The sequence below is a fragment of the Xenopus laevis genome, chromosome 1S, assembly GCF_017654675.1.
Source record: "Xenopus laevis strain J_2021 chromosome 1S, Xenopus_laevis_v10.1, whole genome shotgun sequence".
NCBI classification, from domain to species: Eukaryota; Metazoa; Chordata; class Amphibia; order Anura; family Pipidae; genus Xenopus; species Xenopus laevis.
Genome location: NC_054372.1, coordinates 60309081 through 60381169, shown reverse-complemented (window position 1 = coordinate 60381169; position 72089 = coordinate 60309081). Strand labels below are relative to the sequence as shown.

General features: G+C 39.3%; 1 protein-coding gene across 2 annotated transcripts; it reads right to left on the bottom strand.

Annotated features, from left to right (window-relative positions):
- Nucleotides 1-20333: 20333 nt before the first annotated feature.
- Nucleotides 20334-68895, bottom strand: papss1.S (3'-phosphoadenosine 5'-phosphosulfate synthase 1). Of its 2 annotated transcripts, XM_041575601.1 has the most exons (12): nt 68394-68895; nt 62551-62665; nt 60716-60951; nt 59570-59708; nt 58309-58427; nt 53982-54095; nt 53197-53308; nt 47625-47830; nt 47381-47516; nt 32773-33041; nt 28536-28765; nt 20334-20609 (listed from the first exon to the last, which is right to left on the bottom strand). In XM_041575601.1, the coding sequence occupies exons 1-12, from the start codon at nt 68451-68453 to the stop codon at nt 20471-20473; spliced, it is 1875 nt and encodes a 624-aa protein (XP_041431535.1). In that variant the 5' UTR covers nt 68454-68895; the 3' UTR covers nt 20334-20470. The 2 variants fall into 2 exon arrangements, with proteins under 2 accessions (XP_041431535.1, NP_001086814.1); NM_001093345.1 differs by lacking the exons at nt 20334-20609; nt 28536-28765; nt 32773-33041 and adding an exon at nt 44501-44649 and having other exon boundaries at nt 44728-47516; nt 68394-68576.
- Between the last annotated feature and the right edge of the window lie 3194 nt (nt 68896-72089).

Genomic DNA, 72089 nt, shown 5'->3' with positions numbered 1-72089 from the left:
TTTCTTGATACTTCTCCTGAGGCCCTCGAGTGATGCCCCCTACATGAGAAACCTGAGACATACCTCGGGGTACAAAACTCTTGGCTTTGGCAGGACAGGCGTTGGCAAAATGGGAATGCCCACCACAGTACAAACAGAGACCTGCCATTCGTCTTCAGAGTCTTTCCTGCTCGGAGAGGCGAGCTTTTCCTACTTGCATAGGTTCCTCCAGGGGAGACGTGGACACATGAGTCACAGGGACAGCGGGTGCTTGCAGAATCGGCCTTTGAAAGCGAGGGGCCAACATGGGAGAAAATCGTCTGCTGCGCTCTCTCTCCACCTGGTGTTCTCTGAGGCGGGTGTCCACCTTAATAGATAGAGCGATCAATTCTTCCAGGGTGTCAGGAGTCTCTCTGGAGACGAGATCATCTTTGATGCGGATGGATAGGCCTTGGTAGTATACGGCCTTGTAAGCGTCATCACACCAGGAAGTCTCCGCCATCAGTGTTCGGAAGTCTATAGCGTACTCATTGACACTGCGGCTTCCCTGCCGGAGCTGCAAGAGACGGGCAGGGGCATTCGTGACCCGACCTGGAGCATCAAAGACAATGCGAAAAGCTTGGAGAAAGTCTTTAACAGCATAAGTCACCGGGGAATTCTTCTCCCAAAGAGACGTTGCCCACTCCAGTGGCTTGCCTTCCAATCGAGACATCACATACCCCACCTTGGAATGCTCACTTGGAAACTGTGTGGGTTGGAACTCAAATTGAATTTGGCACTGTGTGGCAAATCCCCTGCAAGCTTGTGGGTCCCCACTGAAGCGAAGGGGAGGTGGAATGCGAGGCTCACCTGTCGGGTAGCTTGCGTTCGTAGAGGCTGCCGCCATGGGGGGATTTCCAGTAGGTGGAGCAGCGGAGGGCGCAGAAGGCACTCGAGCAAGCAGGACATCGAGTGCTTGCCCAATGCGAACCTGCTGGTTTTCGTAGTCCTCCATGCGGGATGCCAGTCCGCGGAGCGCTCGTCCGACATCAGGTGTGGCTTCCTCAGAAGGATCCATGGCCCGAAAATAATGTCAGGGAGCCGGGAGCCCCCTCTGGGGAGTAGTCCGGATCTAGGAGGAAGCCCCTCAGGAGGGATCAGGGTCGTGGTATCCAGGGGTAAGGCAAGAGAATAATCAAAATCCAAGCATAGGTCAAAAGGCAGGCGGAATACAAACAAAGTCCAGGGCCAGGCAGGGGGTCTATGGCAGGCAGAGTATCAGCGAAGTCCAGGTCCAGGCAAGGGGTCACACCAAGGAATCAGGCAGATTATAAGCAGGGGAAACAGCAAGGGAACCCAGGAATCTCTAAGGGAACAGGATCCTATTTTCGGGCGCCATCTTGGCGCCTCAGGCGTTCTTTTATCTTTGAATTTGGCGCCCTTGCGCTAGCGTCAGCGCGCCTGCGACCGGCGCGCCGTGCTGGCGTCACTGCGCCGTCGTCGGAACCCACGTGGATTGCCTGGGCGCCGCCATCTTGGATTCTTCGCCGCCGGGAGCGGACGCGACTCCTCGCGCTCCCGGCGGTCTTGACACACAGTAGGCACGTGTGCTCTTATTACACCTGGTATTTCCAGGACCGGCTAGGGGTTTGTTCTGCTGTAGCAGCCAGGCCTGGATTTGTGGGAAGGCCACCTAGGCCCGGGCCTAGGGTGGCAGAATTTTAGGGGGGCGGCATGCTGCCCAACCACACCCACATTGGTTCAAAAACACTGGGGATGCACAGGAGATACAATCTCCATGAAAATCTGCGCAAATAAAGGGGAGGGTACGGGGCAACAAATTGCAGTGGGCCTAGGGGCGTCCGCTATGTAAATCCGGCCCTGGTAGCAGCATTGTGCCCCATTTTTTCCTATGATGTTTCCACACTTAACAGGCAGTGTTCCGAGTTATATGGTGTCTTTTTGTGTGATAGGCCTTCTCTTAGATATTCTATTCCCATCTGGTGGCTTTTGTTGGGACCTACATTTGTGACTGTAGGTTTCCCTTCTTTAATTGTTGGTAGATTAAAGGGCACTTACTGTTATGTCTATTGCCACCTTAACAGGCTTGAAGCCAGCTTGTAGTCTATGGCCCTTTGTGTGGCCTCGGGCATCTCGCCAGGGAGCTGGGTTTGTGTGGCCTCTGGCTTTCATTATGGCCCTTGGCTTAGGTTAGAGCCCTTGTTTTGGTCCATGGCTTTTTACCATGGTCCTCGGCTCCTGGGTTTGCTGGCCTTTTACAAGGGCCCTTGTTCTGCTGGCCTGTTGCATGAGCCTTTGGCTCATGTGGTCTTTTACCCTTGGCACATTTGTTTGGTTGTCCTTTTACCTGGGTTATTATGGCTGCGGGCCTGTTTTCATGGCCCTTAACTTAGCTGCTTGCTTGCCTTTTACCAGGGTTCTTGGGCTGTTTGCCTTTTCTGTGGCCCCTGGCTAAGGTGGCCGCTAGTTTTTATTATAGTCCTTGTGGGCTTGTGGCTGCCAGTCTTGGCTGTGACCTATGGTGCATAGGTCACCAGCCAGGCTGTGGCGGCATGGTTACTATTCTTGCTGTGGCCCTTGGTGGGCATGTCTGTTTGCCTTGCGGCAATCCTTGGCAGGACAACAGCCATTGGTTTTGTCTTGTCTGCAATCCTTGCTTGTCTTGTCTGCAATCCTTGCAGGTATGGTTCTGGTTACACCAGCAGTAGGCATGATTGACTATTTGGTTGGATCTAGCATGGGTTGTACCATCAGCTGGTGTTTGCTCTGAGTTTCACAGCCCATAGCTAATTTTGTTGCTGATTGGTATTCAGCAGCTGATGTTGGTCATATGTTGGCTTACAGCTAACCTTTTCTTCTGCCTTACATGCATTGTTTTTGGTCTTGTATGCAACTGCTTATTATCAATAAGGCTGGCTTGTGGACCAAGTTGCAAGTTCAACAACTGACGTGCTCCGTTGTTGCATGTATGGAAATTGACTTTTGTGTCAGGTGCCAGTGCAGTTGGTTACCTTATCCCTAAGGGTGGCATTCACAATAGTTGGCTTATTTACTATTGCTTGTGTATTCGAATTCCACTCTGGTTTTTTGCATACACTTCAGCTGACAGGCATCTTGGCCTGCTAGTGTGACAATGGCCTTGCACATCTATGTTGGAATACATAATAGCTGGCTGGTCCACCACTGGTTGCATGTATGGTGGCTGGCTCTCTGCCAGTGGATTGTGCATCATTGCTGGTTGGTACCAGTTTTTGTAGGCTATAAGCTTCTGACATGCCTGATTTTGGATTGTGATCCCAGCTGTTGGCTGGTTCAGTAGCTTCTATGTATGGTCACAGGTTTGGTTCAGTTTTTGCATAAACTGTAGCATTGTGCAGCTTGAGCTGTAGTGGCCTCGGCTTTTGTGGGTGTTTTTCTAGAACTGTAATTGGCTTGGGTCCCATTGCTTGCTTGTGTAGCAGTTGGCTGGGGCAACAGCATAGCTTACTGGTAGATGGCTTTAAGTCACATTGGTTGGTTCAGCAGCTTATCCTTGTGCTGTTGTATACCCAGTTTAGATTTGGTGGTTGGTGGAGCTACTGGGCTGTACCAGCATGGCTCTACAATGGTTACAATGATATGCTGATTTATGATAACCCAGAGTTGGTGTTCATTTAGTTAAGTCTTCATTAGGTATTATTAGCATGGAGTTAGTGGATCTTGGACTGATCTCTGGTGTAGAGGTGACTCCGGTCAGCACTGGTTTGAGCTGCTTCCATTAAGATGCAGGACCAGGCTAATGTGGGCCAAGTCTTTTTAGGGCTACTTGCTATTGCTGAGGATCGTGTATTTCTCCAGCACTGGTGAAAATGCATTCAAGTTGTGTTTAGTTTCTGATCTGATTGATTTCCTGGTGGTTTCTAGGGTGTTTTAGTTCTGAGATGGCTATTGCCATCATTCTGGTTTTGTCCTAAGGCACCTTTTTTGTTTTAACAGTTGCAGGATTTTTGTTCTTCCCCAGGTGGGGGTTTGTCAGATAACCATATTGCAGGTATCCCTCTAGTCACTGAGGGAACCTTTTTAAACAGAATATGTTTATTCTTAATCTGCAATGCTTGATCCTCAAGTACCGGTCTCTGTAATTTTGTGGTTGATTTTGTAGCTCTTGTTAATCGTTTACCATGTCCTAGGACATGTTTTCTTGTACCTTTTATCTACCCTTTTCAGGAGATATACATTTTATCAGCTCCCCTGTTGGATGGATGTGATGCTGGCCTTTTCTCAAGGCCTCCTTAGCATCAGTTTGGTTTTTGCATTATGTTGGTTATTCCCACCCCTTGTTTTCGGTGCATGGCTTGGTAGATCCCATGTGTACTGACATGGAGGGACGTAGAAGAAATAGAGAATTTTACTTACCTACTTGACGTAAATTCCTTTTCTTCTAGTCCCGACATGTCAGTACAGGGTTTCCCATCCCAATTATTTATTTTGGTTACTGTACTGCTATGGCAAAAGTATAACTGTGGTGAGGAGGAAGTCATGTGGTCTTATAGGTCATGATTCATTTTGATTGGCTATGTTATAGGTCCTACCTCCAGGTCTGGGAGGGGCAATGCCCATGTGTACTGACATGTCGGGACTAGAAGAAAAGGAATTTACGTCAAGTAGGTAAGTAAAATTCTCTATATCTCTTTCTCAAAGTTCTGCCCACACCATATTCATTGAAATATGTCTTCTAAAACCTCAACAGTAGACTGTGACACACAAAAAATGTGAACCCAAAAAAAATCATTTGCCTTATAAAAGAAAACATAATTCTAAGCAACTATAAACATATATATAGTCTACAATTGTCTATGGTTTTTAAGTTATTTGTATATGTATTGCTATTGAAAGCAGTGTCTGTCTGTCCCTTTCTATTCTCTGCACTGAAGGCTCAGATTGTTGATACAATTTAAGACAAGGCAGCTGATTAACAGACCTGTCTTGACTAGGGAACTATGGGGCAAATTTAGTAAAGAAGTGACTAAAGCAGGCGAAAATTCGCCATTACGTCATTTAGGTACTTCGCCAATTTACTAACGGTATCTGGCGTAACTTCTCTAGCGAAAGAGATAGACTCTAGCGGCATTTCGCTCCCTAAGGTCTGGCGAATTTGCACTCTGGCGAATGGACGTAACTATGCAAATTCACTAAGATGAGGATTTTACTGAACGTTAACTCTTGCGCCAGACTTGCCTTCGCCACCTCAGACCAGGCGAAGTGCAATAGAGTAGATAGGAGTAATTTTCTAAGTCCCAAAAAACGCTGGCGTCTTTTCCTTTTTCAGGGTGATAGGCTGAAAAAGAGCGTAATTTTTTTTTGGGTAACTGGCTTCCCCCCTACATTTCCTAACATATGGCACATAAACTATACACTGGGCTCATGTGTAGGGCAATATAACAACTTTTTTTTAATATTATTAAGGTTTTCCAGGCTTGTGTAGTGTAATGTATTTGCTACAATATATACGTCCATTGAACTTCCCACCATATGCAAATTAGCCAACGCTAGTGCAACTTCGCTTCACTTGCCACACACTAGCGCAATTTCGCCATCATTCGGCGCCTTGGACGCAACTTCGGATTTTAGTGAATTATGGTTGTTCTGGTGAATCTACGCCTGTCGAAGTGTTGCGCTGTGAGTGAAGACGTCACTTCTTTTATAAGGCAAATTTTTATTTTGGGGTTGACTTGCCACACAAAATTGCCTGGTTAGGTACTCACGGGATCCCACAATAAAGGGGTAACCTGCAGATAAGGTATCGATACAAGTTGGCAGGTTTGTGGGTCGCAAGTTTTATCTTTAGCAGGTTTTACACATTTTTTAAAAAAAAACTTTTTTTCCACCCCGCCATTTCTGATGATGTCACTTCTGGTATACAGCAACAGCACTTCCTGTTTCTTGGTTGTTAGCGGGTCGTGGATCAGGTTATAGATATGTAGTTGTGGTAGCTCAGAAACCAGTTATTGATTAAAGGGGTTGTTCACTTTTAAATTAACTTCTGAAAAAAGTTTGCAATTGTTTTTGTGTTTTTTTCCTTTCATTTATTTTTTTCTTTAGCAGGCAGCTCCAGTGTCGGACTGGCTCACCGGGATACCAGGAAAACTCTCAGTGGGCCCAGGTGTCAGTGGGCCTCTTGCTTCTTGGCCTATTTCATGGTCATTCTCTATTTCTTTAAGGCAGGGATCCCCAACCTTTAGAACCCGTGAGCAACATTCAGAAGTAAAAGGAGTTGGGGAGCAACACTAGGATGAAAAATGTTCCTGGGATGCTAAATAAGGGCTGTGATTGGCCATTTAGTAGCCCCAATGTGGATTGTCAACCTACATTGAGGCTCTGTTTGGCTGTACACCTGGTTTTTATGCAACTAAAACTTGCCTACAAGCCAGGATTTCAAAAATAAGCACCTGCTTTGAGGACACTGAGAGCAACATCCAACGGGTTGGAGAGCAACATGTTGCTCGCGAGCTACTGGTTGGGGATCACTGCTTTAAGGGAACAAAGAGGCTTAATAATGGAAGAATAGTATGTTGAGAAACGAGACTAGGAGAATAAAGAGGTTTAGTGAGGAAAGGAGCTATAATTAGTGATGGGCAAATTTGGGCCGTTTTGAAAATTTCCAGCGAAATTCGCGAAACTGCGAAAAATTCATGAAACGTCGCCGGCGACTTGTTTTTGACGGCCCACCAGAAAATCTAAGGCTGAGGGTCCAGTTTCCAAACTATTATAGCTAGTGATGGGAGAATTTAGTCGCCAGGTGCTAATTCACGGCAAATTCACGCGATTCGCAAAACTGCCACGAAAATTCCCTCGCGAAAAAAAACGGATACTGGTGTCCATTTTTGGATGCCGGCGAATTTTTGCTGGTGAATTTTCGTGGCGGTTTTGCAAATTTGTTCGCTGGCGGCGAATCGTGTGAATTTGCCGCGAATTTGCACCTGGCCAATAAATTCACCCATTACTAGCTATAATAGTTTGGAAACTGGACCCTCAGCCTTTTCTGGTGGGCCCCTGGCATCCCAGTCCAACACTGGGCAGCTCTCAAGTTTGTAATTTCAACAGTTATTTGGATACTATGGTATGGTTTACCTTAGCAACCAGGCCAGAGCCCAGAATATGAATGGAAGGGTGACTGAATAGAAAGAGAGCAATAAAAGAAACAACAACAACAATAATAATAATAATAAAACTGTGGACTCACAGAGCAATGTTTAATACACAGTAGGGAGGAATAGGGACGTTTTTGACTGATTAATTAAAAGAATTAAAAAAACTATAAACTATTAAAAAATAAACAATGAAGACCAATTGCAAAGATGTTGGTAAAAGGACATTCTATAAATTAGTAAAAGGTTAACCTAAAGGTGAACCACCCCTTTAATAATCAGCGCAGTAGCTTATATTTTAAAAAAAAAAATCATTTCACCTTTTGCTAATGCTCAAATAATGAAGCACCCGGAGTGTCACTCACAGTATGGCAGAGCAGATCACGAGACAGGGAGCTGTTGTGAACAGTTTTATGGATCTGCTAAAGAGTTTTTGTACTGTATTGTAAATTCAGTACAGGTATGGGACCTATTATCTAGAATGCTCGGGACCTGGGGCTTTCCGGATAACGGGTCTTTCCATAATTTGGATCTTCATACCTTAAGACTACTAGAAAATCATGTAAACATTAAATAAACCCAATAGGCTGATTTTGCTTCCAATTAGGATTAATTATATTTTAGTTGGGATCAAGTACAAGCTACTGTTTTATTATAACAGAGAAAAAAGGAAATCATTTTTAAAAATGTGGATTATTTGATAATAATGGAGTCTATGTGAGACGGTCTTTCCGTAATTCGGAACTTTTTGGATAACGGGTTTCCGGATAACGGATCCCATACTTGTGTATTTAATACAACACTGCTAGCCATATTATTTTTTTAAATGCTTTAAAATCTAAATGTATAAACTTGACACAGTTATTTGTCTGTGTCCACTGCAGTTTGATGCTACTTTGAACTTTCCATTTCCAGAAACAGTTGTTAAATATCTGAAAATATCTGAGAGAATGTGGGGCGTAACCATTTGATAAAATGTCCTGTGCAGATGACCAGATGCACCTGTTGAAGGTGCCTGCAAGCAAAGAATGCCAATAGATAATTCTGTGTTTTTAATATATAGAATGTTGTTATTGCTTTTATTTTTAATGAATCAGCCATGGGCCATGTTTCATGCATTATTATTTCAGGTGTTTAATGCTGTAGCACAGCAAGGAATACAGACGTTGTCCCATATCCTGCTGCTGCAGCTGGAAACCATGAAGGAGAAAGATATGTGCTGTGTTTAAATGTATTTTTTATTAGAAAATGTTTTGGAAATTATTCTATTAATAATAAATGTTGTGTGTCGGTCAGCTGAAAACTCTCCGTTCAGGCAAAAAGAAGATAAAACGCATCTGTTCAGTCTCGAACAAGCTATGACCTCATTAACGGCCAATATATTCAAGTCCCCAGTATAGTTTTCTGTGGTAAACAGTATACAGTGGATTTTCCTACATCATTATTGGTTTATTCTTGGGCGTAGACTACAGATAAACAGCACCTATATCCTCAAAGGTGGGATGGGAGAATGCCATGTCAATTACAGGTATGGGATCCGTTATCTGGAAACCTGTTATCCAGAAAGCTCAGAATTACGGAAAGGCTGTCTCCCATAGACTCAATTTTATTCAAATAATCCAAATATTAAAAAGTGATTTCCTTTTTCTCTGTTATAATTAAATAGTACTTAATCCAAACTAAACTATAATCAACACTTATTGAAAGCAAACCCAGCCTATTTGGGTTATTTAATTTTTACATGATTTTCTAGTAGACTTAAGGTACAAAGATGGGGCTGCCCGGGTGAAAAGTGCATGTCCGAATTTCTAAATTAGGAAATCTGGACAGGACATTGAAGTCAGTAACGTAACTGGAGTGGGGTGGGTCCTGGTGCGGGACGTGCCGCCGGGCCCAGGGGCGATTCTGGCCCCTCCGCCGCCTGAGGCAGCAGCAGTTGCTGCTGCCCCCCCTCCCCTGCAAATTCGCTCCTAAAGTACCAGGAGCAGCATTTTTGCTGCCCCTGGTACCTAGTGGGGTGCTGCCGCCTGAGGCGACAGCCTCAACTTGCCTCATTGGCGAAGCACCCCTGGCCGGGCCCCCCTCCGTACCAGATATTTTTTACCCGAAATCGGCCGGTGCGGCCGGAAATCAGCAGTGCTCAAGCTGCCGGGGGGCCCTGAGGGGGTGCGGTCCCTGGCCCAATAGCACGCCCTGCTCCCCCGGTAGTTCCGCCACTAATTGAAGTGAATGACATGGTGATCAGCCAATCGCTGACATCACCTTGCATCACAGCCCCACATCCTACATCACCCACCCCTGCCCCCAACATCACCAGCTGCCCCCTGCCCATTTTCCCCAAACAAAAAAAAGACAAAGTCCATCAAGTTCAACCCCTCCAAATGAAAACCCAGCATCCATACACACACCCCTCCCTACTTTTAATTAAAATTCTATATACCCATACCTATACTAACTATAGAGTTTAGTATCACAATAGCCTTTGATATTATGTCTGTCCAAAAAATCATCCAAGCCATTCTTAAAGGCATTAACTGAATCAGCCATCACAACATCACCCGGCAGTGCATTCCACAACCTCACTGTCCTGACTGTGAAGAACCCTCTATGTTGCTTCAAATGAAAGTTCTTTTCTTCTAGTCTAAAGGGGTGGCCTCTGGTACGGTGATCCACTTTATGGGTAAAAGGTCCCCTGCCATTTGTCTATAATGTCCTCTAATGTACTTGTAAAGTGTAATCATGTCCCCTCGCAAGCGCCTTTTTTCCAGAGAAAACAACCCCAACCTTGACAGTCTACCCTCATAATTTAAGTCTTCCGTCCCTCTAACCAATTTAGTTGCACGTCTGCACTCTCTCCAGCTCATTTATATCCCTCTTAAGGACTGGAGTCCAAAACTGAACTGCATACTCCAGATGAGGCCTCACCAGGGACCTATAAAGAGGCATAATTATGTTTTCATCCCTTGAGTTAATGCCCTTTTTTATGCAAGACAGAACTTTATTTGCTTTAGTAGTCACAGAATGACACTGCCCAGAATTAGACAACGTGTTATCTACAAAGACCCCTAGATCCTTTTCATTTAAGGAAACTCCCAACACATTGCCATTTAGTGTATAACTTGCATTTATATTATTTTTGCCAAAGTGCATAACCTTGCATTTATCAACGTTGAACCTCATTTTCCAGTTTGCTGCCCAGTTTTCCAGTTTAGACAGATCACTTTGCAAAGTGGCAGCATCCTGCATGGAACCTATAGTTCTGCACAATTTAGTATCATCTGCAAAAATAGAAACAGTACTTTCAATGCCCACCTCCAGGTCATTAATAAACAAGTTGAAAAGCAAGGGACCTAGTACAGAGCCCTGCGGTACTCCACTAACAACACTGGTCCAATTAGAAAATGTTCCATTTACCACCACTCTTTGTAGTCTATCTTTTAGCCAGTTCTCTATCCAGGTACAAATACTATGTTCCAGGCCAACATTCCTTAATTTAACCAGTAACCTTTTGTGTGGCACTGTATCAAATGCTTTAGCAAAGTCTAAGTAAATCACATCCACTGCCATCCCAGAATCGAGGTCTCTACTTACATTCTCGTAAAAAGAAATTAAGTTAGTCTGGCAAGATCTATTACGCATAAAACCATGCTGGCACAAACTCATAGTATTATGATTTGCTATGAAGTCCAGTATCTTATCCTTTATTAACCCTTCGAAAAGCTTTCCTAATACTGACGTCAGACTAACTGGTCTATAGTTTTGAGGCTGAGAACGGGATCCTTTTTAGCAATTCGCCAGTCTCTCGGCACTATGCCAGATCTCAATGAATCCTGAAAAATTAAGTAAAGAGGTTTGGCAATCACAGAGCTAAGCTCGCTAATTACCCTGGGATGAATACCATCTGGCCCTGGACCTTTGTTAATCTTAACATGTTCAAGTCTCTTTTGAATTTCTTCATGTGTGAACCATGCATCATTAGTTGTATTACTAGAATTGGGAGTGTTAAGAAGGAAACCTTCACTTACTGGTTCTTCATTTGTGTAGACAGATGAAAAATACGAGTTCAGAATCTGCGCTTTTATTTTGTTTTCATCAACCAGCTGACCCCCCTCTGATAGTAAGGGTCCCACCCCTTCCTCCTTCATTTTTTTACTATTGACATATTTAAAAAATAATTTTGGATTTTTTTTACTGCTTGCTGCAATATCCTTTTCTATAGCAATTTTAGCTTGCCTTATAGCTTCTTTGCATGATTTATTGGCCTCCTTGTACCTTATAAATGTTTCGGCTGTACCAGCTAACTTGAAAGCCTTAAAAGCACGTCTTTTCTTACCCACCTCAACACCAACGCTTCTATTGAACCAAAAAGGTTTTGCTTTGCAACGACGTTCCTTGCTTACAAGTGGAATATACTGACAAGTATATTTATTAAGCAGCATTTTAAAGACTTCCCATTTTTGTTCTGTGTTTAAGCCTGTGAAAAGCATTTCCCAATTAATATGTTGCAGAGATGCCCTTATACTGTCAAAGTTTGCACGTCTGAAATTTAGTGTTTTAGTTACTCCCTTATAGAATTGCTTCTGCAACAGAATCTCAAAGGAGACCATGTTATGATCACTATTCCCTAAATGCTCACCCACACAAATGTTAGAGATGAGTTCAGTATTGTTAGTTATTACAAGGTCCAAAAGAGAGTTAGTTATTCCTAGTAGGTTCTTGAACGAGCTGGAATAAAAAGTTGTCATTCAGCATATTTACAAACCTACTAGCTTTTTCTGTCTTAGCAACCCCATCACCCCAGTCAATGTCTGGATAATTGAAGTCACCCATAGCAACAACTTGACCCAGCTGTGAAGCCGCTTGTATCTGCAAGAGCAGCTGGGCTTCATACCGTATATACTCGAGTATAAGCCGAGTTTTTCAGCATCCAAAATGTGCTGAAAAAGTCTACCTCGGCTTATACTCGAGAGAGCATTTTAGGAAAACATTTTTTTTTTTTACCGTTTTGCTTCTTTAATATCCGTTAGGTTGCATGTCCGTGGATTCCCCCAGATTCAGCGCAGCACTCTTGTAAAGAAATCCGCACGGCCCGTCTGTTCTGCCTAACCTGCCCACCCACCAATGAAGAAACAGTAGGCGTGTTCAAAGATCGCTGTGCGGACAGAATGTTGCCTGTGTGTGCGTCCCGCACTGCCTCCCCGTGCCTGGCGTCCCCTCTCACCTTCTCCCGCAGGCCGCGGCCTCATTGCGCATGAGCGAGATCGCAGAGAGTCCAAGAAAGCGGAAAGCGCCACTCACCGGGAAGCCGAGCACCAACATGGTAAATCAGCTTCACATGCTCATATCCATTTTGAGCGTGCAGGTTTATTACGGGCTTGGTCTCCGTCTAAGCCTGCCCACATCAGCAGGGTCTGATGTGGCAAAGGAAAGCAGGCGGCGCTGCTCTAAGCTGTAACTTCAACCTCGGGGTTTTGGGGCCTAGTCACTAGCTGTCCGCACCCGGGCTCTTCAAAACAAGGATCTTACTGGGACAGGAAGGGATAGATAGAGCTAGCGTTATGGAAAAGATGTGTATGCTCGCTATGTGTATTGCTATGAACTGTGTCTCACAAAAACACTCCCCTGCCAGCCATGACTGCTGATTGAACTGCATTTACTCCGCACTAATGAAGACACAGTGAGAAAAAGCAGGAAGCATTGCGCTTCTACAAAGTTGATCTTTAAACAAGCCTACTGTTTCTTCATTGGTGGGTGGGTGGGTTGGCAGATCAAATGGGCCGTGAGGATTTCTTTACTGAAATCTGAATCTGGGGGAATACCATATTATTGTCAATGAAGATGCTGGGCAACACCAAAGACACCTGATCTTCCCTAAACTTATTTTGCCAGTTCTTCCCCTCGGCTTATACTCGAGTCAATAAATTTTCCCAGTTTTCATATGTAAAATTAGGTACCTCGGCTTATACTCAGGTCGGCTTATACTCGAGTATATACGGTACTCGACACTTATACGAGGTGGTTTATAGCATACACCAATGATAATTCTTTTTGTTACCTTTTGCCCAGTCAAAATCTCTACCCAGAGTGATTCTACACCCTCACCAGTGCCAGCTATTTTTATTTCTTTAGCGCATGTTAGTGTTTTTTAGTGTTTGTTTTTTTTTTTGATTGGATATTTTTCGAATTTGGACACCATGGAAATAAACTGTAAAACACTTATTAGGGTTATGTAAACAGAGGTCTAAAGTTTGCTACTAATCTAGTTAACCATAACAATCAGTCAATAAGTAGCATTTACTGGTCAGCTGTTTGATAACACACATATGATTGGTTGCTAGATGAACACAAACGTTAGACTTTTTTATGACATTACCTCTTAAAAATATATTGAGTGTTAAGGACTTTACCAACACTTTACCCCACTTTCTTAAGAAGGTTGTATCAGCTATGATTAGTTTCTTTACCACAAAACAGGACCAATGAAATAAAAAAATATGTCAAACTATATGGGCCTGACTTTGTTATACTTAGTATTGGATGCATGTCAAAAAAGGAACATCATCTCTTTTATTTGTATATATTCAAGCACAGTATCTGAATGTCCACATTAATAAGAAGGATATCAAGAAATAAAAGCAGAACACTTTTTTGGCTTTAAGAACCTACGAGAGGAGCCAATTCTGTTTTGCCTTGTGCACAGCAAGACGTCAGAGCAGACAAATATAATGAGTGCAGGTGCAAAACGCTATGTGATAATGTGACAGGCATTGCATTTGGTTAGCTTGATGGTTGTTTAACAAGGCACATTTCTGTACATGTTTTATTTAGCATTTGAACTACAGCACTGGTAAATGCACACCATCTTCCATAGTATTGGGATAAGACAAACTCTAGTAAAAATGAGATATTTTGTTATTTTCAGTTGTTCCTTTAAAAGACGTAGCAGTTTATATATTTACTATTCATATATTCTTCTAAACCTTTAGCTGCGTTAAAAAATGGCATGCGTGTCCTATTTTTTTTTTGTTCCCACCATGTACAGGTATTTGACCTGTTATCCAGCATGCTCGGGACCTGGGGTTTTCCGGATAACAGATCTTTCCATAAATTGGATCTTTGTGTAAACATTAATATCATGTAAATGAATATCACAATAGGATTGTTTTGCTTTCAACAAGAATTAATTATACCTTAGTTGGGATCAAGTACAAGGTACTGTTTTATTATTACAGAGAAAAAGAAGTTCATCTTTAAAAATGTGGATTGTTTGGATAAAATTTTGGATCGGATGTTTCTGGATAATGGGTTTCCAGATAATGGATCCCATACCTGTATAGTGTTAAAGTTTGTAGTGTCCTGACATGGTGGTGGTCTTCCAGAATAGCTTCACCTTATGGCCATGATTTGCTCCTCTTGTGCTCCTAGCCAACGTGGTCATCTTGTGTGTGTAATCAATGATTTATATTTTGGCCCATTTGACTTTAGATCCAGCAGCCTGCCCTGACCTCTGCCTGTTTGGTGACCTGAGCTTGTTACTGCTTGCTCTTTGCTATTTAGCCAGAACTCTGCATAGCAGCAGGCCTCATTTCCATCCACAGTCTCTACCTATGGATCTGTTGATCCGTCAGTGATATGGGAATTACAGTATATCTAAATGATGGGGGGGGGAGCTGATGCATAGTAAAGTGCATAGGAGGGAAGGGTTGATGGTTAACAATAGGAGTTTACTATTTAGTTAACAGGGAACAACAACAGAGCAGGTGGACTTTAGCAGCAGAGTACAAAACTGGTTGAAGGAGGAAGTGGGAGTCGGATTAGTATAGTAGGTTGCAATAATCTAAACGGGTTTAGGAAAGGGCAAAAGTGAATGTTTAAAAAGTTGGATGAGAGAGAAAGGGTTGGATCTTGGCAAGAATATAAATATAAAAAGTGACAGGTTTTGACAAAGGTATTCATATAAATATAGATGAAAAGGCAGGATTACAGTTTACCCCACAGCCTATGTGCCAAATAAACAGCATTAATGAACAGTAGTAGAAGTGTAAAGTGGATTATATGGGGGAGAGGGGAGTATAGGTACATTCAATATGAGATGGTGGTGATGTATTCAGAATATAGCTGTTAGGCTAAGATAGATAATGATATAAAATAGATTTAATTTAATATGCATTTAATGTTAAACTATAAGAATGGATAAGGTGTCTTAAACAGAGGGTGTACAGAGAGAACAGAGCTCAGAATATTGAGGGCACACACCCCATAATAAACTGAAATGGCAGACATACAATAACGTATTTGGTGTTTTCTTTGCCAGAAGATAGGAGAATATACATATGTGCTAACTTTATAATGTTGATGGTAGATAGAAAGGGAAAGGGTCTAGCAGATCATGGGTGAAATGGGAGATAAAAAGAGATAAGACAAGACATTCCAATAGTTTAAGGGATTCTGTAATTGGATTTTTTTTACAAAATGCATCGGTCAATAGTGATCCTCCAGTAGAATCCTGCTTTGAAATCCATTTTTCAAAAGAGCAAACAGATTTTTTTTATATTTAAATTTAGAAATTTGGCATAGGGCTTGACATATTCTTAGTTTCCCAGGTGCTCCACTCATGTTATGCTCTGATAAACTCCCCTGCCCCACCTAGGGTAGATATGAGAATGGCACACAACAGAAAAAAAATCCAATTCCAGTTAACCAAAGTTGCTGTTTCTCTGCTGTTACCTTGAGTAGGAGAACCAATTGCTTATCGGAGAGCAGTTTTATTGTGAAGTGCTGGCTCTCTCTGAAAGCTCAGAATCTGGTACATTCACTGGAGATGGCTGCCAACACACCAATATTACAACTGAAAAATATAATTAATTATTTGCAATGTCAACATGGGCAGATTTACTATGCGGTGTAAAAAAAACCCAGTTTTTTACACCATTTTTCTGGCGAATTTAATTTTACACACAGCATGATAAGTCCCACAGTGTGGTAAAAATGAACTATAAAATCATTACAGAGGGTTCAGGCAGAAAAGTAAAACTAAAAGTGAAAAAAAACAGATAGACAGGAGAGGTCAAGTGTTGCCTGGACTGGACCAATGAAACATGTTGTAGGTGGTGAGTACAAGAGATGTGGAGACACTTTAGACTGTCACAATGATGAAGAGTAAGAACAAATAAAGGGAAAGTGTTTGATTACGGAAAATAATTAACTTTCTTTTTTAAGAAGACAGAAACATTCCGAGGAGAGTGTAGGATGCAAAGTAGTTTTCTTGGTGATGAATGTAGGAGTGCATACAATTTATAATGAAGAAATTTTCTTCCACAATGTGCCAGGAGTGCAAGCCATAAGTAGGGGTTATGAACATGTTCTAGGGTTCTTAGGGAAAAGGTGCTTGAACATTGATAGCAGAGTACAGAAGGCACTTCTAAGTGCAATTCCAAGCAGCATGAAATTCTCACTCACAATGCAACATATGATAGAACATGATTAAGTAAGTACCCCTGTGGGTACGAGAGGAGTAGGGCACATGGAGATGCAAGTATACTTTTAACCTTGATTAATAAAGTCAATTTTTAATAAATGTTTCTTGGCCTTGTGGATTCCTCGGCGTGCCGGACAGCCCTGATCTTCTTGTATCCTGGTTTGCCACTCCCTAAAGCTGGGAGTCTGGGGCTGGTGCACCTGGACCACATCAACTACTCATGAGTTATTTATATTATGTTCTGGAGCACCTTGTTCTTTCTATTTTCAGGACTTAAAATAGTGACCCCACTTGAATTCATAAATTACCCTTAATCTCTCGCTTTCTCTACAATCCAATTCTGACAAGAAGTTTAAATGATGGAATACAAATAAAATACAATTTCCAACACCATTTACAGTTAACACAGATTGAGAAAACATCAGCTGATTTTTCTCTTTCATGGCATTTGGCTGCAGGTGCACTCCAATAAATCCTCTGTAGTTAGCTTTTAATGTAACTTGTGACCCTGATAGAAACAAAACAGATGTGTTGGGGTCAAGAAAATCTTCAAAATTGTTTCCTTAGCATGAATGCCAAGTGATACAAGTGCATTTAGCGACACATTACTTTATTGAGTACTTGGATGGACTCCCAACAATCTCTGATTACACTCGGAGGACACTTTTTTTCCACAGGTTTGTTCCCATGTCCCATAATCCCCATCATCACACAAAGTCTTCTATCAATATTCAATGATGTACATTGACTGTATTTAATTTGCCTTTTACTGTTCCCTAAACATTCCAACAACTTCCATGGAAAGAACCACTAGTAAGCCAAGTCCTGCGGTTACAAGCTTAAAGTGCCTGTATGTTTTAACAGGTTATAGGCTACCAAATATGATTCATAATGTAGATTATGGTAAGAACCCTGTGACTATTTACCGGTAGCATGTTTTGTTGGTGTGACTAATATTAGAAAGGTTTGTGACCAAAATCACCACTTAGATTACCTGTAAATCTATAAATATTAATAGAATTAATATTAACTTGTTCATTACTTACTTTGGGGAAAGTATTGTAAGTATTGTATCAGTGTTTGCAGATGACACAAAACTATCCAGCCCAATTAATTCCATCCAGGATGTGGCATCCTTGCAACACAATCTTGACAAACTGGCAATCTGGGCAGCTAACTGGCAAATGAGATTCAATGTTGATAAATGTTAAGTCATGAACCTGGGATGTAAAAATATCCAAGGCACCCTTAATGGGACTGCACTAGGCAATTCCATAATGGAAAGTGACCTTGGAGTCCTTGTAGATGATAAACGTGGCTGTAGCAAGCAATGGCAGTCAGTAGCATCAAGGGCAAATAAAGAAATGAGCTGTAATAAAAGGGGCATAGATTTCAAGGGGGTATTCTTCTACTGTATAGAGCACTGGTAAGGCCCCATCTAGAATATGCCGTCCAGTTTTGGTTTCCATCTCTCAAACAGGACATTATTGTATTAGAGAGGGTACAGAGAAGGGCAACTAAGCTGGTAAAAGGTATTGAAAATCTTAGCTATAAGCAAAAACTGGCCAAGTTGAGGTTGTTCACTCTGGAGACGAGGCACTTAAGTGGTGATATGATAACTGTTTATAAATATATATGGGGATCATATAATAATCTCTCTAATGCTTTATTTACCAGTAGGTCTTTTCAGTTTACACAAGGTCACCCATTCTGATTAGAAGAAAAGAGGTTCCATCTAAATATTAGAAGGGAATTTTTACAGTGAGAGCTGTATCAGACATACAGGCTGATACATTAGATAGAGTTAAAAAAGGGGTTGGATGAGTGAGGGAATACAGGTTTATGGAAGACAGCTCTTAGTACAAGTTGATCCAGGGAATAGTCCAATTGCATCTTGGAGTCAGGAAGGAATTTTTTACCCCTCTGAGGCAAATTGGAGAGGCTTCAAATGTTTTTTTTTTTGTCTTCCTCTGGATCAACTGGCAGTTAGGCTGATTATATATACATTTAAAAGGTTGAACTTGATGGACGTATCTTTTTCTTCCTACTATGTTACTATGTATACAATGTATTATCCAGAATGTTTAGGAACTGGGGTTTTCTGGATAAAGGGTTCCCATAACTTTGTTCACCTTAACCTAAGTCTACTAAACATTACATGTAAACATTATATAAAACCAATAGTACTGTTTTGCCACCCATACAGATTTATGCAGCTTAGTTAATATCAAGTACAAATTTAAAGGAAATCATTTCTGAAAAAAATCTGAATAATTTGCTTAAAATGATAATCAATTGGAGATGGCCATTCCATAATTCAAAGAGCTTTGATACTGTATAAATAAAAGCCAAGGTAATAGCTACATGGCTACAAATAACAGCACAACAGCATTTAAAAGGCATTATATAAACATTTATTGTGGTAACTAAAGAAGCAGAGACAATTTATTATATAGCAAAAGGGACAATGCTTCAAGTCTAGCAAATAGAGTGTACAAGTTAAATTAAGATAAAACAACATAGAAGAGGTTTTTAAAAATGTAAAAAAAATAAAGATGACAAAAAGTAACTATAGGTTTCCTTTTAGGGTCCAACTTTCACTTACAAGGTTGTATTTGTGTGTATATTATAAAATATAGCCTGGAACGCCTTAGTGACTTCTAATATCCTTGTATTTTACAATAAAGGTACATTCCCTATATAAAATGTATTCCTGCTAAATCAGTTTTGAAAACTATTGTGCCACTGGATCTAGAAGACTAACTTTTTATATAAATATAAAAATGTAACATGAATGGGTGGAATTTAGATTTGTGAGCTAATGTATCCAACATAAACTGATCACCATAATGACATGATTAATGCTTTGTACACATCAGAAAGTAACACAAACAATGATGAAAGGGAACATATGTAAATGAAGTGTCAAGACCTCAGAAGACAAGACAAGGGCTGCATTAATGTAATGTAGGTGATAAAATGTATTTCAAGTGGGGTTGCCATGAGAAAACAAATTGTAACATTTGAAAGTCTTAAGCCATATTTGGTCACAGAGGGAGACCAACTCCTAAATGAAATGTTAATACCAATTGAGATATGTGTAGACAGCATATCCAAAAATACTGAAATCATTTCAACAGTATGTGCTGATGTAAAAAAGTGCCACTGATATTAAAACTTGTAACTAATGGAATGATCAATACTGCCACATGTGACCATAAAGAATCGCCAGCAACCCAAAGTTTTGTCAAAGAACAAAGAAGGTGGGGTTAGCAATAAATATGATTAGAACTATAGTATTTAAGTGGCACCTGGTTAAAATTCTCCTAAAAGCAAGCAACGATTAAAGACCTTAAAGTGGATGTTCATATTTTGCAAAGTCCTACCAGAGTATTTTACCCATTACACTCAAGTTAAAAAAAAGAGACTCCTTTAATAACAAGTGTTGATATAGAGATAGGCAGCAGGGGAAAGATTCAGCGAGTGAGAGTTGAGAAAAGGGTTACTATGCATATATGGCCAATCTTCTTTCCCTCTACAGGTGATTGATGGCTTAGAAACTGTGCATGCACAGAATTTGCTTACCCCGGTACATAAACCCTACTGCCAATTTCTGCTTTTTGGTAGTGTATGAGGGTGAAGTTGACACTGTTCTTCTGAGAGACAATGCACTTTAGGGATCCAGTAAGTGGCAATTTAAACCATTTACATATCATAAAGGAAGCATTTTTTTTTTTTTTTACAACTTGTTGTAATGGGTGAAGTTCTTCTTTTGCAAAGTCCTACCACTCTGGTAGGACTTGGTCAAAGGTAATCTTCCCTGTAAAGCTAGTCTTGGGGGTGGTGGGGGGGAATGGACCTATTTTTATGCTGCCTGGTAAAAGTACTATGCCTTTTCTAAGGACTGGTAGTATTCCTTTAGAACAGTCCAGGCTGATGGAGCCATAAAGCCATCTGGAGGATTCTGCCCTTCACGAGCCAATCTGCGCATTCTTGTACCGGATATGAAGTCAAAGTCTTCAGGGCTGCAAAAAGAGGAAAAGAGGGTAGGTTGTGAAAAAAACAAGGAAAAGTATGATTGCATGATAACAGGACTGGTCTACAAATACAGTAAAGATGGCATACACAGGCCGATAAAAGCTGCCTACAGAGCAAGTCAGCAGCTTATTGGCCTGTGTATGTGGCCCTCCGATGGGCTTCCCTGATCGATATCTGGCTGGAAGTCGGCCAGATGCCGATTGGACCGGACTAAAAATCCAGTCAGATCGCGGAACGCATGTTACGTAATTTATGATCCCATCATTGGGCCCTAGGGCCCACGATCAGATCAGTCCAATATCGCCCACCTCAATGTTGGCATATCGGGGAGAGATCCGCTTGTTTGGCAACATCGCCAAATGAGTGTATCTCTCTGTGTATGGCCAGCTTTAGACTGTATAGTGCACAATTTAAACCATTCAAGCCTGTTTTGTCTGTAATTTCCATTCAGTTCGAAAAAGAAGCCAAAAGTCATGGTCAGAAAAACAAAAAGAGTAAGGGGCGTATTTATTAACACTGGAGACCAACAGCACCGGTGATGTTGCCCATAGCAACAAATCAGCTATTAGATCACTGCACCAGAGGCCACCCCTTCAGACTAGAGGAAAAGAACTTTCACTTGAAGCAATGTAGGTGGTTCTTCACAGTGAGGACAGTGTGGTTGCGGAATGGCCTGCCAAATGTAGTGATGGCTGATTCTATTAATGCCACATTTACAAGTGGCATGGACCATTCCTTGAACAAGTCTGAGGACCACAAGAGCATTGGCAGCACTGCTGTCAACCTGTTTTTTTTTTTTTTTGAACTCTGAGAGAAGTGTATCTGCTCCCTGCCCCAGCTCCGTTGATCAGCACAGCTTCTACTTGCATGCAGACACACACACACAGTGGAGTGGAGGTTAGCCAGAAAATGTGAAAGCAGCCATTTTTGGACTGATCTCTGCTCCACTGCATAAGTCTGCATCCAAGTGAAAGGTGGACTTTTCAGTGAAGAAAGTTGGAATGCAGTAATAAGTTATATTCTTGACTTGCAAGTTTTATCATATTACAGGTATGGGACCCGTTATCCAGGATTCTCGGGACCTGGGGTTTTCTGGATCTTTCCGTAATTTGGATCTTCATACTTTAGGGGGCAGATTTAAGGGTCAAATTGAGAATTCAAATTTGAATAAAATTTTTACTATGGTCAAAACTGTCAAATTCAACCAGGGAATTATTCGCCACATAAAGCCTGCCAAATTACTATATAAGTCAATGGGAGAGATGCAGTGACCAATTTAGAGTTGTTTGTAGCCTTCCTGACATTCAAGTTTTTTTTTGGATAACTTGAATCGAGTTTGGTCGAATTCGATTCGAATTTTTGAGTCTGTAAAATTTGTCTGAGTTTAAGATATTTGATTTTTTTCATTTTATTAAATAACCCCAGTCAAATTTCGAGTATATTCGAGTATATACTTGATAAATGTGCCTCTAAGCCTACTAGAAATCCTTTAAACATGAAAAACCCAATAGGCAGGCTTTGCCTCCAATAAGGATTAATTATATCTTAGTTTGGATCAAGTACAAAGTACAGTTTTATTATTACAGAAAAAAAAAGGAAATATTTTTTTCAAATTTGGATTATTTGGATAAAATGGAGTCTATGGAAGACAGCCATTCCGCAGTTTGGAAATTTCTGGATAACTGGTTTCCGGAATAAAAAGTGCATTTCCAAATTAGCAAATGAAAGTAAAATAATAAGCTTAGACTGATTATAGGTGAATTCCCAATGCTGTTGTTATTGCACATTACAATCAAAGAAACACAAGAAAGTGACATAACTTTCTTATTTTGTAACATACACACACATTTCTATCTATCGCTTTTAAAGAAATGATTTATTAATAAGATTGAGCTATGCAAACATAGTTCAAATCAGGCACACAGGAGGAAAACTGGAATGAAAAACAGCAAGAAGACTGACAAACCACTAGTTCACACTTAATCAGCTTAGTATTGTTAAGACATATGTGGCGAACTAAAATGAAACCCTAGGTCCCTGCAGCATGGCAACAAATATGCAGAAGTGAAGATCACTTAATCCATTACGGAGCCTAGTATTTGACACACAGGCAGGCACCTGTTTTACGTGGGAGCTAAGAATTCCAGAATTTGAGAACTTGGATAACAATAGGAATGACATTGATTTCTCTTCAAACCTCAGTAATGGTGGTCTAACCACACAAACTGGAAATACACTGTACCACATTAAAGAATATTTGGCTGCATGTCTCTGGAAAGGCTTTTTCAGATTAAGGAAAATAAGAGACAGACTAGTTTTGTTCTTACCTCATCCCTCGCTATAATATATCTGTCACCACACTACATTTCTTAAATGTCTCTTCTAACATCAGTTACACTGCACAAGATGGGTTCATGGTCTTGTTTACAGCATTATGTTTTTAAAGTAAAACCACCTATTTTCTGTAGGCTAAATGTTAAGGGCACGTTGCTTTGTAAACATCTGATACGGGAAAGGGATTCTGAAGTCTGAAACAATACTTTCCCAGGGCTCCTGCATGGTTTCCAAAGAGGACATTTCCAAGATGACATTTCATCCCCATTTTTACCTAGTTTATATTCCAAGTCAAAATAAGAATGAGCTGCCTCGTGAGCAGTTTATCTAATAGTCCTATTGAAGCCAAATTTATAACTAACCGTAAATTAAAGATTACTTGGGGGGGGGGGGCTTTAAAGTGAAAGTTAAAACCCAAAGAGGTCTGCGCCAAGAACTTAGGTCATCAGTCTTGAAAAATGCTTAAAGGAAAACTATACCCCGAAACAATGTAGGTTCTCTATAAAAATATATTGCATAAAACAGCTCATATGTAAAACCCTACTTCATGTTAATAAACCATTTTCATAATAATATACTTTTTTTAGTAGTATGTGCCATTTGGTAATCATAAATAGAAAAGTGGCATTTTAAAAAATAAGGGCTGTCTCGTACGATGGCGCACACAAACAATCCAAACAAACCATGTTAGGTCACATGAGCCAATTAACAGACAGAGTTCTGTCTTTTGCTTCTACACTTCTTCCTGTTACAGTTAGAGTCGTAGTATTTCTGGTCAGGTGATCTCTGAGGCAGCACATGGACCATCACAAAATGGTGGCTCAAGGCAAGAGATGTAAAAGGGCAAGATTTACTAAAATATATAAACCAGTTTGGTAAGATTCTTTAATATGCCACTTAATATGATATAAACTATATGTTGCTTAAGCTAATTTTCGGGATATAGTTTTCCTTTAAAGAGATTCTAGTATAACAAAGGATCAAATAATTATCATTTAGGTTCCATATTTCTTCTCTGTTATTTTAAAAGTAATTTTATTTTAAAACCTTCTATAGCTGCAAGAAAAACAAACTTATTTGGGATTCAACTAATGCTCTATTACAAGTTGTATTTTAGTCATACCTGAAAAGAAATGTCACACATAAATTTCAAAATGGTGTTCAGCACAAGTAAAAATTTGCCTTCTTTTTACAATATCAAATATATTGGCGCCCCATCCAGTCACATCCAGCCTGCAACCCCCCTTTTGTAGCCATACATTGAAGTCTGGCTGCTTTGATTGCTTACCTTTGTGAAACTTCAAAAAGGTATCAGAACCGAGATTAACTGCCCTCTGCATTGTTCACACCTCAAATTCAGGCTGTAAATGACCTGCATTGCTCACACTTGTAATCCCATGTATTGTTCACACCTGTAATACTCTATACATATTATAGGGGCAACACTGGCATTGTGTCACTATACATAGTATAGTATGTACTGTTCATTTTAGCGTGGTCATGATAATGTTCCTATCTCCTACCCTGTTCTTGCCAGTGCCTACCTGTTCTAACCCTACCTGTGCGTGCCATTCTCTGCCTGCCCTATGCTGCCTGCGCGTGCCATACTCTGCCTGCGCGTGCCATACTCTGCCTGCGCGTGCCATACTCTGCCTGCGCGTGCCATACTCTGCCTGCGCGTGCCATACTCTGCCTGCGCGTGCCATACTCTGCCTGCGCGTGCCATACTCTGCCTGCGCGTGCCATACTCTGCCTGCGCGTGCCATACTCTGCCTGCGCGTGCCCATACTCTGCCTGCGCGTGCCATACTCTGCCTGCGCGTGCCATACTCTGCCTGCGCGTGCCATACTCTGCCTGCGCGTGCCATACTCTGCCTGCGCGTGCCATACTCTGCCTGCGCGTGCCATACTCTGCCTGCGCGTGCCATACTCTGCCTGCGCGTGCCATACTCTGCCTGCGCGTGCCATACTCTGCCTGCGCGTGCCATACTCTGCCTGGCGCGTGCCATACTCTGCCTGCGCGTGCCATACTCTGCCTGCGCGTGCCATACTCTGCCTGCGCGTGCCATACTCTGCCTGCGCGTGCCATACTCTGCCTGCGCGTGCCATACTCTGCCTGCGCGTGCCATACTCTGCCTGCGCGTGCCATACTCTGCCCTGCGCGTGCCATACTCTGCCTGCGCGTGCCATACTCTGCCTGCGCGTGCCATACTCTGCCTGCGCGTGCCATACTCTGCCTGCGCGTGCCATACTCTGCCTGCGCGTGCCATACTCTGCCTGCGCGTGCCATACTCTGTCTGCCCTATGCTCCTTGTGTGTCCCATACTCTCCTTGCCCTATGCTACCTGTTTGTCCCATGCTCTGCCTGTGTGTGCCATACTCTGTCTGCCTACTCTACTCTGTGGGAGGTGAACCGGTTTGGTATTTGTTAGCACGTGGAAAGACTTGTTAGGGGGCCTACAATGTGTTTAATTATTTGCTGTAAGATGCTGTGCTTTCCACAGGGCAGGAGGTGTCTTTTGGGTTTAAGGCTAGATCGTAATATGACAAAATATTTTCACATATGATGTGATGAGAGAAATCACTGCAGTGAGCCCCAGCCATGTTTTTGTGTGCTACCACCATTGTAGACATCTCTATTCTAAGGCGTCTTGGTGTTTTTTCTTTACGGTTGGTGCTTTTTATTTTTGGATAATAATAATATATAAAGACATACGTTATTTTGCAAAATACATTATTGTGTGTCTGTTAGATCACTGATAGGATTCAATGACAGTCACATGAAATAGTAGGGCTTTGTCCCTCCAGCTGGTGACTTTAATCCAAGTCACCAGCACTCCAGGGATTCCAATCACTACTGGACCTGTCAAATAAACTGCAGCAAGTTGGGAGGGGTACATAGTGTTGAAGAGTCATACATATTGCAGAAGAACCCACACTTAATCTCAGAGATAACAAAAACATTGATTATGAAGCTATGAATGAATAGTTATCTCCTTTCAAATAATATTTTCCAAAAACAGAGGTACTCTGTGGGGGTGTCCGAAATTTACAGTGTGGTGGCTCACAGTGAAATTTTGATGACACTTTATTGAATATTTATTTTTTATTTGTGTCGCTTTTTTTACTTTTGTCATTTTACTTCAGTTGAGGGTTGAGGAAGACCCATAAATACAACTTTTCTCCTGCTCATTTGGTGGCTATCCTTCAGGGGGAGCTGTGGTTCCATGGGTGAAGCTTAGGCCAATCTCATGGGAAAGGGGCTCTTATCCCACCTTGTGGCAAAGGAGGACCAAACTATTCCTTCTGCAGGGGGAGGGGGAAGTAATCTGGCATGCCATAAATAACTTATTAACACATTGCTCTGTTTTAAAGGCAGGTACCTAGCCTTCCATCCTTTCCAATGCTAGCCCTCTATGAGAAGAGCTAGATTTATAAACTCAACAGTACAGGCTGCATTGTGAAAGAGGATTAATGGTGAAATGTTCACACTGAGAGCCTTATGTTAAATTGAATGCAAAATCAGTATAATTTATATCAGAAAGTTGCCCGATGAGAACCTTTGTACCTGTGCTCAGGCTCACACCAGACCATGATGTGCATTTTTGCACAGATACAAATCTCTACAGACAGGAAAAAAAAAATGTTCCACAACATCTACTTTAATTTCACAGAACAATGTGTTTGTATTGAACACAAATTTGGCAATACTGCAAGGCTTTCTATGGAAGAACAAAAACCCACATGGAAAATGTGTGGGATGAATTTTAATCTTGTGACAGCAAATTTTTACTTCAACCCTGATTACTGTACAGATTTGTTATACGGAGTGCTGTTACAGAAATGCCAACATACATATTATGTTCCTTTGGGGATTTGGCAACTAAATATAATTTAGACTGCAGCTGCAGCTCTGAATGGCAGTTAAAGGGGGCCTGTCACCCTAAGATTATAATTCCAAGTTATTTTCTATCATGGTAGTTGAGCAGAATATAATGTAATTATACTACATTTATTATTTAAAATTTGTTTCCTTCAGTTTTGGTGTTACACAATCATAGCACACAGGCAGGAGCCATTTTGTGGACAATGTTATTAAGACAAGTTGTGCATTACCTCAAAATCTTGTGTATGCACCAGAATGGGGGACCTAATGCCTATACACAGTACCCTACAAAATTATAGAGCATTAGATGGGAGGGGTAATGTAAGAGGGCATTAACATCTAGGAAGTGCTGAATGGAAAGTGAAATTAATTGACTCAGGCATAGAGGCAGGGCAGGTAATATTTGTTTACACCTCAGAAATGTAAACACCTTTATAACAGGATCTGGGTTTTTCCCGGATAAGGGATCTTGCCATATTTTGGATTTACATACCTTAAGTCTACTTAAAACTTTGAAACAGTAAATAAACCTGATAGGACTGTTTTGCCTCCAATAAGGATAACCTATAACTTAGTTGGGATCAAGTATAAGGTGCTGGTTTTATTATTACAGAGAAAAAGGTAATCATTATTACAAATTTAAATTATTTCAATAAAATTAAGTTGGCCTTCCCCTAATTCGGAGCTTTACGGATTGCATATCCCATATGTGTTCAGGTATTAAATACGATATCCGGAAACCTGTTATCCATAAAGCTCCGAATTACGGAAGGGCTGTCTCCTGTAGACTCCATTATTATCAAATAATCCAAATTTTTAAAAATTATTTCCTTTTTCTTTGTAATAATAAAACAGTAGCTTGCACTTGATCTCAACTATGCTATAAGTAATCCTTACTGGAAGAAAAAGCAACGTATTGGGTTTAATTAAGGTTTAAACTATTTTCTAGCAGACTTTGAATTATTATCCTAAATACAAATGGTTAGAGTAGACTAAGTGAAATTGCCAGCTACAGGACTATAGTAGTGTGCTTACATCTCAAAATATTTTACACTGACAAGAGAAGGAAGGGTGCAGGCTTCTGTTTAAATGTACATGGTCTTGGATACACTTGTTTAGACACTCGAGAAATCATTCATGCAAATGCCGATATGTCTATAAATCTACTTTACGTTACTCAATTTTGCAGTTTATAGATAATGTTGATTCTTGTTCTTATAGAATTTTTTTTGCCAAATTAAGAGTTAACTCACTTTTCCTCTCAATTCCTCAAAGACAGTCTAGGAATAAAGCATTTATTTCTACTAAATAGCAAGAGAACATTGTCATAAATATTACTATAGCAATATTAATGTCTCCCATAGCATATGCATTCATATCTTTCATACATACATAGCTTTCAAAAGTGCAAGTCATCATTCTAGAGTTAAGAAATAACCCACAAGGACAATAAAAAGATTTGAGACCCTGGAAGAGGCGATCAAAGACAAGATCTTATTAATCATTACATTTAACACTCGTAACCCACAGCCTTTTGTTTAGACATTCAAAGGCAAAAGAAAATGTAGGGCCTTAATAATTATTAAGCATGTGCTAAATTTACTAGAAAAAAAAAAAAAAAGAAGAAGCTGCATTATGTAAATGTGAAAGTGAAAAGTCAAGCGCATTTACATCAATGTTGTGCAAATACTTACTGAGCAGAGTCAAAATAGTCCATGCACTTCTTTTTTTTGTTATAAGCTGCTACACGAAATGGAACAATCTCCAGAGAGATGAGACCGGGAGCCATGGTAAGAACTTTGGCGCCATGCGTTGGTTCATAAAGATCCTTTCCAGTTTCAGGATGAGGCATTCCTGCTGGATCTCGACCCACTATGTAGAAATTAGCACCAGCCACCATTCGTGCCCTGCAGTGCCACTGAACCTAAAAGAGATGAAAGCTAAATTTACATTATGAATTTTTGTCCATTGTAGAGACCATGACACATCTGTACAGATTAAAACCAAAAAGGGGATTTTAAAGGAACATATGTCCATAACACATTACATGATTTTAGTTTATTATATAAGATTTTTTTAGTGGACAGAAATCTTGTAAAACAAACAGTGTGGCAGGGTTTTCATTTACATGAATTTTTACAAGTTACCACAGACCACTTATGTCTCTGCTTATTTTTTTGAGGGACAGGGATTTAAAATCCAATGTTCATTAAAAAAATGACAAGACCAAATTTCTACAGCCAAACTGATGGTTTTTCTACTTGGCAACACCAACAAACCCCCATTCCCCTTATTATTTAACTTGCATATTCTTTATATTAAAGTTGGGCACCAAAATACTGTTGCTTGGCTTTAATGTTGTTTCTTAATAGAAAACAATTTACTTTTACAGAATAAATATGCTGCCTTTTTCAGCATTGGCAAAAATGTTATCAGGGTCATAAAAATAAATCATTTTAGAATTTTAATCCAAGCCATTAATATGGCAACATACTAAAACCTCAACCACTAAAATGTCTGGCTGCTAGAAAGCACATTTTCTTTAAAAAGCTACCTCTCTGCACTGCTTTTTAAAAATGCAGAACTTTAAGTGGATGGGTGTTTGGCAAAAAAAAAAAAAAAAACAAGTGCAGGAACACAAAACGTAATCATCTTATGAACGTGTTCAATCAATATTATTCCGTTTTTATTTATCAGTAAACTGGTCCAAACAAAAAGCACTATTAAAAATGCAATAAAAATTCTTATCTAGAGTTGACCAAACACATACTGATAAATTTAAATGAAATTAGGTTTTATGCAATTTTTTATAAGTGTATGGGGGCTCACTATTCCATACAATATCCATGTATTATGGATAGCAGTTCAGGGATTGGGCCTAATAATCTTATTTGACAATGCACAATATCTGCTTGCATGCAGTTTATCTGCAGATGAAGAAGTAAACAATATTGGGAACAACTAATTTGTGATTGTTTGGGCTGGCTTCTTGTACTACTGTTATATTGGGTATAGTGGAAAACTCCAGGAAGCAGAAAGTAAGTGGCTACCTATGAGCAAACCGCTCACCCGGTGATTTGGGACCACCAGAAATGCCTCTGGACCAGTGGTCCCCAAACAGTGGCTCGCAAACAACATGTTGCTCACCATATTTTAGTTGCATAAAAACCAAGGGGCAGATTTAATAAAGGGCGAAGTGACGAAAGCTAGCAAAAATTCGCCAACGTGACGTAATTTCGGTACTCAGACCAGGCAAAGTGCAATAGGGTAGATGGGACTTCCTCAAAAAATAGTTCCAAAAAACGCTGGCGACTTCACTTTTCAGGGTGATAGGCTGCAAAAGAGTGTCAATTTTTTCTGGGGTACCAGGCTTCCCCCCTACATTTCCTAACATATGGCACATAAACTATAAACTGGGCTCATGTGTAGGGCAATATAACAACTCTATTTTCTTTTTTTAAGATTCCCTGGGCTTGTGTAGTGTAATGTATTTGCTGCAACATATACGTGCATTGAAATTTAACTTCCTGCAAATTAGCCAACACTAGCACAACTTCGCTTTGCTTGCCACAGTAATGCTAGCGCAACTTTGCCAGCGTTCGGCGCCCTGGGTGCAACTTCGTATTTTAGTGAATTAGCATTGTCCTGGTGAATCTTCGCCTGGCGAAGTGTTGCGGTGTGAGCGAAGCCGTTGCTGGCGAATTTTCAGAGGTTAGTAAATTTGCCCCCAGGTGTTCTGCCAAATAGAGCCTCCTGTAGACTGCCAGTCCACACAGGGCTACCAAATAGCCAATGACAGCCTTTTCTGACATCCCTTGAATGCCTTTTTCTTACTTTGTTGCTCCCCAACTTTTTTTACATTTGAATGTGGCTCATGGGTAAAAAAAAAAAAAGGTTGGAGACCCCTGCTCTAGACTAATCTGCCAGTTTGCACATACAATTAATCAGAGTCCAATCATATCTTATACATGGGCTATGCCTTGTATATAATAAATACTAGGTTTCATTTTCTGCTCTTAAATTTAATATTAGGAGGAGGTTAGACACTGTACTGGAAGATTTGGTTTACCGGTAATAAAATAGACTTCCTAGCTATGACATGGTAGGCATTTGCTTCCTGTAAATGTATTTAAAATGATACGAGTGCAGATTTAATTTGTAGAAGATGTACAGAATCCAGATGCTAAAACCATGGACATGTTAATGCGCAAAAACAGTTTAAAGCCATATTTGAATACAGAAATCTGTTAATACAGTGAAATATTAACTATGACTGTCCAAAACCTTACAAAATAAAGCCATGTGTGACCTAGACAGAATTATTGGCGCATGGTCTGGATTATAAATTTATATGAAAAGAACAAATTTTCTAGAAAATGTGTTTTTCTGTGAGCAACAGTAAATGGGAGGATAAGGTTTTTTTTTATAGCACTGTTATTATCTGGCACTATAGACTTTACTGGCAAGTTACTGTCTTCATTGGAAAATGATCATACGTGGAGGGATTTTGTTTTTCATTGCACCTACCCCCCACCAAAAGGTTCAAGACATGATAGTTTTAAACTTGGAAATAAAAAAATAAATATAATTCCCTGAGTTAGCTATTAGTTAACAAAACTGGCCACAAAATGTAACATTTAAAACGTTTTATTTTGTAAGCGTTCTCTGTCATTACTGAATATGGATTGTAAACTGCTGAAAATGGCTCAATACATTTGGTGCTTACAAAGTACTTTTTGGTATGGTTATCAAACAACACTAGAGCAGTATATATGTGTGTTACAATTACAACAAAGATATTGGAGGTCTTGTAAATAAACCTTTTAGAAAAGGGGAAGATGCCCAAACACTTAATTAGCAAATAGCCCCATGCTTTCAACTTCTAGAAAGCTACAAGTAAAAAAAAACATCTAAAATGTTGACTGAGTACTTCAGTCTACACGATCTTAAATGCTCAATATTTAGTAATCCTACATTTTTTTTGGCAAGTGGCAACTGGTTTAGACGTACAAATTGAGAAAATGGCGGAATATGAAAGCCCCAGCTCCATACTTTGAAATGCTGACTCTACCAAAAAGTCCAAAGATATAAGAAAATGTCAAAAACCTAGATGATTTTCAGGATACCTCCTCTTGTCCAAACATATTTGGAAAATCCTGCACCTAGGTAGGTCCAGTAAAGGTTAAATAGGGTATATAGTTTTATACACTGCTTCAGTCCCCAAACTGTGGCTTTTTGACGAGCCACTACATAATTTAAAAACACCAAATTTATCCATAACATGAAACCTTACCATAGTAGTTCTTCTCCTGTAAAGGCAGGTGCTTATTCAAAGCCTCACTCTGGCCTTGCTTCACAAATGAGAGATTGTTTCCCTTTTCATACATTAAATTAACTATGATAATTTTTCTATTGACTGGCCTGCTGAGTGAACGTCATCCTGAAATCACCCTGGTACCAACTCGTTGGAAGCTGTGGAATAATACATTTAAAATCAAGGCAGACAACAAATGCTAACTACTGACTGGTTGCTGTGGGTTACTTGACATTGTGCAAATTGTGGATATTTTATATTTTCCCTTTCATCACAGATTAGTAGGGATGCACCAAATCCAGGATTCGGTTCAGGATTCAACCTTTTTTTAGCAGGATTCAGATTCGGCGAATCCATCTGCACGGCCAAACTGACTCCTAATTTGCATATGCATACTGCATATGCGTGACTTTTTGTTACAAAACAATGAAGTAAAAAATTTTTCCTCCTTCCACTCCTAATTTGCATATGCAAATTAGGATTCTGTTCGGGATTCAGCGAAATCTTTTGCAAAGGATTCGGGGGTTCGGCCGCATCCAATATAGTGGATTCGGTGCATCTCTACGATTCGAAAGTTTCAGAAAGACAAAGAAATCATGTTCTGAGATTCCACGCACCTCAGTAGGACCTGCATACATCATTGGTGATGGGAAGATGGCCACAACAGTGGTCTCTGGATCAAGCACATCTTCTTTAAGGACAGCTGCATGCTGCTTCATACGCCACATCAGTGGAACATCATCATCCTTTGTCCAACCTCCTAGTGGGTGAAGGAGGAGGACAGGACGACGGTAACCCCTCTCCAACAACTGCCTGTGCGTGTCCTGCATTAAAAGGGCATGCCCATTGTGCACTGGGTTGCGCAATTGGAAGGCAAAGACTGCGTCTAATGGGAAACAAAGGGAATGGCCATAAGAAAAAGTACTTGGACAGATATGTTCACACATGGCTAAAATAAATGTCCTAAAAGATAATTGGTCATACAACACACTCATGGCAATTACTGGCATACAAAGCAACTATAGAAACACAGGTCATCTTGAACAATAGTGGTAAATATTTCTTGTGTAATCACTGAGCCCCAGACTATCACATTGTGCCCAAGACTACCACATAACACAGACTCCATAAAGAACTCTATCAGCATTTATTACATGGTTAAAAGGGCAAATGACATCCCTATATGACCAGAACTGTAAGATCACGCTCATCAAATACAAGATTTTTACTAATTAATATGAAGACCTTAAAATAAAACACATATCCCACAATCTGGCACAAGTATCAAGAATGCAATTAAATATTTCCACCAGTTGTATCAAAGGAAACAGGTTACTAATATAAACTGATTATTCCTTGGATAAATTGCATGCATATGCTCTGTCCCACATATTCCGTTTTGTCTGAATGGAAAATGAGTATATCATCATTGTTTACAGATATGCAATGTTAGAATTACATTTAAGTACTTAAAACAGAATATACATCTACGAAAAATGATCTAGGATTAAACTGGTGCATGGGCCAAAAGCCAGCACTGAAGAAAAACTACTGGCAAAAACCTTACCTTCTCAATCGCGGCTTTTGAGAATAGGTCAGAGAATGATAATCCGCTTTCTGCTGATGACAAATATTACAATTTGTGTCCATCTACTTCTCTACACAAGGGTACAAATGTTCCTAATGCACAATTTCAACAAAACCAGATGGGACTTATCCTCCAATAGTATGGGCCCAATTATTTGCAAAATACACACATAATCGTATTAAGGAGTAAAGATAAAAGGCAATATTTATTTAACTACCATGCCACAGATACTTAAAACCATTTAAAATAAATAAAAAACAGCGCTGCGCTGGGTTCAGGGATCCCTTTAACCCCAAATAACCACTTATAAAGAGGACTCCTCTATGTAGGATTTGGTGGAAATTTGATTATGTCTAGGTGGCTCAACAGCCAGTATTCCAATCAAGCGTTAGTAGATACACATGTAAATCCAATTGTTCATGTGAGGGAACGAAAGTGCATCCTTATAATTCACATCCGCAAGATATTGCAGAGAAGAAAATCCTGGTTATATAACACTGAATAGCGTGCTGCAGCTTAGTGAAGGTTACTATCTCCCGCGGGTACAATAGTCCCCGTGATGGTTTGCGGTGCAAAGCCAGTATATCAGGTTTAATGTCTTTGCGGGTAACTGGATTTGCCAATGTCTACTGTCCCATCCATATATTTACAGCCGCCTATTGCTCTCAGTGGCCAGCTGAGAGGTTGCGGCTTCGTGATACTGCGATCACTGACAGTCACCGTATTGTGCCAGCCCAGGTGTAACAGTTATCCCGGCTATCACCAGACCCGAAAATAAAGGTATACAGACCACGTGTCTTTGAGAGTTTTTCACCCGATAATTTCCGCGTTCCATCAACTGGCAGGAGATCTTCTGTCTGCGCACTTAAGTTCCCAAAATAGGGGAGCAGGGTATCCCAAACGACTCAGTGTCAGCGCTGTGCCTCGACAGCTGTTTCGCCACTCAACGTGGCTTTGTCAAGAGACCGAAAGGGTGGATATGACGTCGTTTTATCTTTGCCATCACATGTTCAAAGTGGGTGGTCTTTTGTGTAAGCCGCTTCCCACACATAAGAAGGATATAGTAATATCAATATGAACAATTGTATCATTTTCACTTCCCATAATCGTGGTTATGTAACCCTTTGGTATTATCTCAGTAGAATATATTTAAAGGATCAACCAAATAGGTATCAAATGAGAAGAGAGGACTCGCGGCTTCACTTTTGCTGTGATGGAAACATCAATATCAACTTGTGGCATGGTTACACAATATTATATTTCAAAAATTTGTAAGATTAATCACTATTGCTTATTTTTAACTATCATCCCATTTAATCGATATATAATTATAAACTTATATCAGAATAAGAAATAAGAAAGAAAAAGAGAAAAAAATGAAAAGAAAATCAAAAGGTAGAACTACAACTCTCACCAACACAAAATTTTATTTTTTTGAAATAGTCTAAAAAAGCGGGGCCAATCAAGGGACTATTGTTATGACCATTCCTTCATTTATTTATAAAGGCCTGAAAATTCAATTGGCCATTGAGTCCGAACTCTGACTTATAAGTATTAAGCTTAAATATCCAACTGGTCTCTAGTTGGAGCAACCTGTTATCTAGGTCACCGCCCCTTACATCGCTATGCAGACGGTCAATGCCCTGAAAATAAGACCCCATATGTTTGCCATTGTGAATGCAATAAATGTGTTTGGCAATAGATGACAATAAATTGCAATTATTAATATCTCGCATATGTTCATATATGCGTCTTTTCAGCGGCCTCTTTGTTTTTCCTATGTATTTGCTCCCACAGTGGCAAGTAAACATGTAGATCACGTAAGTCGTAGTACAACATATATAATGATACATGTTGTATTTGACTCTTCCATTGCTAAAATCCCTAGATGTCCTCATATATTGACACTGTTCACAGGCCCCACACTTATAGCTACCTACTGTTTTGCAACACGCTGTTTTCGAATGTTTCTGGAAATGACTATGAGTTAGTAAATCGCCAATGCTATTGTTTCTCCTATAACAAAAAAGAGGGTGAGTGGTTACCATTTGACCTATATTGGGATCATTGGACAAAATGTGCCAATGTTTCCGAATCAATGAGCGGACTTCTTGGTCTTTATTACTGTAAGTCAAAATGAGTCTAGTCTTTTCATTACCTGGAGTGCCGCTTTGTTTGGGCTTATATAATAAGTCCTCCCTATTCTGAGATAGGGCATTGTGGTAGGCTCTACGTAGGCAGCGAGTTTTGTATCCCCGTGCCTTAAATCTTGAGTACAGTTGGTAAGCTTCCCGTTTAAAGTCTTCCTCTGTAGAACAGATTCTCCGTAATCTAAGATACTGTCCCTTTGGTATGCCTTCGATGCATTTCAATGGATGCATCGATTCTGCATGTAAGAGGCTGTTGCCAGCCGTCTTCTTGCGAAACAGGTTAGTGGACACCTGTCCACAGCTGTCCTTTTTAATCTCTATATCCAAAAATTCCAATTTGGAGTCGTGGTAATTTAAGGTGAATGTTAAATTAAAATTATTTTTATTGAGTTTAGACACAAAATCCTTTAATTTCTGTTCGGGGCCCTGCCAGATGATCATAATATCATCGATATATCTGTGCCACCGTAAAATGTGGCACAGATATTCGTCGTACTCTTCAGCCGAGAACACGTGGCGCTCCCACTCTCCTAGGAATAAGTTGGCGTAGCTGGGTGCGCATTTAGCGCCCATAGCTACGCCCTGGCGTTGTAGATAATAGATGCCATTAAATATAAACACATTGTGATGTAGTACAAAACTCAATGCTTGCAATATAAATTTATGTTCCTCGGAGATTGGGTTGTGTATGCGCTCAAAAATGTTTTTTATGGCCTCAATACCTAGAGCATGTGGTATACTCATGTATAAGGCCTCCACATCCAGACCCACAAGAAAGCAGTCAGAGCTTAAGGTCAGTCCATTAATCTCCCTCAGTAAATGGGAAGTATCCAATACAAAAGAATCGAGTTGTGTTACTAAAGGTTGTAGCACCATGTCTATATATCCACTTATTGGCTCAGTAAGTGATCCACAGCCCGACACAATAGGTCTTCCCGGAGGTTCATTGATGGACTTATGAACCTTCGGGAGAGCATAAAAAGTTGGGGTTCTAGGATGTTTAACTTTCAAAAATTCCAAAGTGTTTTGGTCAATAATTCCCTCCTGATAGGCGTGATCTATCAGATCAAACAACTTATCCTTGTGTCTTTGGGCCTGAGGTAGCAAAATTGGTTGGTACCAATGTTTGTTGTTTAGAATTTTATTGCACATTATAACATATTTGGGAGAATCCATGATTACAATATTCGAACCCTTATCTGATGGTTTAACAACTATATCCGGATTCTCCCTCAATGTTTTTAGTGCATTGATCTCCTCTATAGTGAGATTTGGATGCTTAGTATTGGTCGTCAGATGCAAAATATCTTCCGTGACCCTTTGTACAAAGGTGTCCACGGCCCCATTTTCAGTTGTACTGGGGTATCGAGAAGACCTTTTTTTACAAGATGGTAATTTGGTATTATCACCTGAATTTTCCAACCATAGGTCCTGAATATCTTGCAAAATTTTCTGTTCCTCCTCTACTCTGGGATCATCCCATAGTTCAAATAGGATTTTAAGGGTCTTAAAATCATTTAAATTGAATTGACTTAAATCCAAATCTGTTTGCCGATTACCCTTGGTCCATTGTAACTTCAAAAGCAATGTACGTGCAAATAAGTGAACATCTTTTACTAGTGTGAAGTGATCTATTGATTTAGAGGGTACAAAAGTGAGCCCTTTTTGTAATACCGCAGTGCAACTAGGAGTGAGGGTAAAGTGAGAAAGATTTATTATCTGTAAATCTTCATGTGATGGTGGTGAAACTGAATTGCCTGTGTCCATCACAGGTTCAGTGATTGTAAAAAACTCGTGCCTGGGAATGACGATGTGTTTTGGGGAAGATTGGGCAGGAGTGGAGCTCCGACGCTCCTCTCCTGTGTTGTCTGTGCAATAACTTGTTCCTTATGAAAAACAGTGTTAAACTTACGCTTCTTCCGATCAAATTGTTTCCGTGTGGTGAAAGATGTATCAGAACCGCTCATCTCACTTTCCGAGTGAGTGTCGCGGTCCGAATTACCCTGTGTGCTCTTCCTATATTGTGTCCCCTGAAAACCCTTTGTACCCCCATTTCTATTATACGTGTTGTAATTGCGTTTCTTCTGATTATTCCATAAGTAAACATGTTTGTTTTCATGGTCCAAAGTGTCTCTATCAAATTTGCGTTTTTTCACCTGCATAACCTCTATATTGAGGTTATCCATAAACCCTTTTAAATCACTGTCCATCTTTTTGAATTCTTCACTTGGTTCATATTCTTTAATTTGGTCCCAAAGTTGTTTTTGTTGTACCTTAATTAATTCCAATTCCTCAATATTATGTTGTTTAAGGAGGGACATAAGTTTGCATGAACATTCACTCAATATTTCCTCCCATTGTGTTTTAAAGGTCTGTGATGTGTCCTCAAAAGAGGGGAAGATTTGCACCCGCAGGCCTCTTGGAATAATGCCCCGTGTCAAATATTCCTCCAAACATATTACATTCCAGAACACATTTAACCTCCTCCGTAGTAAATTCTTACTCTTAACCATTAAATGAGACAGTGTAAGGGAAGCCTTACCATCTGGCATCATTGATCCTGAAAAAACCGTTTTGGCCAAAGAGGCCCATTTTGTGTCATCTGCAAAAAATTCCATAATGAAATCTGGTTGTAAAAATAAAATTTAGAGAAAAAAGAAGGAAAAGAAAAAGAAAAGGAAAAGAAAAAGAAAAAATATTATAATTCGATAATTAATCTATTGGAGACAACTTGCTTACAAGGGAATACTAGTCCCACATATGACTCTTATATACTTAAATTGATTGCGCAAGGTGTCTCTCCAATTTGAAATGGCCTAATTGGAGGTGTCCACATATACTTTTCAAAATTTCAACAAAACCAGATGGGACTTATCCTCCAATAGTATGGGCCCAATTATTTGCAAAATACACACATAATCGTATTAAGGAGTAAAGATAAAAGGCAATATTTATTTAACTACCATGCCACAGATACTTAAAACCATTTAAAATAAATAAAAAACAGCGCTGCGCTGGGTTCAGGGATCCCTTTAACCCCAAATAACCACTTATAAAGAGGACTCCTCTATGTAGGATTTGGTGGAAATTTGATTATGTCTAGGTGGCTCAACAGCCAGTATTCCAATCAAGCGTTAGTAGATACACATGTAAATCCAATTGTTCATGTGAGGGAACGAAAGTGCATCCTTATAATTCACATCCGCAAGATATTGCAGAGAAGAAAATCCTGGTTATATAACACTGAATAGCGTGCTGCAGCTTAGTGAAGGTTACTATCTCCCGCGGGTACAATAGTCCCCGTGATGGTTTGCGGTGCAAAGCCAGTATATCAGGTTTAATGTCTTTGCGGGTAACTGGATTTGCCAATGTCTACTGTCCCATCCATATATTTACAGCCGCCTATTTTTTCTTTTTCTTTTCCTTTTCTTTTTCTTTTCCTTCTTTTTTCTCTAAATTTTATTTTTACAACCAGATTTCATTATGGAATTTTTTGCAGATGACACAAAATGGGCCTCTTTGGCCAAAACGGTTTTTTCAGGATCAATGATGCCAGATGGTAAGGCTTCCCTTACACTGTCTCATTTAATGGTTAAGAGTAAGAATTTACTACGGAGGAGGTTAAATGTGTTCTGGAATGTAATATGTTTGGAGGAATATTTGACACGGGGCATTATTCCAAGAGGCCTGCGGGTGCAAATCTTCCCCTCTTTTGAGGACACATCACAGACCTTTAAAACACAATGGGAGGAAATATTGAGTGAATGTTCATGCAAACTTATGTCCCTCCTTAAACAACATAATATTGAGGAATTGGAATTAATTAAGGTACAACAAAAACAACTTTGGGACCAAATTAAAGAATATGAACCAAGTGAAGAATTCAAAAAGATGGACAGTGATTTAAAAGGGTTTATGGATAACCTCAATATAGAGGTTATGCAGGTGAAAAAACGCAAATTTGATAGAGACACTTTGGACCATGAAAACAAACATGTTTACTTATGGAATAATCAGAAGAAACGCAATTACAACACGTATAATAGAAATGGGGGTACAAAGGGTTTTCAGGGGACACAATATAGGAAGAGCACACAGGGTAATTCGGACCGCGACACTCACTCGGAAAGTGAGATGAGCGGTTCTGATACATCTTTCACCACACGGAAACAATTTGATCGGAAGAAGCGTAAGTTTAACACTGTTTTTCATAAGGAACAAGTTATTGCACAGACAACACAGGAGAGGAGCGTCGGAGCTCCACTCCTGCCCAATCTTCCCCAAAACACATCGTCATTCCCAGGCACGAGTTTTTTACAATCACTGAACCTGTGATGGACACAGGCAATTCAGTTTCACCACCATCACATGAAGATTTACAGATAATAAATCTTTCTCACTTTACCCTCACTCCTAGTTGCACTGCGGTATTACAAAAAGGGCTCACTTTTGTACCCTCTAAATCAATAGATCACTTCACACTAGTAAAAGATGTTCACTTATTTGCACGTACATTGCTTTTGAAGTTACAATGGACCAAGGGTAATCGGCAAACAGATTTGGATTTAAGTCAATTCAATTTAAATGATTTTAAGACCCTTAAAATCCTATTTGAACTATGGGATGATCCCAGAGTAGAGGAGGAACAGAAAATTTTGCAAGATATTCAGGACCTATGGTTGGAAAATTCAGGTGATAATACCAAATTACCATCTTGTAAAAAAAGGTCTTCTCGATACCCCAGTACAACTGAAAATGGGGCCGTGGACACCTTTGTACAAAGGGTCACGGAAGATATTTTGCATCTGACGACCAATACTAAGCATCCAAATCTCACTATAGAGGAGATCAATGCACTAAAAACATTGAGGGAGAATCCGGATATAGTTGTTAAACCATCAGATAAGGGTTCGAATATTGTAATCATGGATTCTCCCAAATATGTTATAATGTGCAATAAAATTCTAAACAACAAACATTGGTACCAACCAATTTTGCTACCTCAGGCCCAAAGACACAAGGATAAGTTGTTTGATCTGATAGATCACGCCTATCAGGAGGGAATTATTGACCAAAACACTTTGGAATTTTTGAAAGTTAAACATCCTAGAACCCCAACTTTTTATGCTCTCCCGAAGGTTCATAAGTCCATCAATGAACCTCCGGGAAGACCTATTGTGTCGGGCTGTGGATCACTTACTGAGCCAATAAGTGGATATATAGACATGGTGCTACAACCTTTAGTAACACAACTCGATTCTTTTGTATTGGATACTTCCCATTTACTGAGGGAGATTAATGGACTGACCTTAAGCTCTGACTGCTTTCTTGTGGGTCTGGATGTGGAGGCCTTATACATGAGTATACCACATGCTCTAGGTATTGAGGCCATAAAAAACATTTTTGAGCGCATACACAACCCAATCTCCGAGGAACATAAATTTATATTGCAAGCATTGAGTTTTGTACTACATCACAATGTGTTTATATTTAATGGCATCTATTATCTACAACGCCAGGGCGTAGCTATGGGCGCTAAATGCGCACCCAGCTACGCCAACTTATTCCTAGGAGAGTGGGAGCGCCACGTGTTCTCGGCTGAAGAGTACGACGAATATCTGTGCCACATTTTACGGTGGCACAGATATATCGATGATATTATGATCATCTGGCAGGGCCCCGAACAGAAATTAAAGGATTTTGTGTCTAAACTCAATAAAAATAATTTTAATTTAACATTCACCTTAAATTACCACGACTCCAAATTGGAATTTTTGGATATAGAGATTAAAAAGGACAGCTGTGGACAGGTGTCCACTAACCTGTTTCGCAAGAAGACGGCTGGCAACAGCCTCTTACATGCAGAATCGATGCATCCATTGAAATGCATCGAAGGCATACCAAAGGGACAGTATCTTAGATTACGGAGAATCTGTTCTACAGAGGAAGACTTTAAACGGGAAGCTTACCAACTGTACTCAAGATTTAAGGCACGGGGATACAAAACTCGCTGCCTACGTAGAGCCTACCACAATGCCCTATCTCAGAATAGGGAGGACTTATTATATAAGCCCAAACAAAGCGGCACTCCAGGTAATGAAAAGACTAGACTCATTTTGACTTACAGTAATAAAGACCAAGAAGTCCGCTCATTGATTCGGAAACATTGGCACATTTTGTCCAATGATCCCAATATAGGTCAAATGGTAACCACTCACCCTCTTTTTTGTTATAGGAGAAACAATAGCATTGGCGATTTACTAACTCATAGTCATTTCCAGAAACATTCGAAAACAGCGTGTTGCAAAACAGTAGGTAGCTATAAGTGTGGGGCCTGTGAACAGTGTCAATATATGAGGACATCTAGGGATTTTAGCAATGGAAGAGTCAAATACAACATGTATCATTATATATGTTGTACTACGACTTACGTGATCTACATGTTTACTTGCCACTGTGGGAGCAAATACATAGGAAAAACAAAGAGGCCGCTGAAAAGACGCATATATGAACATATGCGAGATATTAATAATTGCAATTTATTGTCATCTATTGCCAAACACATTTATTGCATTCACAATGGCAAACATATGGGGTCTTATTTTCAGGGCATTGACCGTCTGCATAGCGATGTAAGGGGCGGTGACCTAGATAACAGGTTGCTCCAACTAGAGACCAGTTGGATATTTAAGCTTAATACTTATAAGTCAGAGTTCGGACTCAATGGCCAATTGAATTTTCAGGCCTTTATAAATAAATGAAGGAATGGTCATAACAATAGTCCCTTGATTGGCCCCGCTTTTTTAGACTATTTCAAAAAAATAAAATTTTGTGTTGGTGAGAGTTGTAGTTCTACCTTTTGATTTTCTTTTCATTTTTTTCTCTTTTTCTTTCTTATTTCTTATTCTGATATAAGTTTATAATTATATATCGATTAAATGGGATGATAGTTAAAAATAAGCAATAGTGATTAATCTTACAAATTTTTGAAATATAATATTGTGTAACCATGCCACAAGTTGATATTGATGTTTCCATCACAGCAAAAGTGAAGCCGCGAGTCCTCTCTTCTCATTTGATACCTATTTGGTTGATCCTTTAAATATATTCTACTGAGATAATACCAAAGGGTTACATAACCACGATTATGGGAAGTGAAAATGATACAATTGTTCATATTGATATTACTATATCCTTCTTATGTGTGGGAAGCGGCTTACACAAAAGACCACCCACTTTGAACATGTGATGGCAAAGATAAAACGACGTCATATCCACCCTTTCGGTCTCTTGACAAAGCCACGTTGAGTGGCGAAACAGCTGTCGAGGCACAGCGCTGACACTGAGTCGTTTGGGATACCCTGCTCCCCTATTTTGGGAACTTAAGTGCGCAGACAGAAGATCTCCTGCCAGTTGATGGAACGCGGAAATTATCGGGTGAAAAACTCTCAAAGACACGTGGTCTGTATACCTTTATTTTCGGGTCTGGTGATAGCCGGGATAACTGTTACACCTGGGCTGGCACAATACGGTGACTGTCAGTGATCGCAGTATCACGAAGCCGCAACCTCTCAGCTGGCCACTGAGAGCAATAGGCGGCTGTAAATATATGGATGGGACAGTAGACATTGGCAAATCCAGTTACCCGCAAAGACATTAAACCTGATATACTGGCTTTGCACCGCAAACCATCACGGGGACTATTGTACCCGCGGGAGATAGTAACCTTCACTAAGCTGCAGCACGCTATTCAGTGTTATATAACCAGGATTTTCTTCTCTGCAATATCTTGCGGATGTGAATTATAAGGATGCACTTTCGTTCCCTCACATGAACAATTGGATTTACATGTGTATCTACTAACGCTTGATTGGAATACTGGCTGTTGAGCCACCTAGACATAATCAAATTTCCACCAAATCCTACATAGAGGAGTCCTCTTTATAAGTGGTTATTTGGGGTTAAAGGGATCCCTGAACCCAGCGCAGCGCTGTTTTTTATTTATTTTAAATGGTTTTAAGTATCTGTGGCATGGTAGTTAAATAAATATTGCCTTTTATCTTTACTCCTTAATACGATTATGTGTGTATTTTGCAAATAATTGGGCCCATACTATTGGAGGATAAGTCCCATCTGGTTTTGTTGAAATTTTGAAAAGTATATGTGGACACCTCCAATTAGGCCATTTCAAATTGGAGAGACACCTTGCGCAATCAATTTAAGTATATAAATGTTCCTAATGCACTTCGCTGAGAGAATTAACTGTATACTGCTCCCCTGTTTATAGGTTTTGCTTCAATCCAAAAATCTGTCTTGAGCTGACCACTACTGACATTAACCTGTATTAACAGGAATGTATACCTCAAATCACAAATGTGTTCTAAATAAAAGCCAAAACGCTCCAGGCGCTCCTGAACAGGAAAACCCTCTTCATAACTGTAACATATCCAAATCTTCTCCCAAGAGTACACTTTCCTATTATGGATAGCATTATTTAGTCATACAATTGGATGCCAAACTGCAATGAACTCAGAAATGGTGTGGATTATTTACTTATGTGAATAGCTTTGATATTTCATAACTCTTGTCTAAGAAATATGAAGAAAATAAGGATTCTTGCACTTTTATTTTTGATATTCAGCCAAAATTAGTTATTAATAAAATATATGCATGCAAAATGCATTTTCTCTCATGATTTGACACTACACATCTTATACTAAATTAAAACACATTATATATATAATATATATATATATATATATATATATATATATATATATATATATATATATATATATATATATATATATATATATATATATATATATATATATACATACATACATACACACACAACATGTTTTACCCCTAAATATTTGAGCAGTAGCATTCATTATTATTATTATTATAAATCTTTATTAATGATGTATATCCACTCATTGTTCAGTACCGATGAATAGGCCAGTAATTTAAAAATACATGTTAACACATTGCAACTGATTTATTAATAGACATGGGGTATCCAGGGAAGCTTGCCAAAACAAACTTACAGAAAAGCAAATTATGTACCCTTTCTGCCTCACTTTCCAGAGGCCAAGCAAATGCAGAAGGTACGAGAGGCCATACACAAAATAGCCCCATTCCTATTATTTTGTTTCTGCAGGGAGAGTGAACGTTCGGAACACCAGGAATTAAAGAGGAGCAGACAGCTTCTTTTGTACAATATTATTGGAAAGTAAATTGCCAGCTTTAGCAACTAACTGGGAATTCAAGGACATAGGGTATGGCAACATGGAAGGAGTAAGCTTGAGTGCATAATATTAGAAAATATTGTCTAGCACAAATAAAAAATAAAAAAAACTGTCTTTGCATCTCTTCACAATTCTCAACTAAGTTCTACTTTTGCAGTTTTAATGACACATGGGGAAATTGGTTACTTGCAGGAAATCTGTGCTACCCATGGGCAACAAATCTCCTGTAAATGCCTTACTTTTGCATGTGGTAATCTGCTTGAAAAATGCGGAAGGCAACAAATTAGGTATTTTACATGTGGAGTACATTCAAATGTAAATAAAGGGAAAAGCATATTCAGGAGATTTACCAGGGGTGACAAATCTCAGTCTGCAAGAGCCACAAAGACCCTCTGAAATAGCTAAAACTAGCCCATTCACAACCCCAGGCACTGGGCTATGCGGCTACCCATAAGCTTGTACTTAACTTATCTCTCTTGGATACAAAAGCTAAATAGACTGCAAGTTGTTTAATATATTCCACTGTTTATCTGGGTACACTTTAAACAAAAACAATATCAACTTTAATTTGAATATCTTCAAGCTTGTCCAATTTTACTTGCTAGAATAACAGTTGGTACTTTTGTTATGCACTCTAGCTATAAAAAAAGATTTTGAAAGATTGGAAAACATTGCTATTTTCATTGTATGAGATTATTGAATAATAGGATTTTACTACCATCAACGTGTTCATTTTAGCACAGTACAATGTGCTGTTTTATTAAGACAAGAAGAAGAAGAAACGTGTTTATTTAAACAGGACTCTTTGGGAAAAGGCACTAACATCTTGTGAAGCTTTCAGGATTATGGATTTGTAAATAATAAATCCCACAGCTGTATGTGGTACAATTAAACACATCTTGGCTTATGACTTCAACTTAGGCCACGTAATCTTTCCCCTTTGCTTCACATTACATGGCAGGTTATTAGCACATGCATTAATGTGACAAAATATGTGATTTTGGCCAGTGCTGAATGGTAAAAAACACAAACTAGACCTCCTGTTTGGAACCATAGTAACAATTTCTATAATTACAAACACTTCTCTGTGTTCTTCTATGGCACAACACAGAAATGTGTTTCAATTTATAAAGCAATGCAAAAATCTATCCTTAGCTCCTTACAAAGAAATGTACCTTTCGCGAAATCAGCGGTCCACAACTTTGTTTTACCCATGAGCCACAGTCATATATAAAAATAAGTTGGAGAGCAACATAAGCATGCAAGTTCTTGGTGATGCAAAATATGGGCTGTAATTGGCTATTGGTAGCCCCTATGAGGAGTTGCGGTCTACAGGAGGCTCTTTTTGGCAGTACACAAGGTTTTATGCAACTAAAATGTGCTTTCTAGCCAGGAATTCATACAATCAAACACCTACTTTGAGGGCACTGAGAGCAACATGTTGCGAATCACTGCTCTAAATCAACAAATTACAGATGTTTTTATAATTTTAAATGACACATTGTACTGAATGCAAAATGTAGCTATTTAACAAAAACCCTTTCTTCACTTTGTAAGGTATATTAAAATGCTACTGTCCCCTTTGGTTGGCACAGGGCTGTGACAGCAGTTTTATAGTAAGTAAAAGAAACATCTTCGATTTTCTTGCCTTTTACCACTCCAACGTGCAGGTCAGTCTAAACTTTAAGTAATGAAAGCATTAGGAAGTGTATGATTTACTTCAGTTACGTTATAACAGATCACTGAACGAGGAACACATACATTTTGCATAATGTAGGTCTGAAAATCTATATTAAACAAACCCTGTTCCATTTTCCATAAAGGGAATGTTAGCCTCTAGTTGTACTGAGGGTTTACAAGTTCTGCTTTAAAACTAGATTTAACCACAATGACAACTAGGTATCTTTACCATCCAAAGGTCTTGACAAACTCCATCAGGCTGCTTAAAGCAAATGCAACTATTTGAAAGGCTTATTATAGGCCTATATTAATATTCAGCTATTTATTTCCCTGAAGTAGAGTAATGTCCTTAGACTAAGCCTCCATACAATATTCTCAATGTAGTCTGTCTTGAAACTGCAGAATCATTACTACAAATGGCCAGGTAGCAAACAACAAATGCAGCTGTTGGGACTAAAAAGAGACTGCATAATGAAGCCTTGTTTAAAAAAACAAAAAACAAAGTCTAATTCTTTTTAAAGCACACGTAAACAAGGATAACACAAAATAATTTTACCAGCATTCATATCTTTAAACCTTTGCTTAAGTTCAGCAGGTGTGAGCCTGTACTGATCCAGTCCGTCATTCCAATAAATCCGATCAAGGACTTGCAAGTCTCCTCCTACCAGCCATTCCCCTCTCTCCACCACCATCTGCATTAACAAAAAGTGTCTTCAGTTAGTAAATTGAAATCTGCACTGACCAATTTAATGCTGATAATTCTTTTTTAAAAGTTTGAATACAGACAGACTTTCACTTACCTTAATATATGGATGGTCCTTGCAGGTTGTTCCCCATTGCCTAGCGCAACGCTCTTCCTTCCTGTGTTCATAAAACTCAGGATGACGTAGAATGGCAACACGTTTTCCTTCATACACCAAAGCAAATGCTGTGCATCCTTCAAGCCTCTGCTTATCATCACTGGTAGCCGTCAGTACTATCGGCACAGACAGGTTGATGACTCCTCCTAGAGCATGAAAATAAAAGCCATTTAAGAAACTGTGTTCTGGAATTGTACCGCTGTAAATTTAAAAAAATGCAGTCTGGCAAACATTCTATTTAGATTTTCTGCAACTGAATACCTGAATTCTGTCCAATTCTGCCTGAAAGTAAACGTTAAAAATATACAGCAAATTATATCTGCTATATAAAACAGGACATGGGCCTAAGTGGCCCAGGCAACAGTACTGTCATTCTGGTCACAAGCAGGTGAGAAGGGCTGATGTAGGGGTAGCAAGTACGAATAGAAGGAGAGCAAGCAGCACACCAGTTTATGGGCAGCCCATTAGCCACCAATGCAAATACAAGGATTAAGAAACTGGTCAGTTATTTACAATAACAGTTAGAGCAAGGCAGTACAAAAAAAAATTCATGGGTGACATAACTACTGCTATATACAGGTATGGCACCTGTTATTTAGAATGCTCAGGACCAGGGGTTCTAGGATCTTTCTGTAATTTGGACCTTTATACCTAGCGTCTACTAGAAAATCATGTAAACATTAAATAAATTCAATAGGCCGGTTTTGCTTCCAATAATGATTATCTTGGTTTGGATCAAGTACAAGGTACCGTTTTATTATTACAGCAAAAAGGGAAATAATCCTTAAAAAATTGGATTATTTGGAAAAAATATCAATCTATGGGAGATGACCTTGCCATAATTCAGAGCTTTCTGGATAAGGATCCCATACCTGTATAGGTAAAAATCAGACCCAACTATGAAGTTGCAGATCATTGAGAGAGAAAAAAAACCAACAATCTTGTGAATTTGTAAGTTGCAGTTTTCTCATCATGATTTTCAGGGAGTACAAGATGGTACAGGGCATGGTATCCAGAATGCTCGGGACCTGGGGCTTTCCGGATAACAGATCTTTCCATAATTTGGATCTTCATTCGACCAAAATAAATAAATAATTTAAACATTCAAGAAACCCAGTAGGCTTGCTTTGCCTCCATCAAGTATTAATTATATCTCAGTTTGAAGCAAATACAAGGTTCTGTTTTATTAATAGAGAGAAAAAGGTAATAATTTTTTTAAATTTGAATTCTTTGGATAAACTTTAGTCTATATTGTAATTTGTAGCTTTCTGGACAATGGGTTTCCGGATAACGGAATTGTCCAACTCCAGTCCGTCAAGGTCAGGAGATACTACTTGGGTATAGGTTAAAATCTACAGTAATTGTAGCACACCCGTAGGTGTTAGTCTGCTTTCCTTAACCAGGTGACACCCCAAGGCCCCAGTAACCAGACACACAAGATGGCAGTGCAACAGGCACAACCTGACTTTATTAAACAGCGGCAGCTGTAAGAGAGGATTGGTTAGAAATTGAACAATATTATGACAATTTGTATTCTGCAAACAGACAATAACAAAAACAGCCCCTGTAAAACCCTTCAAACCCTGGTGTGCACACCTAAGTCCCGAAACCGTTGTGTACCGATGGGGGGGCCCCGTTACTGGGCTGCAAATAGCACAGCAGTCTAAATGAATGGCAAATTCCACTTTAGGTTGCTGCTGAACTGTGCAACTGGATTATCTCACCGGATGTAACCACAATAAAAGAACTGGTGATGTGTCCCTTGGTAAGGGTATAGATGGTGCTCCCTCTGATGCTGTTGGAAGTGTGTAGCAATGCTGTCAGCTCTCCTTGCACAATATGTCTCACCCTCCAATGGACTAGCAGGATAATGTCTGTTTTATAACTCCCACTGTTCTACTGGTAGCACAAGGGTTAATAACTTACAGTTGACAAGGAACCTTGCTTCTCTCCACACTGTGGCTTTCTCCTTATCAAGACGACTGACTGCTGTACTCCTGGATCACAATGGGTGCTGACAACAAAACTTCCTCCAGGGAACAGCAGCACACAGCTTCAAGCAGGCTGCACACTGCAGTGTTCTCCCCTTGCAGGTTAATAGCAGTCTCTCTCTCTCTGGCTGGTGGTCACTCAGCAGGCTGGAACACAAACCCCCAGTCTCTAGATCTCTCAGCACATCTCTCCATGCTGGCTGGTCTCTCCTCCTCCTGTTCCAGGCCCTCGTTCCTCTTCCTGTTCCTGGCTGAGAGGGCAGGGCCCAGCCTGTCTCCTTTATCATTGACTGGAGAAAATCCCTTCCTTACTGCAGTCTGAAGCATTAACTAGTTCCTCTGTACTGTAGTGGAAGGCACTACTGGGGGGAATACATTACCCAGCAGTCTTACAGGTGCAAACATTAAGTGTGCTACACTATTAATAGGAATCCCTAGCCTATTATAACACAGGTTCTTTTAATCTCTAGGCAGTGGAAAGTGACACCAGTTGTAATTTAAGGCATTATAACTACAGTGAAACCTACATCGCCTGATTGTAAGTTTCCCCTCATTTTACATTGTTGTTTTGTGGTCCCGCCTATATATTATGCATAATACTTTTCCCTGATTTTACACCTTTTTTTCTGGTCCCCTGAAAAATGTAAAATGGGGGTTCAACTGTATTCTCCTTTATATGGATGATATGAATATTCTATATTATGTCATTAGGTGTAATTGCAGTGAAAAGTATGGAGAAAGCCCTACAAAAATTAAATTTTTCCAAAGGATTTTATAACCAATGGCATCTCTTTCAAAACCCTATAACCCCTAAAACTACATCCTATGAATTAAATAAACCCTTTTTTCCAGGCAAAACACTGCTCTTCAGCCCTGGCAATGATAATTTGTTGAAGTTCTTCATTTTACAAGACATCACAGCCTAGATATAGTACTACATTTCAGTTTTTCCAATCAGCAAGTGCCTCAGCAAGCATTTGAATCCTCATCTGGCCAGATAACTAGTCCTATATAATAAAGTTCAAGTGTCTCTGCGTCCAGTCCCTGTGTCCGTGGGATTGCGCATGTGCCCCACGGACCGTCTCCTAGCGACGTAGATAGACTCGCAACGGACTACATATGTTCTAGCACCCGTTAATTTAACGGGCTTAATGTCTAGTAATAAATGAAATAGGTTTCCCCATGATTAGAACCATCTATCATAACCAAATCATCTATTCCGCCTGTTTGGTACCTATAATTTCTCCTTGGCCTCCAGTGCAAATAGATATTGGTACAGAAGGTAGTCAGGGAAAATGTGAAAGTTTAAAGGAATATTGTTTAGGTGCCAGATTTCTCATTCTAAAATTTTAAAAACGGAGTTAAGGAGACAAATTGCAGCTTTTTAGGTCACACAAAGAAAGACGCAAGTCGATGAAGTATTTCTGTGTTTTACTGCATCAGGATAAGATCAACATGATCCAACATCTGGCTGTTCAGTTTTACTGTGAAAAGGCTCCTGTGCTCACTACACTATTCTTTGATGATGTGATTTTAGAGAAACACATTGAGCATGAAAATAAAGCAAAGAGAAAAAGTGGTAAAAGCAGAACTGCTGAAGAACCCAATACACAGTAAATGGAGCCCAAATTTGGAATGAAAATGAACCATACTTAGATCACAGAATGAGTTTGCCCTTTGCCTTAAAAACAACTATTTTCAAATATATTTCATGTAAGGCAAAAAAATCACTTGGAACATACCCAGAGCATAAATATTTAGAGATATCCTTAAACTAAGAAACATTTATATATACCAAACTATAAATCACCTCCACATAACACTGAAATAGTAAATGCTTGTGCTGGTATCTTTAGCACATGGTTTACTAGCCATTGCTTAGATTTGTAACAGACCCAGACTGTGCCAGTGCTAATCCCTGGAGATGAGGGAATGTTCTCCTGCTTTACTGGATGTGTAGTTTGGAAAGGGAGATAAAACAAGCTCCTGATTTAGATATAATTCAAACCAGCCTCTGGCATAAAACCCACAGAAATAGTGTACTTTAAAGGAAAGTTATATATCTTCGAAACTCTCAGTCTAAGCAGAAGTCAATAAATGGAGCAAATTTCCATCAGATTTGTTACAAAACATATTTGATGAATAGTGAAAGGAAAGTTTACAAAAGAGTATCACCACAGAATAACCCTACAGCTTTTTAGAATTCTTCTCTCGCAAACTGTCTTATTACCATTTGATAAATATGCCCAATATCTTTAAAAGCCTGTTCCACAGGAGAATTCATTCACAGAAGGTAGAAATAATCCTTTTAACCTAACTTGCAAAAAAAACATTTATCAGAGATATCATGTACGATAATGATCCCAGCATTACCATATCTGACAAGAATTTAAATTATCAGACACAAGCTGGACATCCTAAACCAACTAAAATTGTAACTTCTTTACCCAAAACGCTGTAAAGCTAGTGTGTTCAATAAGTGTACATTTTTATGAGCAATGAAGAAATTTGTCATACGAACAAACGTGCTAAAAAGTATAAAAACTTTTGTATTCACAGACAGCATTTCTAGCATAGCAGAGGACTAGAATGAATGAATAGTAGGATACCAATCCCTTGTTTTTCTTTCATCTACAAAACATGTATGCAAGAATGATCATTTTTGTCTTTCAGGGTAGAAAACATTTCAGGGTAGAAAACATTACTTTAATCAGACCATCATTTTTTTAAACGTATTAATGCCGTTGTATCATCTTTGACTTGATTGTCCGCTTTACAGAGTAAAAATAAATCTGTAAATCTTCTTACATAATCATGTGTTAACCCTGCAAATACCCTTAACAAGAGACATTGAACATTTATTAAATCTACATCAATTCCTATGACTTTTAATTGCTGCAAAATGGTTCCCCAGAAGAGAGGGGCACCACTGATTGAGATACATATATTTTTGATACATATACGTTCTGGTCACAAGTTCAGACAAAGAATAGGTCCCTTTACAGAGATGATAAATGGAAACGTCAGGACAGGACTACCCAATTGCTTCACACTTGATGGATAGGTGAAGGGGGAATCGATCAGATGTCAGCAGCTGTAGTGATTAGGCACACCCTATTTTTTTAGAATTTCCTTTCTGACATGCTGCACAAAGTTCAGGTGCTTCACACAATCAAAATCATGTTGCCTGAGGCACAGGGAGATTAAATGACTTGTCAAGATGCAGAAGGAATTTGGAGTATGGGAACTGCTCCAGTAAGGAAGGCAGTTACATATTGAGTTTATCTAGCTGAATTGAGTCAGGGATCTGACAGTTTTTGATGAAATTAAATTCAAATGCTTCTGCAGACAAATTAAAGATGATTTTAGATCAATGAGATGAGTGTTTGTCAGTGAGGTGGTTACATTGCACAGCCTGCAAATTTAAATGCATGACCAAAAATATACACCCACCTGCTTTAGAGCAAGTCAGAATATACTATATGTATAATGATGTAAAAGGTAAAGGTTTGTATGCTTACCATCCAATAAACAGTCAAAATGAAGGCACTGCAGGTACTCCCTCTCTCTCATAAAACCATTTAAAGGTGTTGCCCATCCTTCTGCTAGCACTTGCACCCACTGCAAATCCACCTTAAATAAAGATGACTATTAGAACCTGCATAGCACAGATAACAAAGAAGCCAAGTCCTAAAAAAAGATGTAAATGCCTTATCCTTGATAAAGGCCCTAACGTGGGCCGAAACGTTGGACACGTGAGTGATGTTGGAATAAACTTTTCTTTGAAAATTTGGTGTGCTGGTCCACTTTGAACATTATATGCCTTGATTGACCAAGCACCCACCATATATATATATATATATATATATATATATATATATATATATATATATATATATATATATATATATATATATATATATATATATATATATGTATGTATGTATGTATGTATGTATGTATGTATGTATGTATGTATGTATGTATATATATATATATATATACACATATACATACATACATACATAGAGAGAGATATAGATATACCTATAGTATGCGCACATCAATCATTCTTCTTTTTAGTCATGTACAGTCTGTTTTCAATTAGTAAAACTACTCCCATAGGTAATCTGGCATTATTTAGCATCAAGAAATGTTTTATGATGTACGGCACATCTAGGTCCGAGTACACTTGCTTCACATGTAGGGCTAACTCTGTTAGTCTTCAGATGTTGACATAAGGTGCAGTAGCCTATTCATTGTAAATATCTAACAAAATGGTTGGTGGTGTAAACTGGAATATTACCTTATTGATTTCCAAAGTAGGCAAAGTCTCTGCATCACTCTTTGCCAGCTGGAGCTTATTTTCTGGCACATATAGCTCCTTGACCTCATAGGATGCATCCACTGGCACAATATCCTATTTGTGTGAAGTAATTATGGAAAAGGGTTAGTATTTTCAGCTGCTAAACAGATGCGTTCAACTTATCAAGAAAGGGAGGTGAAAAAACATTCACTATCTCAAAGTTCATATTGTTTTTATGCCTCTAGAGTTTAATATTTCTTGTAGAAAAATAATAAGAGCTGTTGGGTTTAGGTGAATGTTTTCTGTATAGAGCCAGTTGCTGGGATCACTGGAAGAACACAGATCCACAAGATGCCCGGCCAATGAACTCAAAGTAGTACTCTAGGGAAAAATCACAGGACACTGAGCTTAAAGTAGATTCTCGTTCCACTTCAGAGTGGGAGATCATGATCATCTGCATGCAAGCTGGTTGTGAGAACAGTCTTAAACAGAAGCGTGCTTCATAAATCCCCTCAGTTCTGACTCAATCGGACAAATGATGGCCAAAGCCCTTATATATCAATTAATAATTCATGTCTGTGTAAAAAGGGAAAACACCAAGCCTGTTTTATATTGCTTGTTGCCTTTAAAATGAAAAAAGTTTGTTATACACAACTGCATAGATGTACAAACCTGGTCGCCCCATACACACTCCAAGAGCTCCGATACTGCCTTAATTCTCTCTCTAGTGCATTCATCTGTTCTGTAAAACTAAACCATGTTGTCCCACTATTCACTAAACTTGCATTTTATCTTCTTCAATTAGTAAAACGATTTTAACCCCAAGCCAAGCACCAATATTGACTTGAGCAAATTATTGCACATTTTTCCCTTCTATTCTGTATCACAGAAAAGCAAAAATGCCTTTTCAATATGAACCGCAATCTGACTGTTTAAAATTTTCTGTATGTTTTGCACTACCTGAATGTCAGCCACACCAATTAAAAGAATGTGTGCAAAGAAGCTTTAGAGAAATGTTTACACAACAGGTGATATGTTTCTATTTGACACGGTTGAATCCCTTAATGCAAACTTCCCTGGATTTACAAAGTGGTGTTATTTGTTTATTACAAATATTCATTTTAAGTGGCCCAGCAAGCTACAACCAAGTAAAAAAAAAAATAAAACAAAAAACTTTAATCCCTCTCCATCCAAGGAATTCTCACAATCACTGGCATATTTAAATGTAGTAAGAACAATACAGCAAGACTAATTTTTCTTTAAGATGCCAAAATGTCATTTTAATGAACCCTAGATATTATGAATTAGAGTCAGGAATTTGCTGCCATAAAGATAGAATGCAAGTATGTGTGCAGACACACAGGTTCAATGACATAACCCCCAAACCTAGCCAAAAACTCTGTAATTAGAAAAACAATTCTGCCATATATCAAGTCTTTTATTACTGAATGAACTCCCTTGAGCAGGTTTACAGAGACATGATAAAGAGCAGGCTTCATCCTTAGAGGATGAGTGAAAAATATAAATAAATTAGCACATCAATCTGTCACTTACATGTTGGTAGGAATTTAAAAGATTACTCAAAAAGAGCAAAGGCCAAATTAAATTAAACATGGGGAAACTGTCAAATGCTTTCATGTTTATACAGTGGATAGACATGGACAGTCCTAATTTTGCATAATGGCACTTCCATTGACTAAATCTGAGGATGTTTTCTGATGTCTTTGATGAGAATAGGTTTTAAACTGCACCAAACTAAATGATAAATGCCCTCATTAAAACATACATCTTATCTATAGAAAATAACAAAACATTTAAGAGGATTGTTAATTCCATAAATGTGTCTCTGCAGTGAAATGTGGGTGACCTCCCTCTGAACAAATGGGCCTGACATATATCTTACTTGGCCACTTTCAGGGGTATATTTATCAAGAGTGACATTAAAAATCACCACAGTCCCGCTTAGAGTGAAATTCCTCCACTCTCCATTCATTTATATTGGATTTTTAAGAGAGTATTTATCAATGGGTGAAAGTGAAAATTAACCCTTTGATAGACTGTGGTGATCTCTAACTTCCCTCTTTCATAATTATACCCCTAAGGGTTGATATCAAGACTTTGAAATGTCTGAATGCTAACAATAGCTAAACATTTTCAGGGCCCACTGAAAAAAGGGTTATTTGCATGTAACCTAATACAAATCCTAGCACCAGGGGAACTGAGATGTACACATCCATTGTGTTAAAGGTTGCCAAAAGACCAGATCTTTGACATTTTTGGCCTGCTCACTTATCAGAGTCATGTTGGACCATTTAAGCGGTAGAACCAGCCCTATGGTGAACAAATACCGATAGGACCAATCCATGGGCATCAGTTAGGCAGGTGTTAACACCGGCCCATAAATTACTGACCTGTTTTAGTATGACTAAATCAGCAGCTAATATTACATTTATATTAATTAGCAATGGTCAGCTTTATAAGAAAATAGAATATAAAAGGGTCTAGAGTTCCACAGCCCTCTAGCCCTAATAAATAGCATGGCACCTACTGTCCTTTACAACCATTGACCTACTTACCACCCAATTGCATGGTGATGCCCTGTGAATTTTCAGAATCTGGGAAAACCACCCTGATAAAAAAAATCTCCTCTTCAAAATATTAATATGCTTTAATAGTTACCTATTGGCCATGTTGATGGTTTCAGCTTTTGTATATAATTTTAACTCTAAGTTCCTAAAGGTGACTGTTAAGCCAGCATGACTGTGCCTTCCCAGGCTGTCAGACTTCTAATGCAGATTAACAGAAATCTGCTGCACAAATATGGCAGCCCACACATAGAGGAACATGGGGGACTAGATAGGTAATGTAAAAGCAACAGGCAAATCATTTCTATAGCAAAATCATAAATAGCATGCAAAGAAAATGTTATGATAAATGTTAAAAATAAAAAGGTAAAGACAAGTAATCAAACAATCAAATGTGTTTTAGATAGAAACCACAATATAAAGTTGAAATTGTGCCTTATATTTTGTTAGTGTTGACGTTTCAAAGTCTCTTAATTGTTTGATATTTGTCCACATATCTGTACAGCCAAATGATCAATCAATTTGAACACAAAATAAAGCCATGGGTTTTTGTATTTTTATAATGCACAATAACCTGTTCATTATTTCTTGGAGATAAGGGGGAATGCCACATTTTTTGCAATTAGGCTTCTGGTTGCTAAACAGACTTTATTGCAAAAAGCTGGAGTGGACAAAGTAATATTGAACTTTGTTTTAACCAGGTAAATAAGAAAACTAGCAATTACTTGAAATGTAATACTTTGAAAACTAAATTATGTAAAAAGCAATGAAAGAAAAAAAACAGAAAGGAAGTAGAGAAAAAAGGTGCTGTTGCCATTAATTTTCAATGTACTTTTTCAAACTTTCACCTTTCTGCGGGCAGTCAGTATTTTTTCTGACACTGAAACTGGTCTGATTTAAAAATGCTATTTATACACTATTTTGAAGTTAAAATCACCACGGGATAATATTGCTTTTTTATAAATGTTTTTTTCACTAGTAGACACATTCATCTCTTGAAATACTTTAAGGAAAAAAAATTGTAAAACAATACTAAAGTAAACTGTATAAAGTATGTGCAACAGTTTAAGCAGATTTATGGTGCCATCTACTGGCCTTTATGTTATTTACATCTGGTAAATGTTATAATTTGCCTTTTATCTGGATGAACTAGTGTGCCATCAGTTATTATATGAGAACAAATTGCAAAAATTGCCAGAGATAGACTATTTCTGATGTTGTGCATTATACTTTATAATGCTTACTGAGATGATAGTTACATCCATGTAGCTAAAATCTTTCTTTAATAAAGGCATATATATATTTTAAAAAAAAATGTATACAAATAAATAAAAACAAAACTCTTTAATGACAAAGCTAGACACACATAGGTGGATTATTTCATAGAAATTGGTCACTGCCAGCAAAACATTGTGATTATCAGAACCCCACCCAAACGATGACCCCATACAGCAAATGAACAGGGTCTTGGCTGGTCAATTAAAGCATATTCCCATAGTAATCCAACCTATGTGACAGCCACTCTGCAAGATCAGTGCATAGTGAAACAAAGATGCTGTGCCATGGTAAGCAGGATATAAAAATCTCCTGTTTTATTCAGTAAGGCCTTCAATTGTAAAAGTTAATTCACACTCAGTGGAAATAAGTCAAATAAACTGGACTTGCAAACACAGCAAGTCCAGTTGATTTGACTTAGTTCGACAGATATACCATGACCTGGATGAATGAGAATTCATACTCACCCTTTCTTGTAAAAGTTCAACAACTTGCTGGATGCAATCATTCACATCACATGAATCTGTTTTCAGCACCAACTCTGGGGCTTCAGGCTTTTCATACTCAGCATCAATCCCAGTGAAACCTGTATGTGATTGGCAAAAATGAATGAAATCGGTTACAAACTTGGGGGTACAATAACTAAGCTATCCGGGGGAAGGTCCTGAAAATATAAAATATTGAAAGAAGGGTTTGACCACAATCATTTTGCAAACTGTGCTGAAAATGTGAATTAGTGGGTTTTTCCAATATTTATTGCCTTCCTAAACAGTTGATACAGTGTTTTGAATGGCAGGTAGTAGAAGTAGGTACGTGAACAGACAAAGGTTAAATTTAATCAATTTTTCATGACCATCATACACCCAAACTGCACCTTATTTGCCCTATCTGCATTTCTCACAAGTGTGAAACTGAGGGGGGGACATCTCCATGTATGGATGATAAATAGAATTATTTGTTAGTTAACAGGCCCTGTTGGCTAAATATAGCATCCCCAAGCAAAGGTGCAGGTAATAGAGCCTGCACTTCAGTTGGGGGTAACAGCAGTTTTTTTTTTTTTTGCTTGAAATGTCCCCCGCCACTGCTAGGTCACCTGCACAGCAGAGAGCTCTCGGCCCCCCCAGAGTGCGGGCTCTATTTGCCCACACCTTTGGCTGGGAATAATATATTTAGGTAAAAAGTGACCTTTAAGGCTGATGGCATCATTACTCCCTATAGAAGAACCAAAGTTCGCTGAATTAATCCTAAAATAACTACACACACCCAACTTCAGAAGCTGGTTGAATTTTATCAAAGAGAAAAAAACAAACTGCACCCCATACAGCTTTACAAAATGGAAAGTTAAATCAAATTTACCACATTAATTATCTTTAGTACCAACATTAATTTACCTTTACCAAAAACTAGCAGAAACGAATAAATTAATGCCCTGCTGTGGTTTATACATCATCACGCTTTTGAGCAGTGCCAAGAAAAAAAAAATTAAAAAGCATTCGCAAAACCTGTTCAGTGTGGTTGCCTATGAATTTTGTCACCTGATACTGGAAAAATATGGATATTGTGGTTCAATAGATGGGAGAGTTGGCCCACAATAAAGCACAAAATTGCAGCTCGTATGTTTCTTCAATCCAAGTATTTGAATCATTACAGGGATAGCATTTACAGCAGGCCATCCTGTGATTTGCAGAAAAATAATTTATAAATATTTCCAGATGAACTTATTCCTACCTTTGATTTCTCCGGCACGTGCCTTTTTATATAGGCCCTTCACATCTCGCTGCTCACAAATGTACAGCGGGGCATCTACAAACACTTCATAAAACGGAAGGCTTGCAACCTCATGGATTTGCCTGGCGTTGTTACGATCCTAAAAGCCAAAAATGTATCAAATACACAATAGTATGTTTAACTAATGCAAGATCAGCACTGAATCAGAAATGCTAGCTGTCTGTGTGTTATGTAAGTTTGAAATGCCTAATTTGATTTGGTTTTGAAAGCTACAAAACTGTATTTAGTAAATAATATTGTTGTGTCATTAATAGCCTTACACTGAGGAAGAAATAAAAAGTTAATCCTGATGGTACAGAAACTCTAATCTACACAATCAGGTAGAATGTGAACTTGTTAAAGATCCCTAAGTCATTGATGCTATGAATTTGGATATCATAATCATGTATTAGAGGCCCATTTATCATAGGTCGAATTTCAAATTCATGTGAATTTTTTTTCATTCGAATATACTCACAATTCAACTGGGACATTATTTAAAAAAAATGTAAAATGTCTAATATTCGATTGAAAGGTTCTGACCTGAAAATTCAAATCATATTCAATTAGTACGAATCAAGTTTTTCTCCCAATATAAAACTCAAATGTCAGGAAGGTCATTAACAAATGGCTCAATGAACCTCTGCCATGGACTTGTACATGAACTCGGCAGGTTTTCGGTGGCGATGCTGCCATGGTCGATGTGTGAAACATCTCACATTCAAATTTACATCCGATTAGGGGGATTAAATTTGAATGAGTGAATTTTGAAACTCGATAAATTCAAATTTACTATTCGACCCTTTATAAATCTGCCCCTTAGAGTACGGTTGTAACGATGCCTTACTTTACACTGCTTATCTATATACCTAAGCTTTCCAAAAAGACAGTTGTAGAAGATGTCTAAGCTTCTAAGCTTTTGTTTACAGTTAGATACACTTCTTTAATGTCAGTTATCCCTATATTACTTCTTATACTCTAAATAAAGAAGCTCCTAAAAAAAAAACAAACAAAAAAAAGCAACAACTAGGAAAATATGCATTTAAGGAGATTTTTGGTAAACTGATTATGATTAAAAATGTAATTAGCATTGGCTTTCTTCCTTACCTTAGCATAAGGTGATATGAAACTGGCAATGCACACAAGGCCAGCATCTGCAAACAGCTTGGCAACTTCAGCAATACGACGGATGTTCTCCTCACGGTCCTCCTGGGAGAAACCAAGATTTTTACTAAGTCCATGGCGGATGTTATCACCATCCAATGTGTAACAGGGGATGCCATGGCATACTAGGTACTCCTCTAGAGCCATGCTTACTGTAGTCTTCCCAGCACCAGAAAGACCTGTGCAAAAAAACAGTGTTTATATGCCATGCTTAACAGTTATTTATCACATTCCACCACTCTCAAACACTGTACTTAAGTCCAGAAAAGGATCTCTAGTAATTTCTGCCCAGAGGAAAACTAGATTACAGATTTCTTGGAGAAAAGCTGGTGTCTCCTTATCCACAATATCACTTTCTTAACACACTGGAAAGGCTTTTCTTTAATTTTACTTTAAATTGACCATAAATATGTTAGTGTTAAATGTTTTGTTACTTTTTAAACTTTTGTATTTACCTTTCAAAATCATTGACATTACATATTTATGAGCAGTTCGATTTTTTTGGAATTACAAATGCAGAGAGAAAAGAGAATGATGCAAATGTACAGTCTCTGCACTCCTGACTGACTGCTCAAACAATGTTGCAAGCCAGAGGATAAACAGAGCTGGAGGCAATCTGCTACTCTGCTTTAAGTGTGAGACCCAGAACAGAAAGTAAAAAATAAATGCAGGTATGGGACCTGTAATCCAGAATGCTTGGGACCTGGGGTTTTCTAGATAATGGATCTTTCTTTAATTTGGATCTTCATACATTATTCTACTAGAAAATCATGTAAACATTAAATAAACCCAATGGGCTGGTTCTGCTTCTAATAAGGATTAATTATATCTTAGTTTGGATCAAGTACAAGGTACTGCTTTATTATTAAATGTGGATTATTTGGATAAAATGGGAGTCTATGGAAGAGAGCTTTCAGAATAACGGGTTTCTGGATAACTGATCCCATACCTGTACTGCTTTCAATTGCAACAAAAAAAACCACTGAAAATGTCAAAATGTAAATTGGAAAGTTGTTCACGATATTTTTTTCATTATTAACAGCTGTTAACGGCTACAGTAGGTTAAAAGACTTGTCCTGTAAAAGAATCCTTTTAAAGACCACTAAAAATATTTATTATAGGATTAGTTTGCCATCAGCATAGATTTAGACATGGGGATATAGCATTTACATATTTTTGGAGTAACACAGTAGAATAGCCGTAATGGAAACATTATAAGTAGCAGCAAATAGGCAACTGTATTTAAACTGAAAAGATGACCATGCTCATAGACTAACTAGACAGATCTTCCTTAGTTTTCAGTCTTGGGTAGTCTGTATGGCTGTTTAACTTGGTGCTAACCAGAGTAAACTGCACAAAAGTTTTGTAAAGCAAAGTGAGAATTAACAGGTACAGTGGAAAGAAGAAGTTACAAGTCAAGTAGTAATGAAAAAGCTAATGAAGCATTCCTTTATGGCAGTGATCCCCAACCAGTGGCTAATGAGCAACATGTTCCTCGCCAATCCCTTGGATGTTGCTCTCAGTGGCCTCAAACAGGTGCTTATTTTTGAATTGCAGTCTTGAGGCAAGTTTTAATTCCATACAAAACTAGGAGTACTGCCAAGTAGAGTCTCCTCTGATTGTTACCTTAGGGGCCACCAAATAGCCAATCACAGAACTTATTTGGCACCCAGTTGAACCTTCTTTATGTTTGTGTTGCTCCCCAACTCTTTTTACATTTGAACGTGGCTCACGTCTAAAAAGCATTATAGTGTAGAGTGCCTTAATTTCCACTGTACCTGTCAGCCATACTGTGCATCCACGAAAGCCACTTCTTGCTCCCACCACTTGCCCTCTCTTGTTCCTGCTGACATGGTGCGCTTGATATGTGACATTAGTCGCCCGCTGCATCCCCTGCATTAAAGGAGAAGAAAAAAAAAAAAAGAATAGTTGAGAGCAAAACACTAATCAAAAGATATTAGGAATACATGTGACATGGTATTTTCTCTGCCAATCCTTTCTGCCTCTGCCTTGTGTGCATTGTGACAGGAATGAATGTCAGTTGCCTTTCATTGTGCACATGGGGTGGGCTGCAGAGAAAAATGCCATGTGCAGGTCTTATGACCAAAATCAATTTCAATATCTGCTCTTAAAGGAACAGTTCAGTGTGAAAATAAAAAACTGTGTAAATAGATAGGCTGTGCAAAATAAAAAAAATTCTAATATAGTTAGCCAAAAATGTAATATATAAAGGCTGGAGTGAACAGATGTCTAATAAAACAGCCAGAATCCAACTTCCTCTATAACTCTGAGTTAGTCAGGGACTTGAAGGGGGGGCCACATGGTACATTTCTGTTCAGTGAGTTTGCAATTGATCCTCGGCATTCAGCTCAGATTCAAAAGCAACAGATATGACCCATGTGGCCCCCCCTCAAGTCTCTGATTGTTTACTGCCTGGTAGCAAGGGTAACCAGTCAGTGTAAACCAAGAGAGCTGAAAAGCAGGAAGTAGTGTTCTGACTGACATGTTATACATCAAATCACTCCAGCCTTTATACATTACATTTTTGCCTAACTAACTATATAAGAAACATTTTTTATTTTGCACAGCCTATTTACCCTGTTTTTATTTTTACACTGAAGAATTCCTTTAATGTATAGCCTACCTTTAAGAAAGAGGTACTAAAAATGAAATAGAACTACAAAAATTGTACCCATTATGTATGGACAGCATGTCCTCACTAAGTAAAATGTAGGTATTGAGCAAAGGGCCAGTGACCAGGTACCCCTGAAAATGGTTTCAAACTTTGCTTTGAGAAGAGGTGTTGCCAACAAAGGGAAAAGAAAAAAAACTATATAAAACATTGATGTACCTCAGTGTAAATGACCACTTTTGTGCTGATGAGCGCTTAGGCTATGGCACACAGGCTGTTTAGCGGCTGTTATCAGCCTGCATATTTTTACAGGCTGAAAAAAGCAGATCTGTTCAGTACCCCTGCTCCACTGATTTGAATCCAATCAGCCTGTGTATGGTCACAAATAGCAGAGCTGAAGGGTTGACCTCACACAGGCTAAATCGGATTCAAATCAATGGTGCGGGGCACTGAACAGCTTGGCTTCTCTCAGCCTGTATAAATACGCAGGCTGACAACAGCCTGTGTGTCCATTGTCTTAAAGGGTACCTGTTGGGTAAAAATTTTATCCCCAACCAAAGTTGTGGGCTAACCGCATTCCAGTTGGGGATAACAGTAGTTTTTTTTTTGTTTTTTTTTAAAGAAAAAAAACACCCGCCAGTGCTCCCAGTGCAAGCAGCCATGTCCGGTCAGCGTATCGCTGGCGAGGGGCTTTTTTTTTTTTAAAAAAAAAAGACTGTTATCCCCAACCGGAATGCAGGCTATATTAGCCCCCACCTTTGGTTGCGGATAACATTTTTACCCAACAGGTGCCCTTTAAGAAATGAAAAACTTGCTCTTTAAATTTGTGACTAGAATAAATGGTGCAGTCATACACACTGTCTGAAAATGCTGATACACAGGGCTTAAAGGAACAGTAACACCAAAAATGAAAGTCATTTAAAATAATGAAACTATAATATACTGTTGTGCTGCACAGGTAAAACTGGCATGTTTGCTTCAAAAACTCTACAATAGTTTATATAAACAAGATGCTGTGTATCCATGGGGGCAGCCATTCACAGCTGAAAAGGGAGAAAGGGCACAGGAGACGTAGCATACAGTGAGATCCTTCAGAACTTATCTGTTATCTACTGTGTATCCTGTGCTTGAATGGCTGTCCCCATGGAACCACAGCAGCTTGTTTACATAAACTATTGTTGTATTTATAAAGCAAAAAGAAAAACCAAAAAACTGTTTTACCAGTGCAGAGCAACAGTACATTGCATTGTCATTGCTTTAAAACCCTTTAATTTTTTGGTATTACTGTTCCTTTAAGGCTATGACAACAGATTCCATTCAGGTCTTAAGAAAAGAGACTATGTAAAAGTGACTGTGGGCAACAAATCTCCAGAAAATGGCTCTCCATTTGGAATAATTGAAATCGCTGGCTCTATGACTTTGGGCGATTTAGCTATATGTTGGTCAAAGCACCAGAGATTTCAATTATTTCAAATGGAGATTTGTCACATATAGTCATAGGCAACAAATCTCCCTGTCTGCCACTGTCCCAAGATGTAAAGAGACACACAGCTTCAGTTCTATCATTTTTTAACTTCACTGAATTTACTTAAGTGATAAGCCAATCACATAAGCCTTATTCAATAACTGTTGAATTATGGTGGCCTAAAATTCAGCTCTGGGCTCCAGAAACTTTGATATATGCTGATCTAGTGATAATTACAATACATTTTTACAATAGTCAGTAATATGTTAATGCATAATCTACAACACAACTATTTGTATAAACTACCGAGAATTATATTGGTATAAGCAGCATGAGATTTTTTTAAATATATTATTTAAATACCACTGCTTGATAAAGTCATACAATTAGATGCAGTTTGGGGAATGAAAACCACATTATTGCACATAATGTTGCAACATACACTAAAAAAGCTGCATAAAACTTACATTTATTATGACATAATGCTAGGCTATACAGCTCAATATTGGCTTTCAGGTCCTACTCAATGATTGGGCCCTTTTCAGCTGTACCCCCTGCATCCATGAAGGCTACCCTGTGCACAATGATCCTCTATAGCTTTCACAGCAGATCAGGGGCTAGTACATCACAGAGATGGGCAGGTAAGAAGCAGGCAGGTCACCAAAATCACACTGTGGATGTGCACTTCATAGACTTCCTGTAAAGGGCGATTCCTGTGTTAAAGAACATTAAAGGCTCAGCTTTCCTAGAAATAACTTATTTTCCCCCAGAAATCCTGGCTTTTAGCTGCTTCAATTTCGAGGCCTCACACACACACTACAAAAGGCAGAAAAGTTTCCTCCATTTGAGAAGTGAGATGTGAGGTTAGTTAATTTGTACCAGATAAGTAATAGTACCAGTTAATACAGGAAATAATGTTGCCCTTCTTGTGACATGTAAGTTTATTAAAAAATTCCTAGAAATCTAATGAGTGTAAAAAGGAAATATCCTGCTTACCAAGATGTTATACAAATAATAGAACTTTGCCATGGCTTCCAAAGACTACATACTATATGGTCAATAAATCTATTTGGGGACATATTTATATATTTTATTATAGGGAATACATATCTACTTAGAAAAATTAATTCTGGTAACTGTAGAACCCAATAATCCCCAGACAACTACAGGAAAGGGATCAAATATCCGGAAACCCATTATCTAGAAAGCTGCAAATCACGAAAAGGCTCCCACACATTTTATCAAAATAATCCAAATTTTTCCAAACTTATTTCCACTTTTATTAAAGGGGACCCGTCAGCCAAAAAAAATTATTCAAAATCCTATTTTATCCGATTAGTCAAGGAAAATGAACTTTACACTATATAAATTATTTGAATCTTGTTTCCTTCAGTCTGGGAATTCATAATTGTAGCAAGCAGGCGGCAGCCATTTTGTGGACACTGTTATTAAGACAAGCCTTGCATCATCTCAGAATTTTGTTTGTGCACCAGAATGGGGGGCCCCGATATCCATCCCCATGCCCTGGCTACACAATTAAATGGTTAAGAGAACTGGGGGAATGTGGGGAGAGTAGTGACATCTAGGAAGTGCTGAATGGAAAGTGAAAGTAATTGTCTGCCCCGCTTCTATGCCATGGGCATAAAGGATGGGCAGACAATATTTGATTGACAGCTGAGATTATTAAATGAGCTTACAACAGCTATGAATGCTTAAATAAAATATAGAAATTGGATTTCATGTTTAATTTGAAAAGGACTTTTATTATACAGATTTTTGTGTCTGGGTGACAGGTCCACTTTAACATATTGTAATAATATTGCAATTTGCAATGTATGCTAGTATGTTACCCCTTATTACCCCTTCCAAAACCCTTCCTACTAATGATGTCAGACTAACAGGCCCACAGTTTTCAGACTGAGAATTGGACATATTTTTTGCCCTGTGGAAGAGCTAAACTTGTTTAGCACCCTGGGAGAAAATACCATCAGGCCCCGGCCCTTTGTTTACCTTCATGTTCTAGTCTGTTTTGCAAATCCTCCTGTACATGGAGTCCTCGAGTTACATACAACTCATACTTACAAACAGAGGCTATTACAGTAATGTACTGTGGTTTGCTTGGCCTTTATTAGCATTTATCTTTAATAAACCACCTGCCCCAATCCCCTCTGGCCTATGTTGTCTACTGGAGAGCACAGAAAGGTAAAAATACATATGCACAGAACGGTAAAAATAAATACTATGTTAAGACAAACATCTGTCTTGTTGCATTTAATAAGTAAATGTATATGGTTGAACTTACATACAAATTCAACTTAAGAACAAACCTACAGAACCCATCCTGTCCGTAACCTGGGGACTGCTTGTATTGAGATGGCCATATTCTCTTGTATTTCCCACAGTATAAGTGTTGTCTCAATGTGGGCTTTTTTGACCTATTCAACTTGAATGGCTGCCCCATAGCTACAAAGTTGTGTATTAATAGAAAAAAATCATAGTGTTTCTGAGGCAGACTGGCCTTTTCTACAAGTGCATACCTTATATTTAAAGGAGACAATAGGATAAATGAAAAAAACCTAATGTTGTAGGCAATTATAATATATTATGTTGCTTTTACATGGTGCTAAAAATTAATATTTTTAAAAATAGCCTCTTTATTGGAGCTCCCTATGTTCTCTGGTCCCTGTCTGTTTCAAATGAGGGGTGGGCGTGTCCTAACAGTCCCTGCCAGAAGCACAGTAGGAGGGGGAACAGCCAATCACAGCCCTGCAGTCACACACACGCACAGATAGGCTTCAGTTCCCTATCAGGCCCTGCTAACTGCTGATTGGTTCTGCAGAGCCTGGGAATTCAGGGAGCAGGAAGTGGAAGAGAAGGGAGGGACTAGTAGGGTTTTTGCAGAAATATTCAATAAATAAGCCTGGAACACTACTTTTGTGAGCACAATTCTTCTATATCTAAATGAGTATAACGCATTTGTACATTCTTATTTTTTACACAATAGGTCTCCTTTAAACAATTTCATCTTATGAGGTTAGTGGTTCTTTATTGGAGGAAATCATTTTAGTGTGAAAATACATTTAAAAAGATAGAAAAAGTGTTGAACATTGTACTCAGAGGACTAAGGGTTAATTTGCTTGTGAAGTAAAGGCTGCCTGTGTCCCAGGTGAGCGGAGAAGCGAATGAATGGGCGCATTGATTCGAGTGCAAGCTGCCCAGCCTGCTCGGCTCTTGGCACAATTCCAGCACACAGTGCCACATCCACAGTTTGTTCAATGCCACTTTCCGGTCCCGTTACAAAAAAAGCTGCTATTCCACTTCATGTTTAAAAAGAGTGAAAACCGCGTCAGACCACGCCCACTTTACTGACGCTCAGCAAGAAGATTTTAAGCAATGCAACCATGGCACCGGCGGATGTATACTTGGCGGAGTAGAGGTTACAGAGCCCTGGCAGCTTGAAATACAGAAGGACGGGGCGGAGCGTCTGCTCGGAGTCCCCTAGTTCTTCTTATCATGTCACTTACCCAGTTCCGTAGCTTTCCGCTCAGCTTGACCTTCTTGTTCCTGCTCTCGTTTATCTCCATGCTGGGCCGAGTGTAGGGTCTGTCTGTGAGTATGTGGTCAACCGGTGGGAGAGAAGCCGGGGAATGCACACTTTATACGGGCTAATGTGTAGGAAAGCTTCCCAATTGAGACGCACGAAGCTGTGTGGGAGTGCCCTGCTGATTCCGCCCACAGCTAAACGATTCAGCCGTGCTCACCAATCCAGCCGGCAGTCTGTAGAGTAAGTGCGGCTGCGCGGAAGTGAGGCTGACATGAGCTCGCACACAGCCGGCGCTGCAGGAAGTGATTTGGAAACGTTTAGCGCAATATCAGCTGAAGACTGGGAAGTGAATTTTGACTGCTGACGCCGGGGTTAAGCTGAAGTTCTACAGTAGCGACAGCTGCCTGTGAAATGTGCTCTCCTTTGTATAAAGCCCAGGGCCGCCATTACAAATCACAGCTCAAACAAAATTTTCGGTGCCCCTGGGCCCCGCCCACACTGGTGCCCAAGCCCCACCCCAGATCCTGCCCACTTTACATCACAGTTAAAAGGACCAGTAACATCAAAATTTTTTTAAAAAAAAATTCATTAGAATACAACGAAAAAAAACACCAAGACAAATTAAAATTTCAAATAGCAAAGCCTTTATTAAGAAATAACTTACTGAAACTCCGCTTCCTGTCCTCTTCAGAAACGGCGATATGGCGACCATCCATAGTGGATTTGTCCTCCCTGGCTAGCTCCCATAGTCTACTGACAGCAGGAAGATGGTGCTGGAAAGTGGCCCGGCTGGATGAAAAGCTGAAGTGCCCTCACAACATGGTCTCTCCCTCCCGGCCCCTGGGTGCCTCACATGCAGGCGGCAATTTGAAATTTTAGTCTTGGTGTTTTTTTTCGTTGTATTCTAACGAATTTTTAAAAAAAATTTTTTTGATGTTACTGGTCCTTTTAAAAGACCACACAGAGATCAGCGCTAAAAAGTAACCCCCCCCACATAGAAGTTATAAAAAGCTATTGATGGTCAGGGCCCCCTTATAAGTTAAAAATAGCATTGGTGCCAGGGCCCCCCTTACAATTAAAAAAAAAAATTGGACTGTAACCAATGCTGAGCTGGGCCAAACGGCATGTTCGCTCTTTAATACCATTCTAGACAGGGACATGACTACCCCTATTGAGCTTGACCGAGTGCACCGATCCCTGGGCACCCCTAGATTGGGAGCAGAAAAACCTAGAGACGTAATCTGCTGTATTCACAAATTCACACTGAAGGAGGACATTATGCGCAAAACGCGCAATACTGAAAGCTTTAAATTTCAAGATTATGACGTCTCCATATTTCAGGATTTAGCGTGGCTAACCATCCAACAGAGGAGGGCACTCCGACCCCTTACTACAGCCCTACGCAACAAGGGTATTGTATACAGATGGGGTTTTCCCTTTGCCTTGATTGTAAAGAAGAACGAGAGGGTGTTTAGCCTTAAAGAACCTGATGATTTGGAGGCTTTCTGCAAACGCATTGGCCTGCCATTGCTGGATCTTAAGGAATGGAGAGACCTGGCTTATTGCGGGGATTCTTTGGATTTGCTGGATTTAGCTCACTGGCAGAAATCTGCTAAACGGCAGAGGCATACCCCTGCGAGAACTCCGGACAGAACTGACTGAACACTGCCCATGCACTTGGGCTTGGATTGATCCTCCATCTACAATTGGGTCACTTTTCAGTCCGACGATACTCCAATTCTGAGTTGGAGCCTCACTTGTCGCAAATCAGTTACCAGTTGAGAAGATTCGGAGGATACTTGTCCTCCTTGGAGCCACTGTTGCTGATTTCCTGCTTTCCTTCCCCCCCCCTTTTTTTTCCCCCCCCTCTTAGAGAGGCTGATGCAACGACCCCTCTGATGCTAGGCACTTCTACCGCTAATCTCAATGTGGAACTGCTTTTCGAAGAAGGAGCATCGCCTACATTTACCTCGGCTACTATAGACCCTTTGCTCCTACCTTCATATGGCCGCATCATTCTAAGCCTTGGGTTCCGTGCATATTTTCCTCACTATTTGGACTTACATATGTGAGACTATGTTATTTTTGCTTGAACTGTCTTGGTTTTCCACTCTGTTTTTGTATATGTTAATAGTTGGCAGCCTGTCTATGTTCATGCTGTGTTTTTTTTTTTCTCTCCCACCCCTTCTTTGACAAGAGGGCGTACCTGGTCGCCTCACAATTCTGACTTACGCTTGGAATCGGCCTCCTTGCTTACCGACACTAATTGAATTTTTTTTTTTTTGCTGCTTTATTGCTTTTTGTTTATTCAATTTGTTTGGACATGCTGATTATTGAACTGTTTATTCATGTTTTCTGTCTGCTGAATGTAGTTTAGCTCCTGTCTCTGCTCCTCCCCTCTTTTTCTTTTCCTTTACCCCCCATTTTCTTTTTTTTTTTTCTTTTCTCTTGAAAGCTCATAAATCATTGCTTAGAGGTTCCACAGGGACACCTCTGGGTAACTTTTCCGATATCACTACCGGTTTTGAGTTCTTATGATGTTTAGTTATGCTACTAGGCCCCACTTTGTGTTGGGCCCTGTAATATCTGAGTTACATGATGCTTGGGTCGGAGACAGGACTTCCTGTACCTCTGGAAACCACACTCATGCCCCCTCGAGGGTATACCATAGGGTTTATCTCAGACGTGACACTGGGGCACACCACGTCTGCAGTATGGTTGATGTTTTCTCTTTTTGGATGTTACAAGAAATCCCTTTCTTCCTTCTCTCTTTCTTTCCCCTCTGCCCAGGATTGTTTGACTTTGTATAATTTTCTCTCTTACTCCCTTGCAGACTTCAGAGTAGCCGAAGCCCGGGGGACGCGGCGTTCCATACGATACTTTACTGATGAAGGATGAAATCCGCATTGGATCCCTCAATGCTAAGGGATTAAACTCACCTTTCAAACGCCTTCAGGTACAAGTCATGTTGGTACAAGAAACTCATTTTAAAAAATCCAAGGTCCCAGCTCTTAAATTTCGAGGCTTCTCGGCTGTTTTCACCAGCTCCCCATATACTTCCAAGTCTAGGGGCACTATGATATTACTTGCTGATTCCCTAAACTTTTCCCTTACAGACACGAGAGCTGACCCTCTGGGTAGATTTAATATGGTAAAAGGGATGATTAATAATGCTACTTACACCTTCGCTTCAGCCTACCTTCCACCCACGGAACAACACGAAGCTCTAGCAGACACGTTGCAGGCCCTTACAGAATTTGAGCAGGGTACACTTATATTCGGAGGGGACTTTAACGTTGCCCTGGAACCGCTAGTGGACACTTCCTCAGGGCATTCCTGCATCTCACATAAAAAAATTGAAATCTTTAAAAAACAACTCAGAGCCCACACCCTAATAGATACATGGCGTCTTATCAATCCTACAACTAGGGATTATTAATTTTATTCTCCGGTGCACAATGTCTATTCTAGGCTAGATCATATTTTCATACGTCACTCTGACGTCACACTCCTTAAAGATGCTACGATAGATGTCATCTCCTGGTCCGACCATGCCCCGATTACCTGTACTCTCCTGCACTCATTACATACACGTAAATCCTCCACTTGGCAACTCAACGATACCCTTTTACGCGATCCACAGACTAAAATTGACATAGGCCAATCCCTGAAAAAC

Coding starts and splice junctions, on each gene's coding strand:
- papss1.S (XM_041575601.1), bottom strand. CDS start 68,453: ATGGAGATAAACGAGAGCAGGAACAAGAAGGTCAAGCTGAGCGGAAAG. Junction 62,666..68,393: donor GCGGAAAGCTACGGAACTGG/GTAAGTGACATG, acceptor CCTTTAATGCAG/GGGATGCAGCGGGCGACTAA. Junction 54,096..58,308: donor TTGAACTTTTACAAGAAAGG/GTGAGTATGAAT, acceptor TCACACAAATAG/GATATTGTGCCAGTGGATGC.